Raw genomic sequence first — 72,089 nt, 5'->3', positions numbered from 1 at the left:
AGTCAGGCCAATCACATCGTGTATGGAGTCAGTGGGCGGGCTTAAGATAATGACGGCAGTTGTGGTAGTTTGGCGTGAATTCCCTGCTACTTGGAAACAAAGAAGATGGCTGCTGCTGCTGGTGAACACTGGTCTGTCCAATAGGCTTTGGCCGCGACTCTGGAAGACTTGGAGTTACACTTTTCTTTGAGAAAAAAACAAAGAACGGCACCAAAGTTTTTCTTAAAAAAGGAAGATGTGTTCAGAGTTAAGCAAACCAAAAATTTAATCTATCAACAAGCGTTGCTCTGTTTGGTTGAAGCGCTATCCTATTGTGTGCAGAGGGAATTTGAAAGACAACCGTTTATCCCGCCCCTTGGATTGAGCCCTGCCAATGGGGAGTTCCCAGACCCAACATCTTTATTTTTCAGCAGGATTACAGAAAAAATAACGGACTCGATTTCCATGAAACTTGGTGGAAGGGTGTATCATCCCAACCGGTCGTCAGACACCGCCTACCAAGAGCCTGGGTCTGACCGAGGTTTCTGCCTAAAAGGGAGTTTTTCCTCTCCACTGACACACTGTTGCTTGCTCTGTAGGAAACTACTAGAACTGTTGGGTCCTTGTAAATTCTGGAGTGTGGTCTATCTGTAAAGTGTCTTGAGATAACGCTTTTTATGAATTGATACTATAAATAAAATTGAATTGAATTGAATTGAATCATGGGCCAAGGAAATACCCATACCATTTTGGAGCGGATCCAAATCACGAGGCAGGCACACTAACTATTTTTGTAAATTTTAAGTTACATTACGAGATATGGCATTGACTTGGCGGAATATCACACTTTGAAAAGCCCTGTTCTAAAACAAGCTTCATACATGTTAATGTTACTCTACTCTAAGAAGTGTTGGATTGAAAACCCTTCAAACAGCCCAGGTGGCTTCTTTCACAACTGCACTCATGCAAAACAGACAGATCTGGCATTGGTATAAAGTATACCACTTTGAGCTGGCAGTACACAGTATGTGTGATTTTGTTACACATAGACTTACAAAGTCACTATTTTCCTTTTTTTTTTTACTGGCTGAAATTTAAAGAAATCGTTGAAAAAAATAAGTAAAGGAAATAAATAAAGAAAGTCTTTGTTTGGATATGTGATAGCTACTGTACTGTATGCAGTGATGGAGCATATATTTAGATCCTTCACTTAAAGGGCTAATATTATGCTAATTTTCAGGTTCATAATTGTATTTAGAGGCTATATTAGAATAGGTTTACATGGTTTCATTTTCAAAGATCACCATATTTTATTTTTACTGCACATTGCCGCAGCTGCTCTTTTCACCCTGTGTGTTGAGCTCTCTCTTTTCGCTCCAGGGTGAGAATTCTCACTCCTGTTTCATCTTTGTTGGAAGTCGCACATGCTCAGTACCTAGGTAAGGACCACTAGCCAGTCAGAAGCAGAGTATGAGGGCGTGTCCTGACAGTACCTAGGTAAGGACTACTAGTCAGTCAGAAGCAGAGTATGAGGGCGTGTCCTGACAGTACCTAGGTAAGTACTACTAGCCAGTCAGAAGCAGAGTATGAGGGCGTGTCCTGACAGTACCTAGGTAAGGACTACTAGCCAGTCAGAAGCAGAGTATGAGGGCGTGTCCTGACAGTACCTAGGTAAGGACTACTAGCCAGTCAGAAGCAGAGTATGAGGGCGTACCCTGACAGTACCTAGGTAAGGACTACTAGCCAGTCAGAAGCAGAGTATGAGGGCCCTGACAGTACCTAGGTAAGGACTACTAGCCAGTCAGAAGCAGAGTATGAGGCCCTGACGGTACCTAGGTAAGGATTACTAGCCAGTCAGAAGCAGAGTATGAGGGGGTGCCCTGACAGTACCTAGGTACGGACTACTAGCCAGTCAGAAGCAGAGTATGAGGGCGTGCCCTGACAGTACCTAGGTAAGGACTACTAGCCAGTCAGAAGCAGAGTATGAGGGCGTGCCCTGACAGTACCTAGGTAAGGACTACTAGCCAGTCAGCAGCACAGTATGAGGGCCCTGACAGTACCTAGGTAAGGACTACTAGCCAGTCAGAAGCAGAGTATGAGGGCCCTGACAGTACCTAGGTAAGGACTACTAGCCAGTCAGAAGCAGAGTGTGAGGGCGTTCCCTGACAGTACCTAGGTAAGGACTACTAGCCAGTCAGAAGCAGAGTATGAGGGAGTGCCACGCTAGCAGCTAGGTGAGCATTATAACGTGGGTTATTAAGTGACATCACATTTTTCTCTAAAGTAAAGGCTGGACTTCAATCGTGCTGTTTGGAGCAGTTGGTGAAAAGTGTTTTCTGTTGGACATGGAAGGGGGGGGGGGGGCTTTGGGTTTTTTTCACTTTGTAAACCTATAACATCCACAAAAAGATATAACACAATAATGGAAAGGGATGAAGCCAAAAAAGCATTACATGAACACAGTAAAAGTACTAATACCACACTGTAAGAAGTAAAGGTCCTGCATTGAAAAACATAGTATGTAAGTATCATCAGAAAAATATACTATAAGTAGTGAATATAAGTACTGCAGAAAAATCCTCCCATTTAAGAAACTGGAAAATATCAAACCCTTAGTACCTTTTTTTTTTAAACACAAAGAATGAAGATGTAGGTGTGTGTGCGTGTATGTATATATATAATTAAATTAATTAGACTACAATACAGACTGACAAATGGTGTCAGTATGTGCTGTGGCTAATTAACTTTAACTTATTGTGCAAGTGGAGATTAAGTTACACAATACCCCTCAGAAGTAAGTGCTCATGAAGTAGACTTTACAACCAGAAGGTAGCTATCCCATTACAGGCCAGCACCACATACAGCGGGACGACATTTACTGTCTCTGTCTGTCGGTCGGAGCATTATCCAATCAGACAGTGACATATGGTGAGAAATAAGGCCTTTGTCTTGAGAGATCTAAAGATAAGAATCGTATTTCCATTAAATCAATGAGCTGGGCGCTTTACCGTGATGAATAATGCATCGCCCCTTCAAACCTGCTTCTCTCCCTCCCAATTCTTGTCGCTCTCCACCCTCACTCGGTCCTGGCGATGCTCGCTGTCGTACAGTGCCTCGAGTGTTTTCACACCTTTGCACTTCATAATAAAGTGAAGGTCTTAATCCCTCTTTGGCGTGCTTCGTTTTCGCTTAACGATCCGCCCGGGTTGACTGATGAGGGAAGTGTCGGCCAGACCTTTTGCCGAGCAGTGTTGGGAATGACACACAGCCTGGGAACCAATGCTAAAGAGCAGGGTGTGACGAGACGAGACACCAGAACAAGACAAGACGAAAGTTTAACGCTATTTTTAAGAAAACTATAATTAAAAAAATATGACTGGAAAAATAGTCTTTACTCAGAGATCCAAGGTTACAGCGTAACCAAGCGTGTCATCGCAGCAGTAAACAAGGAAGGAGGCTGCTTTTGCATTGATTTATGACCATTGGAAGACGAGGGGGGAACATTTCTCTTTGTTTAATATCATTAAAAGTAAAGTTAGGTTTGGCTTTCTGCTTCCAACTCGTTTAAAAAGAAAGACCGAAGAAGAGCGATCTGCGTGAGTCAGCGGCACACTGAACTGCACACTCCAGTCCCTGTGTGTGTGTGTGTGTGTGTGTGTGTGGGAGAGCGGGAGAGAGAGAGAGGCTGTACCCTCTAACGTTCTAACACTGGGTTTTACCCAGTATGCAAAAGGGAACTTAGAGTCAACGGGCAGGGGATCTTCTACGCCGATGTAGTCCAGCCCAGACTCATCTTCAGAGCCAGATGTGTTATAACAAACCAGGATAGACTGACCGATATTGCGAGACAATTTTGACGGGACGAGATCTTGTCACACCTCTAAACAACAATAAATATATATATCTATGTACAATGGAAACTGATCTTAATTTTAAAAAATTAGGAAAATCCAACCTTTTAAGGACACCAATTTTCCTTGTGAAAGAATAATGTCTTCCTTAAAATACATGGGGCATAAGTATACACACTGCTGGGTTAAATTCCCATAGAGGCAAAGACCAGTTATTTCATGGATCCAGGATACCACGCATCCTGATAAAGTTCCCTTGGCCTTTGGAATTAAACTACCCCCCCATCATGACATACCCTTCACCATACGTAGAGACTGGCATTGGTTTTATTTCAGTTTCCTTCAGGTTTCATTTGCATTGAGAGATGATCTCATGGAAAGTTGTTGTGTAGGATAAAAAAAGAAAAAGAAAAGAAAATGCAAGCATATACTGTATGTTGGCAATGAAGTGAAATCCTTGCAACTTGCCCCAAAAACAAACTGCCTGACTGCGTGTGCCACACTACATTAGCTAACCTCTTGTACCACTCTCCTTCTCTTGTCTGTTTCCTCTTCAACACTCCCACCTTCCCAGAGCCATTAGCACTATTAAGTCCCATTCACTATCTCCCCTACTGTGAACTTAAACCACGCCGACATCCTTTACGCCCGTTCACTCTGACAAGGCTGCTGGAGACACAATAGGCCTGGTCCCACTTCCTTAATAACTCTCTGTATAGGAGTGTGCAGGCGCGTGTAAAGCCCTATTGATCCCCTGTTGAGAGGAAAGGCTAGAAGTCCACTGTGGTGTGCAGCGTTGACCTTGTCTCCCTCCATGTAATTAATTAAAACTTCACAGCAGGACTGACAGCTGATGGATCGCCCTCTTGTTGATTGTTACTGTTGTTGTGATCACACGCTCACGCACACGCTCAGGCATGCAGAGGTGTGTCCACTCACACCGTGTTGAGAAGAAGCAGGGAGCACTGAATGGGAAAAAAAAAAAGTGATTACTGTGGTCTGTTAGTGGCCACCCTAGCGGTGCAGAAACGTGTCTGCGTGGTGGGATAATTGAGTTTTTAATTGGAAATGATGCCTACTTGCGTCCTCGATACCATCCCTACCTCGGAGTTGTTATTACAGTCGCCGAGTGTGTGCGCTTTTGTGTTTACTTCCCTGTTCTTCCCACACATAATAGCGCTCTGGCTACCTATGTTTTTGTACTCTATCCCTTGCCCTGCCTTCATCCCACTCAGCCAACCAAAACTACAGTGTGTCAGCCCCGTTTCATCATTTTCTGCTCATCCTTTCAAAGTGAGATCCTTTATTTTTATTTTTTTTCCACATCCATCTCTCGCTCCCCTCTCTAAGCCCCACTGAGGCCATTTGCACGAGCACTGGTCTGATATCAGCCCGTACAGAAAATGTGGAGCCTTTGGGTTAATATTGCAGATGACACATTTGGCATTTAGTCTCCAGAAATCCTGTGCGACTGTAGCTATACTGTGAGAATAATGATTTGCAATATCAATTCGCGAATCCCTCGGGTTTCTTTTCTTTTCTCTCTGGCTCTCTTTATCAGATGCACAAAGAGAGAAGACCGGAGCATCCTTCGATCATACTTTCTCCTGCAGTGTTGTTTTGATAAAGAGACAGCGTATCGAGATCCAAAAGGAAAGTGGCTGGCAGTAAACAGAGCGAGTTTGGATTTAAAAGCTGGCTGCCTCTAATATTGACGTGAACGGAGAGATTATGAGAAAAGACTGTTGTCAGTCTTCGCAAATGTATTAACTCTGAAATTCATCACATGTGAAGACTATTGTTATAAGCCATCTTTGATTGTCTCGTACCAGAAATCTGGAGACGATATATTTAGATCTAATCGGACTATCCCTTGAGATATTTAAATAGAATTAGTAACTGTTTTACAAGCTGTAAAAGAAGTAGAAGTATAAAGAAGTAGGGCAGATTTGATTGGATTAGATTTAAAGCTGATTTTGAAAAACTCCACATCATGTTAAAATACATTTTTCCTAGCCATGCCAGTGGTGTGGCTGTATGGATGGTGATGCTATCTGTCTTTCTATTGGTTGGTCGGTCATTCCACCACTTTAGTCCAGACCCAAATATCTAAACAACCATTGGATGGATTGTCAAGCAATTTGGTACAGACATTCCTGGTTCCTGGACAAAGAATCCATTTGAATTGGGTGATCCCTGGATGTTTATCTCTAGTACCAACACCAGGTTGACATTTGTGGATTTGAGTGAAATGTCTCTCAAACTATTGGATAGACCCCCTCATGTTGAATTGTAATAACCTTAGTGATCCCGTGACATTAAATCTAGCTACAGGTGAAAGTTTTAATTGGTGCAACACAAGACCTGCTAAAGTCTTGTTGAATGGTCTCTGCCAATGTTTTCCAATCGACAACCTCTGCAGTATTAGCATGGCAACTAAAGTGTGCTAAAGGTAAAGTCAAATCCAAATCAAAGCAACTAGAATTGCTTGCTTAAGATTACGACAAGATTGCTTTCATGGTTAAATATACTGAAAGTTGAATTGACCGCACTAAGGCAAGGAAAACGTTGACCTCTGGCACCAATGGTGCCCACGCACAACCCCTATTCCAACTCACTTTCTTGATCCTGTGCAATAAACATCACACTGCTTTCGGCAGTGGCACTGAATGTTGGCATAGGACATGAATCAATAATTGTCCAATATGAATGTAATTCAGATGGGGACTGAAGAAAAAAAACACGGGAGAAATCAGGTTAAGGCAGGGAATCGAATAACCTGTTTACATTTAATGCAATAACCCCATTACTGTAAAACCCATGTTCACTTCCTGTTGGTGGATTATCACATTTCTTCACAACTACATTTTTGAAACCAAGATAAGGGACATTTGAGATACATTACAAATTCAACTAAAATAACAAAGCCATTTAGAGATATATGACACTGCAGCTTGAAGACATTCTTGTCGGGGAGAGCGTTCGGGCTGACAGGCTTGGTCATTCGAGAGCACAGAATTTCTCCTCACTGTGATCTGTTGTAGACAACTGGGGGAACATATCAACACATTTAGTAGGGGTGTAAAGATTTGGTTTTTATTATCACAGTTACGATCGATACTCGGACCCCTGCGTCAGTCTACATGGACCGAGATTCGTCCACTGGCCCGTTTCAAACGTTACAAGTCGGTTGACTGAAGCTTTGCTCTCAATCCAACGAAGGGGAATGAGACGTGGGGGGGGTGGGGTGGTGGTACCACAGTCTGTGGGGAGTTGGATTGGAAACTGGAGGGTCGCTGGTTCAAGTCCCAGTACGGAGTACTGAGTGTGGACTGGTAGCTTGAAAAGTGCCAGTTCACCTCCAGGGCACTGCCAAGGTGCTCTTGAGCAAAGCACCGAACCCCCCTCTCCCCCTTCAACCGCACTGGCAGCCCCCCCCCCCCCCCCACACACACACAACACACACACACACTCTGATATCTCTCCATTTGTCCATGTATAGGACCTGAGCATGTGTTTGTATTCCAGCCCTGTGTGTAGTGTGTTATAACAACAGTGTAAATTGCAATGTCCCCATAGGGGATCAATTAAGAGTATAAATTAAATCAAATAAATTAAAATGTTGAGGCAGAGCAGCCGAAGGACATCAAAGGGAAAACCAAAAAACATTCTCCATGAAATATGATCCAGTTTCACCACAATCAGTGGTAGTGGGAATGATAGAGGCACCCTTAAATAAATCATGTTTTCCTAACATGAAAGGAATGCTGCTGTGTTAGAGTCTTTAAAGCAAACAAGGTTCATTGACATAATGTCTAAGAAACCACTTCCTGTGTAGATATCCGACAATAGTTAGGATACTTAAATGCACTGGCTGGGTTTATGAAGCCGGCACGGCAACTGACAGACCTTTCAATAAACCCATGACAGCTCCAGGAAATTCAAAGCTATATTCTGGTCTTCTGTATTTACTGCTACTTATAAATCCTGCAACAAATAAAGTGTGCCAGGAAACTATTGAATTTAAATCATCTCGAGCTTTCCTCTGTCTCCAGAACAGACATCCAAAATTTCAACAGAACAAACGATCTCCACTTTTTCAGTTGAAGAAACGTTGAGGAGGGGATTATGCATTGAGGACTTAAGAGATTCCGCCTGGAAAGCCAGTGAAACTACAACAATACTCGGGTGTCTCCCTCTCCGTCTTGGGGGAGCGGAGTTGAGCTAATTAGCCATAATATCAGCAAGCAAACTCTCCTCGCTTGGTTGACACACACAACGGCCCCCTAATTGACTGCCAGGAGTTTTGAGGCTTTAATACAGCAAAGAAGCAAGCTGTACCTTGGTGATTATGAGGTTTGGGGATATACAGCATTACATATTGAACATTCTTGCAGAACCAATCCAATGTCACGAACTTCGAAATGCAACACTGCATGAATAAACAAAGATGTGCTCAAACATTCAAAAAAGCCCAAAGGTAAGTGAAAACACTCAGCACAGCGGTTCGAAACTGAAGGCATTTGTACTTTAGCGGATGCTCGGAATACTGAAAACCCACACAACCAAACCTGCTGCTAGCTTAAATGCCCTATCACTGCTTTAGTTTGCACATCCATTAGACCATGAATCCGTCATCAATTATCACAGCAGGAAGAGTATAAGGTTATAGTTATTGTTCTAGCTTCTTGTCTTCCAGCTAAGATGGAGTGCAGATATTATATAGAAAGCCTTGAGACATAGGCCTCATAGCCACACACGCAAACACACACAAATTCACACACACACACACACACACACACACACACACGCGCTCACAAGAGATCGATCATATGTTATTATGCCAACCACATAACAAAACAATTTCAGAATTGAATGAGGCTGCGGTGGGGGATGAGTGGGGTTTGGAGAGCAGGAGAAAAAGGCAAGGATATTGAAGATAAACATCTATTTTCTGATGGGGGGGTTTGGGATGGGGCAGATCGCCTCTTGAGTCATTTAGACGAATCATCCATTTTTTAAAGGGATTTGATAGAGACCAATCCCCCCCTCTGAATCTTTCAAGCATTTCCCCTGACTCTGACAATGAGGGGGACCTTCCTGTCTCACTGTCAATCAATCCCAAGCAGCAGGCACGAGTCCCTTTAAAGGCCGCATGTACAGTATACCTAGACGAATATCGACCAATATATTTGTATTTGCAGAGAGAGAAAGAGAGACAGAGAGAGAGAGAGAGAGAGTGGGAGGAATATGATGATGGGGGCCTCACCTAACCTCCGGGGAAAGGCCAGTGCATTAAACAGATCAGCTCCAGCTAAGATGAATATGAGCACATAGATTGGTCTACTGTCTGGGGAGACTCGGAGATGCAGTTTTGTGTACGCCAAAGCTGCGAGGCTCGGAGGCAGCGAGTGAGGAGGGCAGGGAAGGAGGCAATCACTGCATAACCAAACAGACCCCGAGCGGAGCACATCAGAGCCAAGGGCCAAGCTGAGACAGATACAGATTGCTTATTGAGCTGTTTTTAGAGTGACGGTATTAAACGCATATGGCCGGAAAAAAAAGTGTTTTTTCTCAGGATGTCTCATGCACTGTGGCTTCAACAGTCTATGGGATGTGTGTAGGGTATGCCATAGGGGGATTGTGTTGGTATACTAATTCGCACGGAGTTATATAATATTAAGGATAACGGAATTGCATATTTCTTGTTGAATGCATTACTTTCCTCCTATGTCTTTTTTGTAGTCATCATCAGTTTTAGGATGTGGCATGTGAGGTGTTATGTCCGTTTATTTATGTTGTCAGATGCTAATTAATTGCTGTTGTTGTCATCATCATCATCAATATAACTATCACCTATGTTTGGTGCTTTATTCCTTCTTTTTTAGACATCAGCTGCTCTGTTCTTATGTAAAATGAAGCATTTAAATCCCTCTATCCCGGAGCACATTTAAAGCGGAACTTATCAATACTTCTAAATTAACAATGGATTAAATAAATGTCTTTAATGGGAATGAAATTGCTTGTAGTGATGAACTCGCAGATAAACTATTACCCAACTCTATGGTTCTCCTCAGCTCTAGAGAGCACTTTTAGCATCTCACAGCTCATTTGGTTTTTAGTTTAGGTTATATGTCATTGTGGAGTTTAAAGCTTATTCTACTGTCCCCAAGTGGCAGCAATAAATCATTGCTGCATTACGACTTCCACCATAAAAGGACAGGAATAAGCTCAGCTAGTTTGAATATTTCGTGAAGATGCTAGCCTCGGATTTGAGTCATTGTGATATTGCTAGCTCAGTCTCAAGTTCCATTATCTGAGTAGGGTTTGTATGGGCTTTACCAAAGAGAAATTAAATTTTGTTGAAATCCAGAAAAAAGTAAGGGGAAAAAATTGAAAAATTGGTACTGTTGTGTTTATTTATTGCCTCAGAGACATTGGTGCCTATTGTAATGAGTACACTTGGGGCAAACTACTTCCTGCGGTTTCCTCATAAAAATTTTAATCACCACTGATGCACTAAATATGGCCACTGATTTGAACTTTCATTTTTTAAATTAGCTGTCAATGGGTTTTAGTTCCCAGCTTATGTTATGCATTCTATATACTCTATTGTCATCCTAATTAATTATGGCATTCTATCCCTGTGTTCATGGTCATTCTAGGTAATGCCATTGCCTTATTGTTATTTGCTTTCTGGTGCATTTCCTGTAAGAAAGGTGCCACACAACTACTATTTTATTTCATTTTGTGACGGAATTGCTCTAAAAAAATCATAACTCACTGCTAGCTCTTGTTTTATTGTGCAGGCTATCTGTATTTGCTTGCTTATATATTATAGGTTTTGAGTTCTTCATTGCTTTTTAATGAAATCAAATTAAGTATAGTTATATATGGTAAAACAATAGCTTTAAATGACACCAGCTATGATACTGCACTGTTTCTTTGAGTGTTTTTTGCATTATGCCAAGATAGAAGAGTGGAAAATGATTTCACTGACAGTTACTGATGTATTTACAGAAATAGGGATGGATTCTCTCTGTGATAATAAACCAATTACCTAAAGTAGCATCAGCTTCATCTTCTTCTCTACCCCCCCTTCTTCATCTTCCATTCCTTATCAGGGCCATTCACAACTGTCAAGCCCAGATCCCAGATCGCCATCTCTCCACACTTCTTCTTCACCACCTCCCCTCATCTCACTTTAACACCTCAACCTCCCGAGGCCCCTGCTCCTCCATCCATGCTGGCGATTCCTCACGCTCTCTCGCTCCTCCTGCCATAATCTACTGGCCACTGCCTCCTTTGATCCCAATCTCTCCCTCCTTTCTTCCTACCACCCCTTGCTGTTTCTCCCCACCACTCCCTCCACTATCCCTCCATCCATCAGACTGAGTAATGGCCATCAGGGCAGGGAGTCACCCTTCAGCTGTCTGGGACAGACACTGATCACATACACAGTCACTTTGGGCTGAGGGCACAGCCATCCATTTTGTACATGGTCTCTCGACCGCCTCACATCCCATTGTACTTGCGAAGCTAAAGCAATAACAGTACCACTCATTTGGGGTTAATGGGTGAATACATTGTGCTTTTATTGCACAACTGCATCCCCACTGTTTGCACATTTGTCTTTACAGCCCGCTGAGATGGCTGAATCAAGCAGGAATGGGACAGATATTAAGTTGCATTTGCTGTGTATTGATCTGTTTTCTTCTCAACTTTGATTATTGCCACAATAAGAGGGACCGACTATGGTGTCCACATTTACATTGTTTGCTTATTGACCAATTTTGTGCCCAGCATTTACGACCCTGGGGCTTCCGTGAGCCAATGAGCTAACATCACAGAAATTAACAAGGTTGTTTTCTTTCTGTACTGATCACCAAGAGTATATTTAAACCAGGCTTGGACTAATTTTCCTGAGCAGTGGTTGTGTGCTTTAATTCAAACACCAAAGGATACTTGTTAACATATTGAGAGGGTCTATACCTCCTATTTACTAGTTTGTTGTTGGGCCACAACTCAGTTCTATTGCGGTCTCCAAAGTGCAGTTTGTAAGTAGCAGCAAGGTGCAGGCCTAGTAGAAGGGCACAGTAATTGGCTTGAGGTATATCCTTTGGGTGCTAACCCTCTTAATGATATCTTAATTGCCTTTTTGTTCATATTATAAAATTTTAATGGCCTTCTGAGCTTTTACCTACAGACCAGCCTTAGTCTGTTAGCCCCTCACATCAAGGGTTATGACATCATTTGTCAAAAATGATGTCCCATTTGTCATTTGGGAGCTACTAAATTATAAATGCAGCAACAGTTAAAGGAGAATGACCACTGATGTTGCTCTTGCTCATAAGAACAGAACCAGGAAAGAAGTGGAGCCAAATGCAGCTGACCAAACTCTTTGTGGGAAATATACATGTCTCATGCTAACATCCATTTTGTACAACATGGGACGTTGTAAGGTCTTTTAAAAGCCCCAAACTATGCTCATTTTCAGGTTCATACTTGTATTTTGAACTTCTAGTAGAACATGTTTACATGCTTTAATGTTCCAAAAACACATTCTTTTTCTCATACGGTCTGTCTGAATATTGCTGTATTCACCCCTGTCTGAAAAAGCCGAGTCTGCTCTGATTGGTCATTGTTTCCGAGTCCTCCGCAACTGCGTTCTTGGAGACTCTGCACTGTCATTGCAGCCGGGGATTGACTGTACGGCACTGTCGCTGCACTTTCCGCCTATTGAGACATCACTACGGTACAGAAGTACTGACGGCTCGTTTAAAGACACTGTTTCTGAATACGGACTGCGTACATTTCTCTGTAGATCAAGCCTTTCGATACTTTTACAGTTTAAATATAGCACCTCGACCTGCTTTACAAACAAAAAAAATACATGAACAGTTGAAACATTTTTTGGGGGAAATACCCTTAACTGCTATCTCTGTCTGTCTGTTAAATATGAAGCTACATGCAGCAGCCAGTTAGCGTAGCTTAGCATAAAGAGTAAAAACAGGGGGACACAGTTTGGCACCTATAAACCTCACTAATGAACCTTTTTCACAGCAGCCATTTTCTGTCATAGGAATAAAAGCAGAGATGTACTTGATGGATTTAAAAGATGGCTGCATTGCATTTAGGTAAACTACTTCCAGGGTCACTACCAAGGTTTCCTGGGAAAAGTCAAAATTTCTGCTGTAAAAAGAGGTCTGATATGTGCTGATAGGCAGATTGTTTCCTCCCAATTCCTTAATGCTAACTAAGCTAAGCTAACTAGCTTCTGGCTGTAGCTTCATTTTTATTGAGGACCTAACTCTCAGCAAGTAAGCGAATATGTATAATTTTGTAAGATTTTAGAGGATTTCTTTAAGTGTGTTTCAGGTATAAATGATGGTGGTCATTTGCACATATAAGTGTATGTTTCAGTGATGATCTGTTAACCCTTGTGTTGTCCTCCCGGGTCAGACATTTTTGTCCCTTTTTCAGACTTTTTTTTTATTTTCACTAACACCACCTTACTAGTTTAACTCTACTTTTTGGAATTCATGGTCAATAACCCTCATTTATACATAATTATACTTAATATTTGCTGTGAAAAAAACAGAAATAATGAATTGTTTTGACTCATAGTTAAGATCAGAGGAATGTAAGTGATTAAATTTATTTGCAAAGAACATTTTATGGAATCCAATCCCTTTTTTGTGGTAATTAAGTTAAAAAGAAACCCATATTTCAAATATAGAAACTTTTTAAAGGGGTCAAATTTGACCCGGGGATAAAGGAGGGTTAACAAATCTTTTAGTTTTATCTTTTTATTTTTACATACTTTAAATGAGAAAATGTGGAATTCTTAAAACGCTCTGCACATCCATGGTACACCCACAGATGTTGCCACATATTTCTGTTGATTAGATGTCCTCTCAGGACTGACTGCTGTTGATTGACATGTCCTTCACTGCCTGGGAAATATGACACCTTTATTATTATTATAGGCCTTTTTTCTTTCAAAAGAAGCCATTTTGACATGTCACAGTAGGAAAAGCACAGGTGTAGGTAATAGAATTAACAATTTATTCCCTTTACCTGTTTCATATTTCACAGCGCGGGATCCCTGTCACACTGCCACCGAGACATTGTTAATGTTATTAGCAACACTGGTGCTTCTGCTATTACTACTCAACATGTCTGCTGGGGGGGAAAAAAGGGTGTTTGCACAAAGAGCTTGGTGACATAATTCCCAGCACAGCTCCACCCAAGATCAAGCTGGGCATGCCGCCGATTTAGAACAGCGCAGGGCCTTTTCAACAATACATGGACACAGCGCAAAAAAATGGATTTCCCCAAAAACAAGTACAACTACAGTTTAGGAGTAGCAAGCACAAATGCTTTGGCTAATACCTTTCACAGTGTGGAGGCTTAATTGTTTGCCACAGTCCAACCACTGACACTAATTAGCATGCGATTAGTGTCAGAGGTTGTGCACACAGACCAAAGTTAAACAGCTTCTATCGCAAACACCAACGCCATATCACCTGTGTTTCATCTAATAATTTGGGAATTGTACCAAACTGAGGGGGGGGGGGGGGGGGGGTTACACTCTACAGGGACAGACAATTTAACTCAACCTAAGATTTTGGGCTTTTAAAGCTATAGTGCAGGGATCGTCAACAGGGGGTCCAGAACCTTTAAGGGGTCCTCTGAGTCAATGCAGGGATGGGGGCCCTCCAAATTATTGTAAAGTTGTAATTTTGTTTTCAAAAATGAAAATGGCTTAACATGGATCTAACATATTAAAAGCAAAAGTAAATCCCCACTGGGGACAGGACTACAGGCCTATGGGTAAAGTAGTCACTAAGATCCATCTACAGATCCATATCAGACTCACTGTGCCACAGGTAGGTTTTAACGTTAAAATATGATTTATGAAATCATGCCAGTATTTATTAGGCCATTTTAATAGCTTTGTATTCCATGCACAAAAAAAAGTATGAATAGTTTTTAGGCCGCCCTACACGTTATTGTAGCTCCACTTCAATGTGCAACTTCATTTCATACAGTATCTGTAGTAGGGGGTCCCTGCTCAGCCTCTCTTTTACTTTAGGGGTCCTTGGCCTATAAAACATTGAAGACCTCTGCTTTAGTGAGTAACTTTTTGATATTAATGAACGTCTGTTACGTTCAAGCCATTGCCAAATTGAGTTGATAGAAAGTTAATTAAGACTCTGAGCTCCACACAACTCTCTCTGTATTTCTCAGTGTGACTATGTTCAGAAGATTGTGGAGTCCTGTGAATTTGCCGCGCAGAAGTTTGGTTGAAGATAATGACCACTTCTGAAGAGTCCATCATGTTTTTTTAAACTTACACGTCCTCTTTGCATAGTGCAACTGTGTGGAGGAAGGGTGGGGACGGGTGCATGATCACAGAAGGCTTGTATCATGTGGATACCAACGGTGTTGTTAATACTTTAGAGAAACCTGTAGGGGGGGCCCTATAGAGAAACCTGTAGGGGGAGCTCTTTAGATAAGCCTGTAGGGGGAGCTCTTTAGAGAAACCTGTAGGGGGAGCTCTATAGAGAAACCTGTAGGGGGAGCTCTTTAGATAAGCCTGTAGGGGGAGCTCTTTAGAGAAACCTGTAGGGGGAGCTCTATAGAGAAACCTGTAGGGGGGGCCCTATAGAGAAACCTGTAGGGGGAGCTCTTTAGAGAAACTTTTAGGGGGAGCTCTTTAGAGAAACTTTTAGGGGGAGCTCTTTAGAGGAGCTTGTAAGGGAGCTCTACAGAGAAACCTGTAGGGGGGCCCTATAGAGAAGCCTGTAGTGGGGGCCCTTTAGAGAAACCTGTAGGGGGAGTTCTATAGAGAAACCTGTAGTGGGGGCCCTTTAGAGAAACCTGTAAGGGGAGCTCCAGAGAGAAACCTGCAGTCGGGGCCTTTAGAGAAACCTGTAGGGGGAGCTCTATAGATAAATCTGTAGTGGGGGCCCTATAGAGAAACCTGTATGGGAAGCTCTATAGAGAAACCTGCAGTTGGGGCCTTTAGAGAAACCTGTAGGGGGAGGTCTATAGATAAATCTGTAGTGGGGGCCCTATAGAGAAACCTGTAGGGGAGATCTATAGAGAAACCTGTAGGGGGAGCTCTATAGAGAAACCTGCCAGCAAAAAGAGAAAACAGCAAGTGAGATAGAGAGAGAGAGAGAGAGGGGATGGCCATGGCACGGTGGGGCTATTGCGTCACTAGCTATCTGTACTTGCGCAGGCTCTTTGCACGGGGGTCTTTGGCTGTGGGCATCCTTGCAACATTCTGACTCATGCTTTGATATCAGAGTGGAGATTTAATACCAAACTGTTAAAATGAGTGTGTCAAGGGCAACCTTATAAAGGGTTGTGGTTCTTTATCTAGCTATGTGAGAGCCATTTCTCACAACATTGGGGGAACTAAACGTTAAAAAAAAAGATATGATTACGTGATGATTACATGAAGTCTTTCCCAATTACAACACGTCAAACAGGCTTACAAGATACCATTATTTATAACGAGGGAACAGACAAATTAGACTTAGATCTTGTTGTTTTTCACGTGCTTTAGAGACAAAGGTTGCCAACTTATTCACATTAAATCTAAACAACCACTTACTTTTGTTGTCATCAGCAACACAACTTTAAAACTCTACCCTACTGTATTAATATATTGCACTTTACACTATAGGATATTACATTTTCTGAAAGATAAAGAGAGTCCAATTGCACATGTTCTATACAAAAGACATGACCAGCACCTTGTTAAACTATATATATATATATATATATTATATATAAAGAAGTTACAGTTAGCTCGATCTCAACCAACTACAACAGGAAAATAGAAATTGCACATTAATTTGCCAGTATAATACCGTGATATTAATATGACACATACGAGGGCCATTTTTCTATACTTTAACTTCCCATACTTTAAGAACATTTATCTTTTAGGACTTGTAGTTTTAGTGAAATATTTTTGCATCGTGGTATTGTTATTTTTACAGGATCCAAACAATCTTAATATTTCTCCCATTATTGTAGAAAAACACTGTCATCACAGAAATAAAACAATAAATATATATAAAATAAAAAGTATGAACAGAATATATGAACACATATCTAAAACAAGAAACATATGGACCTACAACTTACGTAACCTTACTAAAAGCGATATTTTAACAATTATGAAAATCCTATAAATGCATTTTAGTTCTGCTGTTAAAATAGGATTGTTTCACTTTGAACAAGTCATGCTTGTCTTAGGACAGTGGTGGAAGATGTATTCAGAAGCTACTTAGTGCATAGATGGACAAAAAGTAGCAAATCAAATACCAAAATATAGTTCATCTATTACATATGTTTTGTTTTTAAGTTATTTCTACCTAGGGAATAAGCTCGTGCCCTGGTGAGTGGCAGCCAGTCTGAGTACCAGTATAACCAGTGGTCCCTCTAGTTCTCATAAGAGGGGGGGAAAAATGAGAAAGCGGGCTGACGCGAGGGGGCGACGTTGGTCTCTGTAACACCCTGACAGGAAGAAAGAGAGAGAGGGAGAGAGAAAGGGGGGGGGGGGTGCTGTGCGCTCTGCTCTGAGATCCGACTTCAGTGTCAGCTCGATTCAGTCACACAGCTCCGGCTCAGACATGGCTGCAAATGCAACTAACGTCTCCTCTTTTGTTTCTCCTGACTTGTGTGACGAGACGCAGAATCGCGAGCAGCTCGCCGTTTAATCCACTGCACAATGGCCACGTCGCTTTGCATTACGGCCGCACACTGTTGCGCTCAGTCTATTACATCTGGAATTAGATGCACGTGCTAATTAGCTCCAATTACACTCTTTTTCATCTTTTTGTCGTCATCCTCCCAAATGGAAGTGCGAGGAGTTGGACCCCCAACTATCTGTGTCTCCCCTTACAACTAGGTCCATTTGCATATTTAATTTATGCTTTATGAATTAAATTAGCGCATGATGCAACTGCACTACAGTTAAGGCCAGCATGCGAGGGGGGTTAATGATGAGAATGGGAAGATAGGGGAACTAATAGACTCCAGGCTATTAGCAACACGGTAGGACTGGAAGGAGGACGCCTCAGTACCCCGAATTAAAGTAAGTCATGTGTGATCCTGCTCTGATGGAAGCTTGGATCATACTGATGCTCACTCCCAAACAAACACGGGAGATATTACTTGATTTTAAATGCTTTCCCCTATTGTGCCTATGTGTCCAGAGAGAGAGAGAGAGAGAGAGAGAGAGAGAGAGAGAGAGAGAAAGAGAGGGGATGGCCATGGCACGGTGGGGCTATTGCGTCACTAGCTATCTGTACTTGCGCAGGCTCTTTGCACGGGGGTCTTTGGCTGTGGGCATCCTTGCAACATTCTGACTCATGCTTTGATATCAGAGTGGAGATTTAATACCAAACTGTTAAAATGGCAACCTTATGAAGGGCCAAGATTCTTTATTTAGCTGAGTGAGAGCCATTTGTCACACAATTTTGGGGAAAGAAAAGTCCAAAAAATAATAATTATATGATTATATGATGATTACATGATTATAATGAATAAAAGGCAGTTTTTTTCACAATTAAAACTTGTCAAAATAGCCAGCACTCCCGTGGCAGCTGCAATCTTATCTGCACAGAGCCCAGCCGATGCCAACTGTCATCCACTATTATTCGACTTTCTTAATTCACTGGATGTGTAAAACGTTCAATTTCCCTGCTACAAGTGAGGCTGGGCCTGGAGGAGAGAGGGGAGAAGAGGAGAAGAGAAGAGAGAGCATCGCAGCGGCACTTAGCTGGTTTTGATATGAGGGCCCGATGTGCGCTCTGGCTGGCGTCGCGGAGCCCCAATCAGGTGCCATTTCACCCGCTGTTTGAGAATATCATTGGCTGGTGGGAAAGGAGCTGTGCGCAAAAACCAACCCCGCCGCTCTCACTCGCCTAACAGAAGCCGAGCTGAGAGCATCATCCGCTTTGAGCGCTTAGGCGCAGTGATTACATCCTCTCACAGAGGGAGAAAGTCCTGCTATTCGCCAGTCCTGCTTTTATGATTTTGTAGAAGTTGCATTTGTTGTAGATTCCGCCCGTGCGTAAAAAGGGACTTTTTTTGTTTTCTTATTTTTGTTCCTACTCGTGTGGAATTCCCTGGTGTTTTGTGACTTTGTGTGAAGAAAGGGACTGTCTGTTCTGTGCACAGGGAGTGTTGGCTATGCGTCCTGGCTCCAGCCTGCAATGTTTTGCGCCGACGCCAAAACTGACAGACCGGTGCAGAATTGATTAAAAAACAGAGAAGCTCGGATCAAATGGCTGTGCTTCTCACAGCTGAAACGACACAATGTTCCACTGACCCGAGGCAGAGGAGAGGAATTTCACAATCGGGCAGCCTTGTTGCTGTTTATTTCACTGCCTTTTTACGGACAGAGGAAATGGGAAATGCTCATTTCTTGTAAGGAAAGGGAATAATACTTATTTTTTTCTTCCCCTCCCCTCCGCAGCCCCCGTCTTGAAGTGCACTTTTTGTGAGAGGGAGAGGAGATGATTTGGTTAATTTTCCTGTTCTCCATCCTGGATGGAGCTGTCTCTCAGCTCCACTACTCCGTGCCAGAGGAGCAGGAACCTGGCTCCGTGGTTGGGAATATCGCAGAGGATTTGGGGCTGGACATTACGAAACTTTCCGCTCGCCGCTTCCAGACGGTGCCGAGTTCACGGACACCGTATCTGGAGGTGAACTTAGAGAACGGCGCGCTCGTGGTGAAGGAGAAAATCGACCGGGAAGAAATATGCAAGCAGAGCACCCCGTGCCTACTGCACCTGGAGGTGTTTTTGGAGAACCCGCTGGAGCTCTTTCGCGTGGAAATAGAAGTGATGGATATCAACGACAATCCTCCCAGCTTTCCCGAGACCGACATTTCCGTGGAGATATCGGAGAGCGCCATTCCCGGGACCCGTTTCCCGGTGGAGAACGCCTTCGACCCGGACGTGGGCACAAACGCGCTCAGCACATACGCCATAACGAACAATAACTACTTCTACCTTGACGTGCAGACGCAGAGCGACGGGAACAAGTTCGCGGAGCTGGTGCTGGAGAAGCCGCTGGACAGGGAGCAGCAGGCGGTGCACCGCTACGTGTTGACGGCTGTGGACGGGGGCATCCCGCAGCGCACCGGGACGGCTCTCCTGGTCGTTAAAGTCCTGGACTCGAACGACAACGCGCCCACCTTTGACCAGTCCGTGTACTCTGTCAACCTGCGGGAAAACTCTCCCGTGGGCACTCTGGTAATTCAGCTCAACGCCACGGATGTTGACGAGGGACAAAACGGGGAAATAGTTTATTCGTTCAGCAGTCACAACGCCCCACGGATAAAGGACTTATTCAACATCGATGCCCGGACAGGTAGGATAGAGGTGGCGGGGGAGGTGGACTATGAGGAGAGCAACACGCATCAGATTTACGTCCAGGCTAAAGATCTGGGGGCTAACGCGGTTCCCGCGCACTGCAAAGTGCTGGTCAAACTCACAGACGTGAACGACAACACGCCGGAGATCGGTTTCAGCACTGTGACCGAATCCGTGAGCGAGCAGGACGCCCCGGGCACCGTGATCGCACTTTTCAGCGTCTCGGACAGGGACGCTGGCGATAATGGACACATGAGCTGCGAGATATTAGGAGACGTTCCATTCAAGCTGAAGTCCTCGTTTAAAAACTACTACACCATCGTGACTGACGGTCCGCTGGACAGAGAGAGCACGGACTCCTACACCGTCACCGTGGTGGCCAAAGACAAGGGCCAGCCGTCGCTGGCCACCAGCAAGTCCATCAAAGTGCACGTGTCCGACGAGAACGACAACGCTCCGCGCTTTACGCAGGCTGTTTATGATGTGTATGTGACTGAGAATAACGTGCCCGGTGCGTTCATTCACGCTGTAAGCGCTCTGGACCCTGACATGGGACACAACGCTCTTATTACCTACTCCATATTGGAGTGCGACATACAGGGCATGTCTGTGGACACCTATGTGTCCATAAACCAGGACACAGGTTACCTTTACGCGCTGCGCTCTTTTGATTACGAGCAGCTGAAGGAGTTCAGCTTCATGGTCCAGGCTAAAGACTCTGGCGCCGCCGAGCTCTTCTCCAACGCCACCGTGAATGTCATCATAGTGGACCAAAACGACAACGCCCCCGCTGTGATAGCCCCAATCGGTAAAAACGGCACAGCCAAAGAGCACCTGCCGCGCTCTGCAGAGCCCGGGTACCTGGTGACGCGCATTGTAGCCATGGATGCGGACGACGGCGAGAACGCACGGCTGTCGTACAGCATCCTGCGGGGGAACGAGATGGGGATGTTCCGCATGGATTGGCGCACGGGGGAGCTGAGGACATCCCGCAGGATCTCTCCTAAGCGGGACCCACAGGGGTACTACGACCTGCTGATCGAGGTGAGGGACCACGGGCAGCCCCCACTCTCCTCCTCCGCAAGCGTGAGCGTGGTGTTGGTTGACAGCGTAGTGGAAGGCCGCAGCGGGGACCGGGGCTCGGCCTCCAAGGCCAAGGAGACCTCCCTGGACCTGACTCTGATCCTCATCATCGCTCTGGGCTCCGTGTCCTTCGTCTTCCTGCTGGCTATGATCGTGCTGGCCGTGCGCTGCCAGAAGGACAAGAAGCTCAACCTGTACACGTGCCTCATGGCCGGTAACTGCTGCCTGTGTTGTAGCGCGTGCTGCAGCCGGCAGGCCCGCGGGCGCAAGCAGAAGAAGCTGAGCAAGTCCGACATCATGTTGGTCCAGAGCACCAACGTGACGTCAGGGGTCGGGGCCGTGGGCCAGGTGCCCGTGGAGGAGTCCGGGGTGGGCGGCGTGGGAGGGGGCTTCGGCTCCCACCACCACCAGAACCAGAACTCCTACTGCTACCAGGTGTGTCTGACGCCGGAGTCCGCCAAGACGGATCTGATGTTCCTGAAGCCGTGCAGCCCCTCCCGGAGCACGGACACGGATCACGCCAACCCCTGCGGCGCCATAGTCACGGGTTACAGTGACCAACAGCCGGACATCATATCCAACGGCAGTATCCTTTCTAACGAGGTAAGAGAAGCCTGGGTGAGCTGTTGTCGCCCTGGGGCTCAACTTCAGTTGTGTCACCAAGTCCACAAAAGCGTGATTTAAAACAAAAACTAAGTTTCGCCTCATTTTGAAAAGATCCCCCAGACATCAACAGCTGTGTCTGCCTCATGTCAAAACATGTCATGCGCTCAGATGGAAGCGGTAGCTGCTTTATTGGCTTGGCTGGTTCTGCTCAGTGGCCTTTATTCATTGTCAGGCGCGCATGGCGATTGGACATGTCAACTGGTGAATCTCATGTGGCCTTTTAGTTTTTTCTTCGCAGTGGATTGCTATCAGATCACAGGCTGCTGATCAACCTTTAGATTGCGCGCAACAGACAGAGTGTGACAGCGATTTAGACTTTGGGCATAACTGCTGATCATTTGTTCAGTCATACCACACATTTGAAAGAGTTTATTTTTTAAATGTTTGGTGCTATCACACATTCACCAAGCAGGTTTGCTTGACCCATATATTAAGATATTCACGTGCATATATGGATGTGCAATTTTTTGTTAAGCTAAATCAGACTGGTTAAGTTTGGGTTACCTGCATAGTATCAAATCATTTTCTTTTATAATTGCAGTGAGGGGGAAACATAAGAAATCCACAATTATATCAGACATTTTGAAGAAAAATCCCACTAAGAGAGCATCTCTGTTTTGAAGAAGATAGTTTGGTCACATGCAACTTTCACTAACTGACCCTCCTTGGGCACATGTCTTTTTTAGAGTTGATTTATATATCCTTATTGGGTTAGAAAGTTTGGGTAGCAAATATGACGAGTGGCTCCACGGCCCTGTTTTGGGTTCAGCCTGTGCATTCTGCGTTTGGGGCTTTTTGTGGATTGCGGTGTGGCTGGAGTGGAGCCAGACAGCTAGTCACAGCCTTGCCTTTGCTGTGCGTTAAGTATTCCGCGCACGGCCCGGCACGGCAGCACCGTGAACAAAGGTGGTTCAGTTTCAGCATCGGGCGGCTCAATCATTTACGCATTCAATCGCCTCCCAAACCCACTCTCCCCTGCTCCTGTCTCTCCTCTCCCACTCACTCACTCACTCGCTCCCTCACTCACTCACTCGTTCACTCACTCACTCGCCCACCAAGTGGATGCGCGCACTGTCGGTTACCCCACCTTCCACTGCCCTTAGCTTCTTCTATCACATTTCCATGTCAACAAACCAATGTATGAATAGGTGTTCACTTCTAATGTCCAGTATTGCTCCTTGTGGTATTTTGAATGTGTCTAATACATGTGTTTCTCTGTGGGCTTTTCTAGACAAAACACCAACGAGCAGAACTCAGCTATCTGGTGGACAGACCCAGACGTGTCAACAGGTAGTCAAAAAAGCACACACACACTCACTCACACACACACACACACACACGAGTGTAGCAAGATCGGACCAGTTTTTTGAAGGTCTCGGTCTTGTCTCTGAATCGACCGCATTTTAACTCGGTCTCATCTCGGTCTGGGATGAAGAGGACTCTGGATTTTAGATCAAGAACGGTCAATACCACAACTGCAGGGTTTTTGCTAAATTGCCTGTGCACTGTCTCATGTATGCCTATGTGTTCAATCTTGCAATAACTTGACTTATATCTAATTTAAAATGCTCTGGCTGTCTAACAAAAATCTGGTCTTGGTCTTGATTTAGTCTCAAACCCTCAAAGTCTTGGTCTTGTCTTGGTGAGGACTTGGTCTCGGTTTAGGTGGTCTTGACTAAACACACACACACACACACACACACACACACACACACACACACACCACATTATTACCAGTGTGCAAAACCCAGTGACATACCATTCACCGAGGCAATTGACACATCTATAAAATTGAAGATTAAATCCATCAGTGTGAGTCTCCGACATTCCGCAACGTTAATTGTGGCTTTGAGAGGCTACACGGTTTCCCAATGTATCCATAACGTTCATCTTCAATTTGGCGCCCGTCCCATAACTGACAGAGCAGCACCCATTACAGCTCTAATGCGGGATTTCATTACATGCCATGTGTAACATCCAATTTAGCCTCCTGACGGCCACCGTCACTGTATTAATGCGGGGTTGATTTCTGATTCTCCCTCTCTTTCTTTCTGTCTCCCCCCTCATTTAATCCTCTTCCTCTCCTCTTCATCTTCTTTCTTAACGTTGTCCCTCCTTTCTCCCTCTCTCCGACCCCTCCCTTATATTTTTTTCCTCTACTTCTTTTTCTCTTTTCTCTGACACGGCTGTCTGCAATCTCCCTCTCACCTCCTCCTCCTCCTCCTTTTTTTTTTTACAGTTCGGCTTTCCAAGAGGCCGACATCGTCAGCTCCAAAGACAGTGGTCATGGCGACAGCGAACAGGGCGACAGTGACCATGACGCCACTAACCGGGGTCATTCAGCCGGTGAGTCCCCCCCCACCCCCACCTCCCAACATCACATCACATCACATAATTACACTGTAATTGCAGTGCTCCCACACACACAACACACACACACACACACACACACACACACACACACATGCCTTAAACCTCTGTTTCCATATTGTGTGTTTGCAATAGTGAATGGGATAATGCTGAATCGTTGGTGCGGACCAGTGACTTTTAATTTCCTTAATTTGAGAGAGTGTGCGAAGGCCCGGGCGCTGTTGTTGCTGGCTGGCTGGCTGGCTGGCATGAGCCGGCCCCCAGAGGTGCTGATTGTATTTCACACCCGGGTGAAAGGGAGGAATATTTGGGTAATTCTCTTTTCTTTCTCTGCCTCTCGCTGCTCTCCTTCTCTCTTTTCCAACGCTGAGCGGTGCTGAAAGGACTGCGACTCGCGGCGAGGCAGTTCGAGGCCTTCAGTGGCACAAATCAATAGGTTCACTCAAGTGAAAGGATAAGGCATGGGGGCTAAATTAATATAATGAGATGCATTTCAATCAGCCTCGCAGTCGGAGTATTGCACTGCCTTTGTTGGATGTAGATTCAGCTGATCGGGGGCAGTAGCAGCTTTTGCATTCTTTGTTTTTTTTGCTGGCCAAATATTTGTAGCTTTGGCATAAGTCAAGGCAAACAACATGTTGGACTTGGGGAACATTTCCCGTCTCTCTCTCTCTCTCTCTCCTACATTCTCCAGTGCAGTAGCGTTTTAAGACAAGGCTTTAGGTCTTATCATGAGCCTCGCCTTGTTCTCTCTAAAGTTCTATTAGATAAGTACCTGTTTATTGATCAAAGTGGAGTCAGGTAAAATGTGGAGCAATACAAAATCTCATTTCATATTGAATTGCCCTTTTCTTCTGAGGGATTGTTCCACGCGGCTTGTGTAAGACCCCTGTCTAGACCGGAGCCGGCCAAATATCACACCAGTGCTGGGAATACAAATAGAGCAGATGAGATAGGTGTTGTAGGATAGCCAACCGTCCTCATCATGCGCCACAGTCGTTGACATTATTAATGAACTGAGCCCAAATAGACAGCCAATATGCAGCAGTGGCAGGGCCACCACCTGGCCCTCGCTGGTCGGGGGGGGGGGGGGGGGGGGGAGTCAGTCTGGACTGGGAACTGGGAAACATCCTCAGGCTCACTTGTTCATTTTTAATCAGGACTAACAATGATAATTACTGTTCATTAGGGCTGTCAATCTATTCAAGCATTTAATCACGATTAATCACATGATTGGCCATAGTTAACTCGCGATCTCTAATTTCGGATCTTTTCTAAACGCACTTTAAAAGGGTTTTTTCTGGAAGTTTTTATTGCCCATATGCTATTTGAGACTGGACGTACTCCAGTGGTAACTCAACAATTCACATGGACAGTATATGCAAAGAACTTAAGTCTTGTGGAAAGCGCCATCTGGAAAGGCTTTGAGACTTGCCATTCAAACGTTCCTTTTTCTTTATCCATTTCTGCTCAAGGAGCTCTGTTTCTTGATTTTTTTTTTTGGGGGGGGGGTGGTCTTGAGCTGCTTTGTAATGATCATTGAGTTACAAGCCTCTCTTTAGTTTAACCAACCTGTGGCCCTTTGCTGCATGTCATTGCAAAAAACTATCATCTTAAAAAGGTTGTATAAATGAATATGATTGAAGGAATTTGCGTCAACTCTGTATTATTACGTTCATTTTGACTGCTTTAATAATCAATAACACAACATATACTGTACTCAAAAGACCAGAGATAGAAACACAGAAGAAGATAGCAAGAAACATATGTTGTATACATATGCAAAATGCATCTTAACCTACAGTACCCATATGCAGCATGGTAATCAGCCCTGACATGACTGTACTCCAAAACACATTCCTCTGCTGAGTACTGCCTTGAAATTCCTTCTTGCAGCTTTGCCAGGGTCCCATTTACAGTTTAGACCAATAGCACGTTTCCTCGGTTTAATTTGGCTCCGAGACTGCTCACTTGGCACCGGCCTGGGAGTGTACCCAGTTGGTTCCGTCCTCCGTACTCTCTACGAGGAAACCAACATTTGTTCCTCATGTTGGATTTAGAAGAGAACAGCTTACCACTCCATGGGAGGTTATATCACACGGTATTTGGAAAGAGGGACACTTGAGTGTCCCTTCACAGACTTCTGTAAACAACAAAACCAGATGGACTGGGCTTGTGTGTGTGTGTGTGTGTAGAGGTATACCATTGTCTGATTTAATATGTAGGTGGATGCACGATACCTGTGCGTAATCTGCTTTTGTGTGCTTTGTGTAGGAGAAAACAAGGCTAGGTGATGAAGTCTGAATTGAAAAGGAGTTTTCCTTTCGAGGCGGCGCCCTGGAAAGCTTAAATAAGATTCCATTTTAAATGAAGAGAGAGTGGTAGGTAGTGCTTGGCACTCTGCCAGGTGGATGTTGCCTCTATATAGACATACCTGTTGCTCATTTCTCTCTATGTATTGCATACATGGGACTTCTTTTGTAATATGATGTGAATATTATTGACCATCTCACATAGGTCGCATGCTGTTATTGTGTGCCTATATGAGTTTTATCCTTATATTTAAATTTATTCATTATATATACTAAACCATGCACAGCCCATGTGTTTGTTATGCATTTCTGCAGCGTTTGTGTGCATAAGCAAATCCGTTTGTATGCGCGCGCACACACGCACACACACACACACACACGTTCTCTTCCAGTCTCATCCCTCATTCTGTCTCCCCCACACCTTGGCTCTCCGCAACACTCGGCTGATCAGTAATTCATTTCCAGAACCTTTGCATAGCAATTATCAAAGGAGGGTCAAAGGCAAGGTTTCCTCACGGGACCGCGCGGCACGCACTCTCCCTTTTGGTGCGCCGGGAATACTTCAAAATCAAGGGGAAACCATTTCCACTTGGCATATCATCCACTACTCCCGCCCTAGCTTTCCGCTCGGCCGCTCGGCCGACACTTTAGAAAATAAGTCTCCTGACGGGGTTTTAAATCAAAGAGACACGACCTGAGAGCCCGGGGCACCACCCGGATACCTTTAAAAAAGTGACAGATGTTTTTTTGTTTTTTTTCTGAGAGCAGCGTGTCTGGAGTGAGGTACCACCGTGTCCGAAGCCAAAACACTATTGATTAACCACCACAACTCCTCACACACCTTTTTTTTTAGTTTTTCTTCTTTTTTTTAGGTTCTTTGATCCAAATAAGACACTGTTCTCTTCATTATTTCTTTCATTATCCTAATAGGAGATGGCGGCAAGAGTGAGCAAGCGGGGGGGAAAAAAAGAAAAAAAGGTGACACATTAAAAGAGGATTAAATATTCATCAGTGAAAAAATTTGGCTTCTCAGAAACGTTCGATCAGCTGTGGAAGGCGGCGTGACGGGCGGGAGACTGGAAATGATCGTTATCGTGACGTTTGTTTTGGTGAGAACAACAGCCGTGACAAATGGGACAATTAAATCACTGTGGCAACGGTGTATTAGATGGCTGATTATGAATTAGTGGCGGCACCTTGTTGCAATTGTTTCCCATGTCACTGAGCTGTCAGAGGAATTTAGCACACAGGGTTTTGAAAACACCCTCCTCTCAGGCTGGAGATACTGAAAAACCAGAGGCTGTGATCCCCGTTGGGTGTGATCCATGAGACCCACCGGTCATGTCTAAGGTCTATTTCAAAAGCTCACATAATGGAAAAAAAATACAGAGACCTTGCTCATGTAGAAGAAGAAGTAGCTGAAAAAGGGCTGAAGGCATACATAGTGATACAGAGGTCAGTTATTAGACCTCACCTTTCAGTCAAGAAAAGATCTTCAGTTCTGTTGTGAAAAGAGTTTTGTCAGACTCAGGCTGCACCTTAGCGCTTGTTTTATCATGTACTCGTCTGCAGAATATTTTCTCCACCGATCGTTCCCGCGTGTTGTATCCGAAAATAGTTCCTAGAAATGAAATGCTTCCCAGAGTTGAAAGTAATGTGTCAAAATTGCTTGTGTTGTCCCACCAACGGTGCCAAACCAAATATATCCAGTTCGCTACAGCATATAAGAGACAGAAGAGCCGCGAATCCTTGCATTTGAGTGGCTGGAAGCAGCAAATGTTCAGGAATGAACTCAAAGAATGACGCCATATTTCATTAACCCTTGTGTTGTCCTCGGGTCAAACTGACCCGTTTCAAAGTGTTTCATATCGGAAATTTGGATTTCTTTCAACCAAATTGTCAAAAAATAACATGGATGACTCCATATGTTCTTCAGGTGACATTAATGATTACCTTCATGGAATGTTTTGAGTGTTTCATTTAATCTTATAGCATTTGAATAATAATTTGAATGGTTTCAAAACAGTATCCGGACTAAACTTTGACATCTACCCATCTGTGATCCACTCAACATCCTCTGATCTTAACTAGTAGTCAAAATAATTCATAATTTCTGCCTTTTTAACAAAAAATGTATGTAAAATTTGATATAAATGAGGTTTGTTGACCATGAATTACAAGAATAAGTGTGAAATCTATCATTAAACCAGCTCAGGTTTTAAAAAAAAGCACCAAAAGCTGGAAAAAGTGACAAATAAATCAGAAAAAGCAAAACAAACACTGGAAAAGCACAAAAGAATATTCATTTTCAGTTTTGACCTTGAAGGACAAGTTCATGGTCAACGGGAAGACAACACGAGGGTTAAGGAGCAATGAAACCCGAACACGTGCAATGTACAACCTCTAAAGGGGGTGAGATGGTTAAAAAGCAGAGGAAAGTCCATTGACCCTCCAAAAGCCCACCATCAGAGAGTAACACAGAGAAGAGGGAAGCCTTTCAATGTGACACCAAAAAGTCTATTACAGCAAACAGGAAGAAAACATTGCCTCGTTGAAACTGTATCTGAGTCTGTATCTGGTGATGTCACCACTGCTTCAACAGCTGACTGAATATCAATACAAGCCATAGCAGAGAAAGGAAGAGACCAATCGAGTTGATTAACCAATTGACCAGCCTGACAAATTCTCATCTCAAACTAAGCATGTAAAAAAAAAAAAAAAATCTCCCTTGACCTTTTTTTCCACAATTAAGGTTGACGGAGGAGTGGATTCGCTTTGACTTACTGAGTTCTGTGTGCAAACCAATCAAAACCAAAAGAAGAACTCGGAATGCAACGATTACCAATATAGTGAAACATCATGTCCAGTGGCCTGATGAATGTGTTCTCGGTGTGAATAGGCTGTGCTCTCTGAGGGAAGTCAATGGCAAATTGAGTGTTCCCAACCCTGAAATGAATATTAAAAGAAATAATAAAAAAAACAAGGACTCAAGCCTTCTTGGCTACAAGTCAAATCTGCTGAAAACATAACATCAAAAAGGGAAGAAGACGTATTGTCATCGTGTCAAACGGGCCTTGGATATTCAGTGAGCATGAGGCAGTAAGCCTCACGTTCAACTGTAAGTAACTTGGCCATGAGTAATACACATATCATCCTTTCTGCCCAGAACAAACATCTGTGAACATCTGCTCCAACAAGGCTGCGATGCTAAACGTCCTACAGGCCAAGATATAATGTACTTGTCTCATTGTCCCTTTTGTTGCCTCGTCTCACATAGTACTGTAGTAATGTCACTCTGTTCAAATTAAAGCTTTTAGTTAACGATTAATTCACACATCAATAATAATAATGTATTCTTTATTAATCCCACAATGAGAAATTACAATTTACACTGTTGTTATTACACACATGCTTGAATGCTCAGTACCTATACATGTACTGCATGGAGGTATCTGACTGGCCCCTCTCCAGCTACAAGTCCACCACCATACTTTTGATCCGTATGTGGACTTGAACCAGCAACCCTCCATTTCTCAACCCCACTCCCTACGGACTGAGCTACTGCTACCCCCATTCCCTTTTCAATATTGTTTTTTGTCATTTTTACTGCCACAGAGGAAGCAAATATTACACTGCTAAAAGAGGCCAAACTATTTTCAAAAGAAGGTTCAATTTGCTGAGCTTTAGCACCGCCAATCACGTCGCACCTGTACTTTTTAAACAACCCGGAGGCTCCTTAGTCAGGACCAAGACGGCAATCATTCAACTTTCACAATTCAACACATACCCACATAGCCACTCCTTCTGTTGCAACCTTTCACAATAAAAGTCTAAGACATGTACACTGCGTGACCATTTACCAGAATGATTAGTTTTTTAAGAGATGTTCTGATACCAATCCAGTATTGGAAAAGCATCTGATACGCCTTTAAATGCTGTAATCAGCATTGGAAAGTACGGGAGTTTATGCACCGATCTGATACAAAATGGTAGCCGCCTATCAGAGACTGTCAATATTTCATATGGTGGGAGCCCTCTCGCTCTGTTCTGGCCCAGGGAAGTCTCTGGTTTACTCATCACATCCTCACTGGCCCACCTGTGTGAGGAAGCACTGCTACTCCCCCGCCGTCCTGAACTGCTGTCCAAATGTTGACATGTTGTGTCTGTATTCTCTCCGGAACAATGGAGGACAAGATGAAAAACAGAGGTATAGATAGAAGACACCCTCCACCTGGGGGGATGAGGAGTGTTTGAAGAAGAAACGGGCAGAGAGGATTAAATAACAAGACACAGAGACACAGCGAGAAGGAAAAAGACAGAGAGTGTCAGACAGACCTGCATGCAGCAGATATATACCCACTGAGTGAAATCAGACATGGGGCTGGTGTTTCCCCAGGATTTGTTTTCCTTCATTTCCCCACTCCCTGTTGCTGGATGTATGTCAGGCAACGCAATTAGTCAAATCATGGCGTGGGATTTCGGAAACACTCGGAGAAAAAAAGGTGCTGATTGCTTATTAGCAACTGGATTTTGTTTGCATTGCGGAGCGTTGTATACATCCCCCTGTGTGCGCGTGCGTGTGTACGTCCATGCGTGTGTGTATGTGCGTGTGGCTGTGTATGCGTATGTGTGTGTGAGTGTGTGTGTGTGTGTGTTTGTGTGCGTGCGTTGGTGTGCGTGTGTGTGTGTGTGTTTGTGTTTATGCATGCGTGTGTCTGTGTGTGTGCGTGTGTGTGTGTTTGTGTATGTATGTGTATGTGTGGTTGCATGCGTGGGTGTGTGTGTGTGTGTGTGTGTGTGTGGGTGGGTGTATGTGTATGTGCGTGTGTGCATGCGTGGGTGTGTGTTTGTGTGTGGGTGTATGTGTATGTGTGTGTGCATGCGTGTGTATGTGTGTGTGTGGGTGTATGTGCGAGTGTGTGTGTGGAAATGTGTGTGTGTGTTTATATGTGTGTGTGTGTGCGTGTGTGTGTGTGGGTGTATGTGTATGTGCTTGTGTGCATGCGTGGGTGTGTGTGGCATGTGTGCATGTATGGTGTGTGTGTGTGTGTGTGTGTGTATATATATATATATTATATATGTGTGTGTGTGTGTGTGTGTGTGTGTGTGTGTCTATGCGTATGTATGTGCATGTGTGCGTGTATGTGTGTGTGTGTGTGTGTGTGTGTGTGTATATATATTATATATATATATATATATATATATATATATATATATATAATATATATATATATGTGTGTGTGTGTGTGTGTGTGTCTGTGCTTCCTGCCTGATGAGGTCATGATGAGAGATAGGACTGCTGGCAGGGCCTGTCATTGCCAGTCACTGTTTTGGTTGTTGTTTTGCTTTCTGCCCGAGGAAGAAAAGGTGCTTCACGGGAATCAACAGCCACTGGGTGTCATATGTGCGCGGCCTGTCTGTCTGTTTACTTGTACATTTACATATCTCCGCGTTAAGAAGAGTATTTTTAAGCGCGTGTGTTTGCAAACATACGTGTTGATGTCGCGTTTCTCTCGCGGTTCTCAGTCAGCCGGCAGGCAGAAAAACACACCGAGTAGTTTGGAAGCTAGTGACAAGAGTTTCTCCGAGCCTGGCACACAGTTAACAGTGACTGCTGCCGACTATATTTATACATTATCTCCAGAGAACAACACGCCCTTGTGACTGCTTCATAATACAATGAGATATGAGAAACGTGGAACAAACTGAGCTTTCTCCTAATCCTTCATCCTTAACTCTCTTCATCAGTATGTGCTTCAGTCTCTCAGCTGGATTGTTTGTGCATGTAGAAGTGGATGCATTGTGGCAACCAAGCTCAGAGCACAGCGAAGATTGGAGGGCCCGAGGTCAACATCCTCTTGTGTCTGAGGAGGAAATTAATTTGCCAGAAGTCCATTAAAAGGCTAAAGATTAGAAGCTAACTGTAAGGTGGGCATTAAGAGAAACACTGTGATTTGTATGCCCCCAACCTTTAGACTTAGACTTAGACTCCTTTTTATTGATCCTTTTGGGATGACTCCGGCAAGGCAATTGAAAGACAGACATAAATATACATTAGTTTCCAGGGGTCAATCCGGGGGTATATGCAAGTTAACACCACTCAAAATCGGAAGTTGTAGTTGAATCGAATCTAGAAACTGTTTTCAACATGGTCATAGTCCGAGTACAGAGCTAGGGCTGAGCAATGAATCCAAAATTAAATCGTGTGAGTCTTATTGTGTCTCGTGTTCTGAATAAACTGGCGGACGTACGGAGTTCAAGGTGTTTTCACTGTTGCTTTTTTCTGAAGTTCAATGATTGTCTTTCAAAAAGACGACGAGTGATCATGTTGGATAATCGGGATTTCAAATATTGACCAAAATAACCGATTACGTTTTATTTGTTCATAATCGAGAAGCCCTATACACAGCTACTGGGTGATTCTCTGAATTGGGTTTCCTTCAAGTCCCCCAAACTTGCTTCCCACCTTTTCAATTAAAGGAAATCACAGAATGCATTGTAATGCTGTCAATTAATAGAACCAGGTGTCTTTGCATTATAATGCAACACAATTGCTTTTAAATAATTTTTTATTTAAATATAATGGGTTGCCTAAGTAGTAAACAACAAGCATGTTTGCATGTCCTCACTAACCATCACTACATTTTCATGCAATTAATACCAAAATGTTGATGCTAATATAATCATATGTTTCTCTACTTTAACTAAAATACTGTATACATATATATATATAAAAAATAATTAATTATATATGAAATTGCAATATTTATACACGTCCTCCAGTTTGTTTTCAACCCCGTCACGCCATTGACAGTGCTAGGTGGTGATAAAAACAACCAAGCAAACAGACATGATGAAAACTTGCTGAATCAAACACAATTATGGGATATAAAATAAGAAGAAAGTCATTGTCAGCCCTTATATCCAGCTGTTTTCCCTTAAATAACCCAGAACCGTTTAAAAGCAGGTTTTACAGGCTCTATTGATCCCACAGGGAAATCAGATGGGCCGATAATCCTCGGCTGATTTATTTAACTCTATCAAAGTTTAAGCATAGTATTACATTTTTCTCATATTCTTATTCATCATTGAACCAGGATAGCCTCAATCCCCAAATGGCCCTAAATAGTTACATGATGTAACTATTATTAGGGCTGTCAAGTGATTAAAACATGTAATCACAACTAATCACATGATTGTCCATAGTTGACATGTGATCATTTGCAAACTAATCACACATTTTTTCATATGTTCTAAATGTACTTTGAAAGAAATATTGTTGAAGTTGTAAATTAGACTGAATTCACATGGATTTAACTTGCTATTCAAAAGACCTTTTCCTTTATACATTTCTGATCCATTTCTTTATCCACCCTATGAACCCTAACACTGAGACCCAAATCAAAGAACACGTGTGCGAAGGGCTAGGCCATATGGAGAAAATCAAATGTCCTAATATTCATGACCAAATACCTCCATATCGATACCGCAATAACATTATTGTACTGTTGACTATCGGTGCTTTAACAAACTATTTACACATTACGATTTTTGATAAATAATCATCAGTAATGTGGATATAATGACTAAGTGGGTAAAGGCAAATAACAGAACTGTTACAACAGTCTGATAAGTTCAGAAAATGTCTTCACTTTACTATAATTCAACCTTAAAAACCAGTGTAAGACACCACTTATGCCATAAATATCCAAAATCTAAGACAATATCTAGTTTCATATCACAATAGCCATACAATATCAATATAATGCCCAGCTCTACGAGTGCATTAATCACGTTTATTAGTGATGGTGAATTAAATTTTAGTCATTTCTGGGATTGTTCAAGTGCAGACAGAAATTCCGCCGAATGTCCCTTATATTTGGCCAGATGTCCGTCCCCTTCCTCTGTCTTTGTGTTGGCGTTCTAACCTCCGGTGGATTTCTGAGGACTATGGTTACCTGGTCCTCAGATCTCTGCAGGGTAAATCCAGACAGCTAGCTAGACTATCTGTCCAATCTGAGGACTATGGTTACCTGGTCCTCAGATCTCTGCAGGGTAAATCCAGACAGCTAGCTAGACTATCTGTCCAATCTGAGGACTATGGTTACCTGGTGCTCAGGTCTCTGCAGGGTAAATCCAGACAGCTAGCTAGACTATCTGTCCAATCGTGAGGACTATGGTTACCTGGTCCTCAGATCTCTGCAGGGTAAATCCAGACAGCTAGCTAGACTATCTGTCCAATCTGAGGACTATATTATACTTATACTACTTTTGAACGTAAACATGTTCCACCAAAACAAGTTCCTTCCTGAGACTATTTTGCAACGGAACCGTTGCTCCGTCTGGCGCCAAAGACAATTTTGATTGCTGTAATGAAATGCCAATAAACCAGAGCACGTTTTTCTCCCATCCCAGAATGCTGCTGTGAGGACTAGTCAGACTTTTATCTGCCTTCATTTCATTTTGACAGCCCTAGCTATTATATTTCCATGTGATGGGGTTAAAGTACATGACTGCGAATCTTGTGGAGATTTCTTCATTTTCCGTATTTGAAGTCCTCTCCCTCTCTGCCCACCTCTATCTAACCCCTCGCCTGTCCCCATCTGCAATTCCCGGGTCTCACCCTGTCTTTTCTGGCCATTGCTCATCCCATCTGCTATCGCCCGGGTCTCCCCTCTGCTTCCTTATGGTTCCTGCGGTCTTGCTGCCTATCCTGCCTGCTGTCTATGTCTGTCTGTGAAATCTGCGACTCCCCCGTCTGTTTGGCCCTGGCTGTCCCTGGTCTGTGAGCGTAGTGTCCCCGCTGGCTCTCTGGCCACAGTCTATGTTGCCTGTCTCGCTTCCTGTGAGGCCTGCATTCGCAACCCTGTTAGATCCACACAATGCACACAAAGCCAAAACAGTTGACTCAGCCACAGACCATGTGTCGACAGTGGTGCCGTTATTAGCGGATGGTAGTTACATGTGCACTGGATGACATTAGCCGGTAGAACTTTATAACATCATTTTATATTTAATTTAGTCAAAGCTATGGATGGTGGTTGGACTATATTTAGAAGGTCTTTCCAGATTTTCTTTTGTTTTAGACAAACACTCTCACCTTGCCATTGTTTTCCCTATTTCCTTTGCTTCCAGTCCAAAGCCTAGTTCCAAGGGTGCATCTTTGGTTTCAGAATTTAGCGGGACGACAAGTAAAAAACACCAGAAAAGCCCAAGACAAAATATGTACACACTTCCTACTTCTTCTGATGTTTTGCAGGCCCAAAATAATCATATTTGAATACATATCTTAATGTTACAGTGACAACGCTGTTCTCCAGGTACAGAATGACATATTAAATGATGATACAGTTGTTTATTGCACTTTCCATAATAGTTAACCCTTGTGTTGTCTTCCCATCAAAATTGAAAAATCGACACTTTTGTTGAAAAGTTTTGTTGGTTTTTGTTTGTTTTCAACACTATTAACTTCAGTTTTACAGTTATTTTTGGAATTTATGGTCAATAAAAAAAATGATACCTAATGTTTGAGTTAAAAAAGCCGAAAGTAGGACTTATTTAGACTAAAAGGAATGTATATTGATGGATAATCACAGACTGAAATATGTCGACTTTTAATCAATACCATTTCAAAATCACTTCAATTTTTTTTTTTTTAATGCTTTAAAATTGAATAAGACGCCCCAAAATTAATGAAAGTAGAGATTTGTACCTGCAAAAGACTGTTGTGTGGAATCAATCATGTTATTTTGGGGAATTAGAATAATAGTAGTGGTAGTTAAAAAGAAAAAAAGAACATTGATATAGGAAAACGGGTCAATTTGACCCGAGGACAACATGAGGGTTAAAGGAAACTAGAAAAAAACAACTTTTATTTTGAAATTGCATTGCTGTAATTTAAATGTTAATACACTAATCCTACTCAAACCGTTTAGTTTCCTTGATTGAGACGGTAGATAGCTGTGTTTGCACCTGAACTACAAGGAGCTCTGTGTATTACTGTCTCATTTTTGACTGACGTTCTACTCCATGATAAGGAGAATATTAACTGGGACTAAAAATAAACACACCATTTCATATTTTTTGTATTCAAAAACATGCGGAGCAGGTTAAGTGTAGGGCTGGTAAAGCTTAAGTGCACTGTTAGACATGATTGCAGCTCATACTGAATGAGCATATCATGCACTCTACATGTATACTGTATATTGCCTTGTCCAGTTCTCCTAAGAAGACCAGTTGACATGATCTTACCTCGATGGTAGCGTTTCCAATATAACAATTTTTTTTTTGGCGTCATATTCCAGGAGCGGGTCTGAAATGCACAGACCTGTAGCGCAGGAGCATCCAATCTGACAGAACAAACACAACCAAAGTGAGAAGTCTGACTACGTGCACCAATGTTTTTATGACTTTTCTATGTACTCGCCTCTTTCTCTCTTCATGTAAAAAAGAATCCATAATGCAGGCTGACATTTGGAGATGGGGTCTTAATATGCAGGGGGGGGACGTGGACCGAACATGGAAATGTTTTTTTTTAATGTTGTTCAATATTCCTTCAGACATGGTACATACTATTAAGTAAACATATTACTTCATTGGGGTTGTTGTTTTGTATTTATGGTCTCTGTATATATATAAATATAGATATTTCTCTGTGGCCTAATATCTGGTGATATGTATATGCTTGGGTCACATTAGTTGGGAGCACGCCTGCTTTTAGTAACAGACGAACGGTGGCACTATCAGGGGAGAGGATCGGTAGGATAGATTTGTGTAAGTGGAGCCTTTGATCCGAAGCCCTTCTCCGCCATCAGGGAATTACAGATTGTCTGCTCTCTGTGTTTGGGCCTCTCTTTGCTGATGTATCACATTCCTAAACTGCCCGTCCCCTGCTTTGATCCCACCATTCCAACGCTATCCCACATGGCTTCCCTGGAAAACTGGGAGAAAAAAAACCAACAACTACAAATCCAATCTGCACGCGCACGCCTAGACTGGCTGCAGAGTCTCATTACAGAGATGACTCTGTTCATGTCTCTTGTTCCTTACTCTTCTCTTTTATAATCTCTATCATACACCCCCCCACACACACACACACGTCCTCCTCTCTTTATTCTCTCTAAAGAGGGAAAGTAATTAACATAACTGGTACCTCTTTCATGCTGTGTGTTTGCGTGACTGTGTGTGTTATTCTATTATATCATTTCAGATGTTAATTTAATCTTTTTTCGTGTCGTTGATGGCTGTAGCTCTGTGTCAGTAACACACTGTGTCAGTCTGTATAGGGATGATATTGACATTAGTGTGATAAAGCAGCCAGTGATTGTTTTGTTGGGTGTTTTTGTGTGGACCATTTCTAAAGATAATTTCTTCTGTGTGTGTGTGTGGTGTGTGTGTGTGTGTGTGTGTGTGTGTGTGTGAGGACGATGGGATATGGATTCACATTTTGTCTCTTGGGGGCCCCTTCTTGCACCATGCGTTGTGCGGCGCAAAGCCCGTAGCAAGTGTGTTTGCTATTTTAAGACAGTCCCGCGCCCACGTGCTGGTCTTGCAGGGAGGTGTGTTCAGGTGCATTCTGGGCGTATTGCTATCTTGAGGCAGCGGAAAGTGATTGACCAACACAAACCTGGTCTAAAGTCAATAGCGCAGCATTTTGTTGTTATTTTAACAGCGCATTAGTGAAATGCGCCTAGGCTTATGCACAGCGCACACACATTATGCTTATTACACACACACACACAAACAGGGACGGGCAGCAGCACATACAGGTGCAAAAGATTACAAATAAAAACATGATGGTGCAAATCCGCCATCTTAATGACAATGCACCTGGCTTTTAAAGGAAATAGGAGACACTCTGATTGGTTTAATTCAATTACATTACATTATTTATAGTTTCAATTCATAACAAGAGTTATCTTGAGGCACTTTACAGATAGAGTAGGTCTAGACTGCATTCTATAAATTACAAGGACTCAACAGTTCTAGTAGTTCCCTCCACAGCAAGCAACAGTGCGACAATGGTGTGCATGTTACGCCCAAAACACACCCAGGAATTAATGAAGACGCTAAATACAACCCTTTAGAACCGAGCGCCCGGCGCACGGATCCTTTTTTACGCCGTCGAACTAGGAAAAGTGGATTTGGACACGCCCTGAACGCACCAGGCGCTTCACAACGTACGCTTAGATCGTGATATAGTGCTCATGGTGTTTGGGAAGGAATTGGGAGTCTGAGGATGTTGGGGAGGAGGGAGAGGGGGGGGGATGTTTTCCCACCACCCACATCACTGTGTTTGCACTTTTCTTTCGAAATGAATGAGGTGAAGAGGAAAACAAACAATCCGCTTCATCAATGTTGGCCTCGTCTCTGTGATGAATAGCTTTCCTTGCACTTTTTCTGCCCGCGACATGCGGCCAACCATCGCTAACTTCTCTCATCTCCTCCTCCATCTTGTCTTTCCACTCCAAATATCCGCACCACTGCCCCTTCTTCTCTTTTTTTTTATCCCCTCTTGCTTATCATCCCTCACATCTCTGTGATCTTCCATTCACATTTCCATCTCTCCATACGTCATCCTGCTTTCTTCCATCCCCCCCAATCTCTTTTATCTCTTTGATGCTGCCCTTCTTAAAATTAGTGTTACTGCACTGGAACTTTTATTCTTGTATTTTATCCCCGTCTTATTCTATTTTAGCTTGTACTTCCAACTGTTTTTTCAGTGCTAGGGACTGCACGATGTGAGGAAAATACGTGATTACGTTGTTGAATACACACAATATGAATGAGCAGACATATTAAAGTGTACTAAAGTTCTGCCGCTATCGTTGTTCTGCTAAAACACGACAAATTGCTTGTTGACTTAAAAACAAAAGAAAGGAAATCCTTTCCAACATCCTGTTATTGAACAAATTGAACATTGAATGGAATACAATAGGCAGCACTAAAAAAAGAGAGAACATTAAATTTTTATTGTGCAGTTTTCTGTTGATATTTTCATTCAACTTAAAAAAATATATATTGTGCAGCCGTAGTGCTCATTAATGTTTAATGCCAGAGATCTTCAACAGGGGGTCTGGGACCCCTAGTGGGTCCTCAGAGTTGCTGTGGGGGGGCAATTATCTTACATGTTATTAGTAAAGATAAAACAGTTTTCTTTAATGTACTTCAATGAACCCAACATTGCTAATAGGCTTACTGGCCTATAGGTAAGGTAGCCAGCCACAGATACCTTTAAGCTTAATGATTCACTGTGCCACATTTTAGCATTAAAATATGATGGAAAACTATATGAATATGCCAACATTTTTTGGTTTAAGAGCTTTGGATTGTATGCACCATAAAAAAGCTTTCAACTTTGTTGTAGGCCAAGCTTAATGTGCAACTACATGTTACACAATATATAGTATGGTGTCCTTGCTCCATTTATTTTTAGCTAAGGGGTCCTTGGCCTTAAAAGACGTTGAAGGCTTCTGTTTTCTGTAAAGTCTTTGGACTCTGCCTTGCCTAATGTGTATCCTCTCCGCAGGCACCGACCTGTTCTCTAACTGCACGGAGGAGTGCAAAGCCCTGGGCCACTCGGACCGCTGCTGGATGCCGTCCTTTGTGCCGTCCGACGGGCGCCAGGGGCCGGACTACCGCAGCAACCTGCACGTGCCCGGGATGGACGCCACACTGCCCGACACTGAGGTACCCGCCTCTGTCAACCTGTCCGACCAACTCACCGTGACCGCGTCCACCGCCTCGGCCAGCGATAGGTCATTCTCCACCTTTGGCAAGGAGGGTCAAAGGTCACAGTCACACCACAGCCTTCACCATCACCTCCATCAGCAACAGCAGCAGTACAGCTCCAGCACGCTAGAGAGGAAAGAGTATGATAGGGGGACCCTACCGTACAAAGCCACCTTTCTCTGTGAGTATCAGTATGAAAGTTCCCTGGGACCCTACGACTTCGGTCTGGTCCAGTACAGATACTAGAGATGGGGAGGATGAATCTGATCCGGACTTTTTTTATGTTGTTCATCTACTTTTTCTTCTTCTATTTTTAGTTTTTTTTAAAACGGCTTTATGTTTTGTTTTGTTTTAAATTATGATTTATTTTGTGGAATGTAAAATGTACGCTATTATTGCTAACTCCCCCTTTTTCCAAACCCACTTTGAAAAAATTCTATCTAACCCCATCCTAACCCTCACTACTGTCTGTAATGATGTGACTTATTATAAAATAAACACAATTTAAATTGGACCCATGTTAATCCGCTGTGGCCCTTTTTTTTTTACTTTTTAATTACCTTTCTCTAAATTTCCCCCTCAAAATCCTCTCCAATCAGCTTTTTTATCTGATGCTCATATAAGTAAAGGTCACCGACACAAGCACACGTCACATTTCCATTCCAAAACCTGAATCCAGTATATAGAGAGGAAATGAAAGCTAGATCATCTCATGCTGCGAAGGACATCTTTTTCTTTCTCCATTTGCTCAACAACAGAGTTTAGCTCGAGCGTGATGGCTTCCCTACTGAATAGCTCCAAAGGTGAAACGCACAACCCACGCTTAGTCTCTTTCATGAGGATTGAAGTCCGTTTTGTGCTAAAAAGGAAGTGTCGAGTATCTATACTCGCCTGCTTGTGGATCAATACCTGACATAAAGAAGGGCGGGGTGGGTGAGGTGGGCTGTCAAGCCTCGGGTCAAGATTCTTCAGCTGGAGGAGACACGACACACAGGTTACTATATGAGGGCGCTATCATTTAGCAAATGAAATATATTCATATCCATTGGAATAAAATGGAGTTTCCCTGCTTGCGTTTTCTAAAGGAGCATGGTGTGGACATGATGGCTGGACACTTCTTGCACATGTCAATTGCTTTCCCAGCTCCCACATTACATGAATATTCTATTAGCTCTAAGAGTAGCGAATGGATTCGATGTACACATTCAGTAGAGAAGTCATTTCCAGTCAAGTCACCGCCATGCTAACCACCATCCTCCATGATACTGCATGCAGACCGTGGGATGTCCCTCAGGTAAACCATCAACACTATAACCTGTTCTTTTTTTTTTTTTTCATTCCTTGTCTGCGACTTAAACAGAGCCGAGCAATCTTCCTCTTGTGCATCAGGTCCGTGTGAGAGATGATTTGTGTTTAGCCCGCAGGTGCTAGCGCCTTCTTCGCTCCAAATATAGCTGCCCGCGCGTCTGCTCATCCCGTCTGCCTCGCAGGGTTGGAATAAATGCACTCCATACTCGCTCGGACCACAACATTGATATATTCCGTTTGACTTTCTTTCATTTGCCACCTGTTTTTTTTCCTGCTCTTTTAAAAAATAAATTGACGCCAGGTCGCCACGGCAAAAAAACTTCTGCTGCTCATCAGTCGGTAAAGAAGACGAGAATAGTCCCAGAGGACGAGGCTCTATTAACCAATTGGCATCGTGTTCTACTTTTAGAAACAGCACCGTATGCTAATACCGGCTATGGCTATGCTCTGATCACCATGGGTTGCCTTGATAAAGCGTTTATGAATGTTTAATGATCCATTTATAGATAATTAATGAAGCAATTAGTGCTCTGTGTATTTGCTGTGAATGCATTATGTAGCCACCACATTTCGAACATTTATCTTCACTGATGGACATGTTTTTACCCAATTCCCAAATTAGTTTTACCATTATACTGCGAGAAGGACCGGCTTTTAGGATGTATTAATAACTTCACAGAGAGTCCTTTGTGGCATGCATCCTTCAAGAGATGGCGTTTCGAGCCGATCGTGTCCCTGAAGGGATCCCAAGGGATGGGGTGCCGTTCGTCTTAACGAGTGTGTTTCTCTGTCTTTTCAGCCCGCAAAAGGATTTGCTAGCTCGTTCCACGTGGACCTGTCGGAGACAGCGTGAGTTTCTGTGCTAGACCACCAACACTGATGCTGGAGACAGCAACGTTAAAACTACACAAACAGCAACCCCGGACAACAGCAACCTTGGTCAAGCTTCATTATCTCGTGTGGCGAACTGTAACAAAGCCCTGGCAGTGGTCGCCGAGGGGGGAGAGGAGAACTAAATACTGAGTAGCTGTAAACCACTAGATAACTGAGGAGCGATCCAAGGCCTTATTCCTCTCAGCAGGACTGAGACCGGGGCCCCAAAAAGCACTTGACATGTGAACATTATAAATTCATCAGCAGACGGATGAGAGGAAGTTAAAGGAACAGAGGAGTGCAAAACAAGAAGAGGGAGCGATTAACTCACAGAGGTGGGTTGTGTCTTGTTTTTTCTGGACTGAGGAGTTAGCCTCTAGAGATCTGTGTGTGCCTGTTTACATGAAGAAGAAAAAAAAACCTAACGTTTCTGTACAAACCAATGTCACACGGAACCCTTTAGCTATTTCTATGGTCACCACTTAGCCAACTGTACAGAGACTGTGTGTGTTAGGGGGTGAGGGGGGGGGGGGGGGGGGGTGGAGACTGACAGCGGAGACACTGGGCGAGAGACAGACTACTAGACAGAGAGAGGGAGCGGGTGTTGTACAGGTGTAAAATCACGCAACAAAAAGGAAAAGGGGGACGAGCAGAGATAATGTGCAGTACTATAAAATTCTGTATCTCCGTTTTTTTGACTTGACTGTCTTTATATAACTTCTCTTTTGTTTTGTTTTTCGGTTTCTGATGTTCTATCTGTGTGGTTAAAGTGTGCAGACTCTAAATTATTCCAAGTGACCGAACACGGAGCCCGTGTGTTCTCTTTCAAGTTTAGCCACTTCAGGAAGGAGATTTTAGTGGTACACTGTGTAAGAAAAAAGGAGAGAAAACACTATTAATAACATATTACAAATGAATGTGCTCATTTCTGAACTAGTGTGACACCTCTAAAGGTCCTTCCTGAGCTGACTGCAGATAAAGTGAAATGACCCTTTACCAGGATATGGTTCCCTTGACACGATTGGCCTATACATAAACAATCAGACACAGTCAGTGGTTTTTATCATGTGTGCAAAGTGTTTACCGTGCTATTTTAAAACGCTTATAAATGAATATAAATCTATATATAACAATATATATATATATATAAATATACAATATACTTTTTTCTGAAAACTGTGTAACCATTGGTTAGTTTCTACACCTCATAATGTCATTCAATCTAATAATACCAAGTGCTACAAAATCAAGACTTGTATGAATTAAAAGGAGGAGGAATGCTTCAGCCGACAAAGCAAACCTCTTTCAAACCAACCGAGGATTAAGTTGATGTTCTTATTTGATTGTTACTTTTCACCGTTAACAGATGCTGGGCCTTGTTGTGTGTAGCGAAGACACCAGTTGAGTTGTCTTGGCCTGTTGTGTATTTTTACTAGCAGAATATGTGTTCATGTACAGGAAGGGGGACTATCACAATTGCGTTAGATATCAACGGTTTTACAATCATGCACAGACAAATATGGACATAAACACACACTACATTGTGAGGCGCGAAGTTTGGCGCACTCACTCACGCACACACACACACACACACACAAGTGCGCACACAAACAGGTCAAGTGGTGATGAATAAACAGTGTCATTGAAGTTCTATAATGTGTGTTTTGTCGCGTTCACTTAAATTAATAGTGTGTAACTGATCAGTAAACAAGACTAAGTCTACAGCCAAGCTAGCAGGGCTGTGAGGTTGTGTGAGCCAATGCTAATGTTAGCCGGCTAACAAGCTGACAAGGACAATGCTAACATGGTATTACTAAGCAGTTTACCAGTTGGTCTTAGTCCAGCACGTTAGCACGTAACATTGGCGAGTTAGCACTGAACACAAAGTACAGCTGAGACTGATGGGTGACGAGGTATTGGCTAGATCAAACATTTGAACTGATGGTGGCGCTAGATGGAAAGATCACCCTAAAGCTGGATATTATTGTACAAAATGCCATGGCTATCAGAAAATGTGAACCTCATGGTGGTGCCAGATGAAAAGTCAGAGGACCACCAAAGTCTTGGAATTCTTCGTCTGGGAGCCATGAATGTCTGTACAAATGTATTGTGCCAATTCATCAAGTAGTTGTTGAGATATTCCACAGGATGAGTAAAAGCTTTGACCTGCTGGTGCAAGATAAAAAGGCAGGGATCACCAAACGTACGAGGATTCAACCCCTGTGGACCAATAATGTATTCACCAAAATTCATGGCAATCCATTTAATAGTTGTTGAGACATTTTAATTAAAGCCAAAAAATGTCAACCTGTTGGTGGAACTAGAGAAAAAAGGGAATCACCAAAGTCAGTAGGACCATGAAAGTTTAAAAATAGTATACACTTTTATGGTAGTCCATCTTATAGATAAAAAAATTGCATTTTTGCCCAAATTATGACCAACTAATTTACTGATAAACCAGCATTGCGCATCCATAGAGCTGTGCTTTTAGCATGGGTAAAAATATTTATGTAAATCTTGAATAAAATGGCTTCTTTGTTACAGTCAGAGAGACATGCTGAACCAGTTGTCCTCATGGAGCATGGCCACTGATTTCACTGGGGTTTTTATCACATGAATCTTCGTGAAAAGACATTCAGCTATCCCACAAGAATCCCATGGACTTTCAAGATGTAATCACCATGCTGTTGCTCTACTTTCCTCATTCCCTGACCTCAATAGCTCACCAAAAAAAACTTTTCTGAAGCCTGTCACTCTAGCTTTCAGTCCATTTCCTTTAGAAAAAAGAAAATCACTGATCACCATCCCCCAACATTCCAATCCCTGCCCTTCATTCCAGTGTGAGCTACACATGGCCTGGCACAAGTTCATAGACGCAAGAAAGAAGAAGAAGAACGCTGGAGTCTGGATCTAATGCAGCAAAAGTCCAGGGTCAAAGGGCAGAGACAGCATTCCCCCATCACTTGACAACCTAGAAACAGAGACGATCTGTTTGTGTCTATCACAAGATTGCCTTCGGACACACATCACCAGCACATGTGACGGATCTGGTGGTTAGCATCGTGACTGAATGGCCCTTCTGGGTTCCGATTAAAATATCACCCAGAAACAATCCAGTGTATGTTTAAATGGAAAATGGGGGGGGGGGGGGGGGGGGTAAAAACAGACAGAAAAAGAATGAGGTCACAGCTTGATCAACTGAAGTTGAATAAGTAGTCATATCTTGGTAACACCAGGGTGATAGTGTGGTATTCCTCGACTAGCCCTTTTTTTCATGGAAATACAGCCTTGTGTCAATAGTGTCAAAAGTATTACTATAATACGGTATTATCAGCTCTTTTTTATGGACACGATTAAGCTGATATAACGTGAATATTGTAAGCAGGTAATCTGATTGTTACCATGCTATTCTTATGTCCAGTGGTCAGTGTGATCTTCGGCTCCATGGTTACCTTTCCCCCCAAAAAGGGGCATGATGCAATAATTGTTCAAATGGGGACAATTGGGGTATTTTCAGAACACATTTATAGTGTTGCACTCATGTGGCCACTTGCTGTGTGACGTGGGCATGCATGATGGATCATTGGTTTTGGAAAGTAAAAAAAGACAGGACAGCTTAAAGTCTACACATCTGCCGCCACAAGACAAAAATCATGAAAAAATAAATTGAACTTACTTGTTACACTTAAATGTGTCACTTTGTAGTTTGGCTAATTTGAAACTAATGTACTTCAATGTGATTATTTCTGTTCCGAGTTTGTACCTTCATGGTTGAATGCACTTATTGGAAGTCGCTTCGGATAAAAGTGTCTGCTTAATGAAATTTAATGTAATATAATGTATAATTAACATAGTATTACCCTGGTAATACCCTATTGTAACGAGACGTAACGCCCTGATTACCTTGCTACCATACAAGCTGTGATGTAAGGGCTGTCATTGCATGGTTGGTTGGGGTGGTGATGGAGCAGTGGGTAAGACACATGCCTTTGGTGTGAGAGACCTGGGTTCGATTCCCACTGCGATAGATCAACCCTCAGCAAGATGCTTAAACCCTAGTTCTTCCAGAGGATATATTTAGCAATTGTAAGTCGCTTTGGATAAAAGCGTCAGCTAAAAGACATGAAATGTAATGTAATGATTTTACAATTTGAATACGGATGCCAGTAAAATATCTAAGCTTCTGCGCCAACAATTCTGATATTTTAGGAAAGGAATACAGAATAAACCCATTTTTTTTTACCAACTTCACAATACATCTCTGATAAAGTACTTTGTTGACTGATTATCTACTACTTGGCAAAAAGAAAATACAGTTTGAAATTCAAACTGTTTCCCGATTTAGCTGAGGAAATATCGGCTCAAATAACGAGCGAACAAGTCAAAGAATCTGCCCAATCATCACGATGCATTTCTGTCAATACTGGGAAATCTGCGATGATGAAATATTCTAAACTAAAGGTTCACTTACCAGCTTTTGTTTGGAGTGAGATGCGTTTATGGACCATGGGATATGGGTGGACAATCAAGAACGAATCTCCATACATGAAATATAAGAGATTTTGAGGTGCTGGCATTGCTACTAAGAAAGAGAGAAAGTATAGGCAAACAGGTTGACTGTGCAAGGCAAGCCAGACAACCCACAGGTGGAGACATTCTCTCCATGGCTCTGGGGTTACCTGATCTGTTTGTCCATCAAGGCGCCTGCATGGCAGACAGAGCGAATACGAGTCATTACAACCGAATCATCTTGTCCATCTCTCCTCTTCCCTCCATACAAGGTTGAGTGAGGTGACCGGGCTGTCTGTCTGAACCTCCGAGCCTGTCCCTCATATTCTTCCCCTGGCAGACGCACTTCATTACTCTGGCTAAATAGACTTTCAAGAGACCCCATCAGCCATCATTTACACAGGCCGGCCCCATCACCTTTCACCACAGCCACCTCATCAGACTACATGGTACACCCATGCAGACACACAAACTGGATGCACATGCAGCTCTCCTTCTTCCTTGGCCTTCTTATCCCTGGCCAGCCTATCAGTCAAGGCCTGTGCACGCACGTGTGCACAGACACACACACACACACACACACACACACAGACACACAGGCATCCTTGGGCTCTATTCCCCAGCTACCTCATCAGGCCAGAGCAGACAGCTATTACAGTCTGCGCTCAGATGCCCATTTCTCCTCCCATCTCTTTCCTTATCTGCTGGCCGGCTAGGTCTGGAACAACCTATTGACCCGAGACCTCGCTGCCCCGTTGACCTGGACGTACTCTGTGCATTTAACAGAAAGCCTGTTATCTTCCCACCCGCAAAACTTCATCCAACATCTGTTCATTTCATTCATTTCACAGAAGCCAAGGCAGGATTTGACATTGTGCTTGCCAGCTGGGCCAAATGGTTCTCTGTATGATGTCAAGAAAACTATAAGCAACGATGAGAGAGCATGAATCAGGCTGACTGAAATCATCTTCTGCCAAACAGCAATGAAAGCATAAAATCACACCTTCCAACTTACAACCAAAATAAGTACTGGTTGCCAAACAGCAATTTGAATGCATGAAGTGGCATCATAGGGCCAACGGTTATTTTTGAATTGCACCATTTCCTGAAATGACTCCTCTATATGTGAATGTTTTCAAAGTCATAATAAAACATGTGTAATTATGTGTTAGATGAAACCCAACATGGTTAATTAACTTGTGCTTTGACACAAAAGAAAGTGAAGATTGTCAGAGACGGACAATGCACTTTCATTCATGTTGTCCACAGTTTTTCGCAGGTCTTATTGAAGATGCTGTCGACAGCATCTTTTAGTCTGATAACTCCACAACAGCGTGGACAGACTGTACCAGAAAGCCATCCAAGCCAAAATTACCCTCATCTGCGCTTTTCTTATCTGTTCCGAGGCATGAATAGGAGGCAGGTACTTTTTTTTCAGTTTCCTAAGATGACCTTCTCCAAACTACTTGGGCCACTGCTACATCTGTCTTAATATATTTGTTCCAAAGCTGTCTGGTACTAAGCCCAAGGTTTTTCTGCCAGTGTATTGCAACGCCGGGCCTTTGCATCAGGAAATTGTTGTTCGTATTGTTTTTAAATGTATCTTAATAGATGTTTTCAAACAGAAATGGGTTACATAATTAGAAAACGTCTTCAAGGAATAACTGCGCGTGAGAGAAAGAGACAGAGTGACTATGATTATGACGTTAGCAGTAACAACATAGCTCAATGTAGCAGTAGAGCTGGGCAATGCATCGATATTATATCGATATTGAGATATGAGACTATATATCATCTTAGATTTTGGATATCGAAATATGGCATAACTGTTGTCTTTTTCCTGGTTTTAAAGGTTGCATTACAGTAAAGTCAGGTCATATTCTGAATTTGCCAGACTGTTGTAACTGTTCAGTTATTTGCCTTTACCCACTTAATCATTATATCCACATTACTGATGCTTTTTATCAAAAATCTCATTGTGTAAATAGTTTGTGAAAGCACCGATAGTCAACACTGCAATATTGTTGTGGAATCGAGGTATTTGGTCAAAAATATTGTGATATTAGATTATCTCCATATCTCCCAGCCATACATAGCAGTGCAGTTATGTCCAGTTTGTCTGTCGGTGAATAAATGCTGAAACTCCTTGAGACCCAAGCCAAGTCCCTGTGTCTCGCTGGCCAACTCCCGATGAAAGTGAAGGGGGTTAGTCACAACAGCAACAAGAACTTTGGCCCGGGCTCACTTAAGGCGGTCTGACCTTTAAGGTTGACTAGCTGTTGTCAATTTAGATTTAAATGTCAATTTATTGTATTAATCCAGCGGTTTACTTAACGCCTACTCAAAGGGCTTAACACAGGCACCATTCACGTAACAATGGCGCTGCATATAGAGCAATTTGGGGTTCAGTGTCTTGCCCAAGGACACTTCAACATGGGACTGCAGGACCAGGGATCAACCCACTAACCATACGATAGACGACCGCTCAACCACCTGAGCCACAGCCGCCGGAAGCATGCATTTGGTCGTGTGTGTGTGTGTGTGTGTGTGTGTGTGTGTGTGTGTGTGTGTGTGTGTGTGTGTGTGTGCACATATCTGTCTGTCTGTCCGCAGCGAATGTTGCATAGCTAATTTTGCAGCGTGTCTACTGGTTGTGTAAAGTGTGAAAATGAAAGCGTTTGCTAACATAACTCAGTATCCAACATGTCCACAAATATAAAATATATCTAACTTAAGACATATTCCTGATTTATAGATATCTCAGGCCAATTTTTTTCATTGTAACTGAAGCTAATATGCTGCCACAATGAAAAATGTATTTTGTTTTGATTTGAGGACAAATGCTAGTGGCCAGTATGATCGCATACTGTATGTAAAATGACAATTCTGAGAAGACCGGATATGTCACTCCTCTGGGCTCTGTCAAACTGGGACAAAAAAAACAAACAATTTTCAGGCTAGATCACAATTACTATGCTTATTTAATAATACTCACACACACACACACAAAGGGCCTAAAGTGTCTTGCCCTCAGCCACCATCCACTCTCATTCCATATTCTGGACAGGAAGTAGTGAGTTGGTAACCTGGGGTGATGGAATCAGGCCTCTGACTCACGCCCTGACCTCAAGGGGGGGGAAGAACCCAGTGGAGGACAGACCTCAGCCTCCAGCGGTAGGTTAACGCAACATGGCTGACAGAGACAAACAAGCCAACTGCAGAGCCAGGATGACTACTACAAAAGAACAAACATCACTGAGAGCAATAGCTGCCTGCACTCAGAAAAAAAAGAGAAAAAAAGGGCTGGGTTAGTGCTGGAACGCTAGTGGAACAAGAACATAGCCTTTATGGATGCAGGGGAAAACAAATTCAATTACAAACTTTAGTAAAAAAGTGAATTCAAAAGCAACATGAAACCAGGGGGGGGGGGGGGGGTGGTTTGCGACTTGACTGCCAAACACAACGCTTCTTAATAAGACAAAACCAACAGAAAGTGTGCAAGCGCAAGTTAATACAGGCCCCAAAAAACAACAGAGAATGTCCGTCTCGTTCCCAGCTGTCACGAAAACAACGAAAAACAGTTGCAGAAAACACCTGACCAGCTAGGGGGAAAAAAAGAGAAATAGTTTAGTCTGAGGAAAGCGAAACGCTTGAGTTGCTGACTCAAAGCCTGGCATTCATTTTCAAGGAGATGTGTCAGGGGGAGGGAGAGGGTGTGGGTGGGGGCATGGAGGTCTGCTGTAGGGTGGTGTAACAACAAAGCTAGTAGCCTCTAGAGACCAACCTTATCTGATGCCTTGTCTCTGACCCCCCCTCACCTCCCGGCCCTGCAGATGCAGGTGCACAGATGCCAAGTAAGACATGAGGCTTTTTTTTTTTTTCTCTTTTCAGTCAGAAGGAGAACACCTGGTCCCCAAAGAGGGGAAGATGTAGTGATAGCCACTCCCTCTGTACGTCTACCTCTTTGCCCTCTCTCTCTCTCTTTTCACCCTCCTCTCAAATTCATGCCCTGCCTCTCCATTTTTCCTTCCACCCTGTCCTCACACTCCCTCCTTTCCTCTTCCGTTCCGCTGTCTAGCTCTCAGCTGTCAGACTGAGAAATAGCAGGCGAGACAGGGGTCTTCTGCCTGGGGAGATGGGCAAGAGAGGACAGAGGCCTCCAGACACACACACACACACACACACACACACACACATAGATGTGTGCACCAGTTCGCACCTGCCAACCTTTGCACATGTTGTTGTGTAACACCTCCATGTTTTGACATTACACACGGTGGCATGAGTTTTCACTTTATAGGCTGACACCACATGGAACTGTCTTGGTTACCGCCCATGCAAATCCAAATGACTTAAAAAAAATATGAAGTTAAAAGTATTCATATTGTCAAGTGGGAAACATCTATCATAATGGACTACTGATTTATAAATGTAATTAAAAGTAAACCAGCTAATTGTGTCAGGTAGGAAATATCTATCAATGTAGTTAAAAGTAGGGTATTAGAATTGAACTACTTCCTATATTCATGTTATTAAAGTAGGCTAGCTCCTTTTGTCAAGTAGGAAACATCTATCAGAATCGGACTACTACAATGTAAAGCATTATTCATTAGACAAAAGAAAGAGCAAAGGGAGCTTGTGGAAAGTAACAAACTTGCTCGGCCTACACAGGGAATGAAGAAAACGGGTGCTATATGCGCTTGAAAGTTAGTAGTAACTTTGTTTTCATAAAGTAGGAGAGGGGTTATGTTAAGATACACTCCAGCGCTTCATTGAACCGTAATTTCAGTTTTACAGATAAACCCTGACCCTAACCCTAAGTTCAACAAGTATTTTCTAATGCGTTTAAAAAGAAATCACTGATTTGGCTTTACCCAGACATTAAATTAAGCTGAGCTTTGTAGCTGAGCTGAGTTACACTGTGAATTTCACAGCAAATCTGCACTCATGGTGTTGGTGCATGCCTGCTCTAAAAGTGTCCCCACATTTACATTTAGACACATTTACATATATATGAAGACATTGGTAAAAACGAACTTCCTACAGAGTTGTTATGTTGATTGCAATCAAAACTAGATGATGAGGTGGAAACATTAGTGGAAAGTTTGCAACCCAAGGTTTTTAAATTAAGCTGCATGACAAGCTCCTTCTTACTATGGCAAACTAGAAAAAAAACTTAAAAAATCACGTCATATCAGTTAAAAATATGCAGTTGAAAGGTTATGTTAGTTAACATACATGGAAATGCATCTTTAGATGTATTTTCATTGTTCAATGTATAAAGGAATCTGCTTATTTCATTCATGGTGACAGGTACAGTAGATTAGAAGATTTGTATCTCTAAAGCCCGACCGATATATCGACATTATGCATTTCCCGATATATTGGTAAAGGTATTTATAATGGTCAGTTTTTACATTCATTCATCAGAATCATTTATAATGACAAATCAATGATTCTGATAAATGAGTATTTAAAAACCCAGGAGACCGGGGTTTGGTGTTCTGTTCTTGTCCGCTATCACTGAAACGTACATTTTGTAACCCCAGCCACGATCTTTTTCTAAACCTATCTGCCCCGTTCTGGTGCCGTATCTCAGTTACACCAAGGGGATAAGCGAGCATCTGGAAAGCGTACCTCCTATGGGGAGATTCTGAGCATAACAAGCCAACGCCTTCCATTAGCATCCCATTGACTCCCATTCATTTTGGCGCCACGTTGACAGTGAATAACTTTACTCCTGAAGCGTTTAAAGACTCTATTTGTCCATTCTTTATTTCTAAAGAAACACGACAATGTATATAAGCCTCTATTACCTTGTATCTCACGTTTTGGCCCCGTAGCAGGTGTTTTTGTAAAAATAGGTTAACATTTGTGTCATAACCAAGCAACTTACTGTCACTCAATAGAGAAATTACTATAGTTAGAGAAGCTTGAAGGCAATTGGGGGGACTTGGAGGCATACATTTAAGGGAGAAGCCCATAGAGAGACCATTAAAGCAAATGTTTGATGGATTGGTAATACTTTGGTATGCGGCAAGTGAATCCTTATGAAGACATATTTATCCACGAATAGATTTCTCTATGCACATTTAGCAGAAGACGTACAACTTTCAGACAGGTTGCTCACATCGCATCTACGTCTTCAAGCTCAGTTGGAGGCTGTGCAGTAACGCTCAGCACTCACTGGAAAAGTGCTTCTAAAAGACTTCACTGGTCTCCGTCGAAGTCTATGGCATCGCTGTGTCCATTTCTTTCACTGTCTATGAGTTTAACGTGCGTCCTGATTATGAGTGTCAGAGTGCAAGTGCATCTAAAAATGATGCTAAAGGGCTAGACGCGAGTCCTGAGAGCGTCAAATAGGGATGCAAACGAACTTGACCCAGAGCGTCAAAGTTATGCCAAGAGTAAATATGATGCTAAAGGAGACTTTTTGCATCAATAACAAACGCCAAAGGCACCTGACCAAGCATCCCTTTGTGACGCAATAGTAGTGACAGACACAAGGGTGGTATATATATTGTCATCTAACTCTAGGAAAGAAAGTGTGTCTCCCACAATGTCGAACTACTCCTCCAATTATCTACAAAAAATACACATTAATGCAATGGTACCATAAATAAACTGACACTGACACTACTGTTTTTCCTTTAATTGATGGGACTCATCAGATCAAATGGGAATATCTAACCCGAGGGCACGCAGCCCTTCATTATCAGCGTGATGTGCTTGCAAGATCAAAGAAAACGCACGCACTGAAGTTTGAACTTTGTTCTGAAACTTTTTTCGTAGTCAGTGTGGAAAGTTCAGTCAGTGTGCATTAGCCAGACTACTTATTAGTTACTCCCTCATCAAAAACAGACCTGTGCTGTTAAAAATATGGCCCTGTCAAATCTGATGTAACCCCAAAACCAAAATATAACGCCTCACAGCTGATCAAAGTCTTTATACGAACAGCTAAAACAATCTACTGTATTACATTGCATAACAATAAAACTGTAAGGTTTAGTTAGTTTATGCTCAGTTTTACTGGCTGGTAATTGGACTGCCATGTCCTTTCACTATTTACAAATCATGTAAATATTTTCGGCATGGTCACATGGGGCTGGGTACCAAATTCAATACTTTGTAGGCACTGATGGAACTACCTCTAAAGTATTGAGCATCAAAAAATGTCTCGTCATTAAATACCCAACTTCAATAATAAGGAGTAAATCTCATCAGCTTCAGTAAGCCAATGAGAATGCTTCTACTAAGATCTAATAAAGTCTGTGATTGGCTGTCTAACGTTACACATCGTTGAGGCTTTCTGGAAAAACTCAGAAATGGGAGCTCATGTAGTAGGAACAAAAAAAAATAGATAAAGGATTTATTTTTCTTTCATGAAATTGGCATTGAGGAAATTATTATTTAGGAACTGGTAGTAAAGTTACTGAATTAGTATTGACATTTTAAGAACAATACCCAGCTCTATGCATGGTCCAATGAGGCCACTCCTATGACGAAGACTTTTAAAATGTTGCTTATTGAGGCCTATTGGAAACCTTTTTTCCATTATTTTTCAGACTTGTGTGTTGAAAGTTCAGAGTCATGATGAACTAAACAACCTACTTGTTGTCAAATTGGATCAGGAGATCAGCACCACTGTCATGACCAACCTGATCTCACAGAAAAACGTGATGACCATGACCTCTCAACACCACATCATGTGGCAGTGGCACGTTAACTGTTCAAATGATGTGCCAACAATTTAGATTTAGGAAATGAAGCTACTTGGTTCGGTTTAGGAAAAGACCATGGTTTGGTTTCACACAGTTTCCTTAGTGAACGTTTGGAGTTTGTTTGACCCATCCATCCACTCCTAAACTCCTCTCTATGTGGACATTGAGACACAGTAGCGTTAAACCAGGGCATACACGTGTCCAAGCAACAAATGACCCTAATTGAATTTCAAGGAGAGACATGTTTGCAGATATGCAAATAAGATTTAATATACAGCTCAAATAAAATGTACAAAGTCTTTGGCAATTAGACTTTTTTGAATATCTGTATATAGTTGTAGAAAACCATCAGACCCCCCAATTGAATCTAGACACCGGTGGTGGCGACAAAAGAGCCTGAAGACCAGACCGAAGGAGGCTCCGGACCGGTCAGCTGGAGTAGAGGACTGGAGGTGGAACGGGGGGTGGGGGGTTGCACTCTTTGCCTGCAATGACAGCTGAATAGCACAGAAAGAAACAGATTATTTAATAATGAATGGCAAAGGGAGAAACAGATTTGAAGCAGGGTTGTGACTCTGTGATTGGCCCTTGCCATTTGTGTAATGATTCTGATTGGTTTAGCAGGAAGGTGAACAACAGCTGATTGGAGTTAGGTAGAGCATTGATTAAGAGTGAGGACTTCCTGAAAGGATTTACACTGAGATACATTTCAATCACAGACTAGTTGCAGAGATGCAACAGTTACACACGCATGATAAAATATACATTTGTTAGAATAACAGCTGAATTGATGTAGGAGTGCATCGATTAATAGTTAGTCTTCCCGGAAGAATACACGCTGAGCTACATTTCCATTGGCATTGTTTCCATTGTCCCAGCACTTCATTTCAATGCATAAGGTTCCAGCTCCACGTAATGAGGTGTTAAGAGGTCGTGGTCATTTCACAAAGCAGACGAGAAATACATGGTAAATCCGTGGTTTTGGGAGCCATACCTCTGAATGTTGGACAGAGACAGGCTAGCTGTAAACAGGAGTGTATATACGTTCCCCTGGGATGTCATTCCAGCTTAATAGTCTCTCTAATATGACACATTAAGGATAATTTTTGAAGGGTTTTATGTTTTCAGCAATGTTTTTGCCCTTGGTTGAATGTTTAATGTATTTTTCCCTGGTTCAATATATGCTGAAATCACTAACCTACAGCTTATAGCCTACTGGTTTTATACTAACCTATTCCCTCCAATTTCCAGGCCAGACATTAAACATTGATATCTTCACAGTGGTTGGATTTTGACCATCCATTTCATTTCCAACTTCATTTCTTTCAATCAGAACTATCCAAAGGTAGCCCTTACCAATCTCTTTCAAAGCGCAACACAAGGCTAGACCAGCCCCTTGGGAGTCTAGGACCCGGGGAACGGTTTACAGTATTTTTGCTAAGCTAAGCTAATCGCCTCCTGGCTCCAGCTCCATACCTCAAACACAGACATGAGAGGGGTATCAATCAGTCTCATCTAACTCGAGGCAAGAAAGCAAATAAGCGTATTTCCCAAAATGTCAAACTGTTCCATTAGCCTCACCTCTGTGCTCTCCAGAAGCTCAGTGTGGCAATTCCGTAAATACTGTTACAATTCAATCTTTTCCACAAGCCGGAAATCCTTTTTGTGTAATGTCTTTTGATTCTTTGCAATTATTTCAGCAAAATGTTACGCACACATCTCATATAATTGCATATTGTTTCTTTCTTATGTCGCAGTCATTCACTGTTGAGGATAGCATACCATGATATGTTAAATCCAAAGACAGGGCTGTGCAACAGTGTTGTGCAATTCCTCATGGACTCCTAGGCTTTTGGCTCAGGGCTATTTCTTTCCTTCCCGAGGTGTCGTCAGCGGGCCTTTGATGGGAAAGCGCTTGCAGAGTGGTAATAGAGAGGAAGAAAACAAGCATGCATTTGATTTATTTCCGATGAGCATTGTAATATTCACAAATGCCAATGTGAGATTCGTTCAGGTCTTCTTTACTTAGTGATTATGTTTAGAAAGGGGAAATACATTTGTCTTTGACACCTGACTCTGAAAGAAGAATGGGATATTTGTATACAGATGCAATGCACATGTACGGGAAACGTTCGCATGAAAGAAGCGTGAGACATACCAGTGGAGGGAGAAATTGAAATCTAACACTGTCAGTAACAATGGGAAACCCCTTGTGTGACAGCAGGGTGACACCTTCATCTAACATTGCTTGTGGAGGCAAGTGGAAACAAGCCGTATCTGCCCTCAAACAGAGAAGGCAGGTCTGGTCCTCAGTTGGCATGTGATGCTGCACATATGACACAGGAAACAACACACAAAAGCACTTAGGAAACATGCTTGTGGACAGAAAAGAGTGCGCACAGCAATCTGTTGCAAAGTATTTCATCATTGTCTTTAATCTGTGATGGATTTTCAAAAAAAAAAAAGAAGAACTGGAAGATTGCTGCAGCTGGGCGTTGTGATTGGCAGGTTTGGGCATATGAAGAGGTTAAAATACTCATTCTAACCCATCCACACACAAATCCTCTTTTACTAATGGGGTAGTCTGCCATTGCAGACATATATTTACACTGTGGAGCCGTACATGTACACAGGCTACAATACATTTCCTTAAACCAATCACAGTCATCTTCAACATTTACACCCTGCAAAAGAAAACGCTGCAAACAATGTTAACTGAAGTACACGTGTACTGATTAGGGCTGGGCACCGAATTCAATACTTTTTCAGGCACCGACCAAATTGCCTATAGATAAAGTATTGAGTATTTAAAATTGCCTTGTCAGTCAATATCCAATTTCAATACCCGAGGAGTAAATCTCATCAGAGTCAGTGCATGGGTTTTCAGTATGCTTCTACCCAGATGTAATAATGTGATTGGCTGTCTAATGAACACATCATAGAGACACGTGAGGATAACTCTGAGATGGGGCTCACGTAGTAGAGAATAAAGTCGTAGATGGAAAATAAAGTCCCGGACATCTCAGTTAGATAGCGAATGCCGTAAACATATTCTTTGTAAGTCTTCACAGTCATTCCCAAAAGAATGAGTCAGGCAGGCCTGACTCATTGCCCGATCTACCTTTTCCTTCAAAAGTCGCCATGTTCCGCGCGTAGCTTTCATAGCTCAAAGTTTGTTGTCGCTTCACAAAGCGAAGGGAGTTTGAAAACGGCAACACACAGAGAGCAGGAGGTGAGGGACACCCTTTTCATCATTCATCATTTTCAGACTTTTAATGGGGTGACATCCACCATGACCTGCATGAGAGAAATTAAAAAAAAAAGAATAAAAGAAAACATATGCTGCTTTTCTATTTACACACGCAAGCACAGAGGCTAGTAACCTACGAGAGTACAAGCACTATGAATAAATCACATCTCTAAGGTCGCATCGTGTAAGAGGTCTGAAATGGAGTGTTTATTCAGTATGAGACGCTGTGTGCATAAGTGTGTGGAGGCATACTCAGGTCCTTGGTTTACTTCAGAGAGTGCATTGTGCAGTATTTCATCCAGAGGACAGAGCTAGTAACTTCATACTGAAGGCTATGGCAATCTACTGCTATATTATATTTCCTACACCCTTTGGTACGCTCTCTCTCACACACACACACACACACACACACACACACACACACACACACACACACACACACACACACACAGTGCCTTTGTTTCATATTCACAGCCATTCAGTGGGACTTGCGGTAACAGTAAACGCTGTGAAAAATGATACGACTTTCTCCTACTTATTAACACTGACTAGCATCATAGGTGATGGAGTGAGTGGAAGCGGCTCGACATTCAAGGTAATGCTTTCCAAAAGGGCTCCCCAGACCCCAGTCGACCCGAGTCATTACATCAAAAGACTCCCCATTGCAGTATCCATACATCTTCCACCCTGTCTTCTCCCTGCAATGCCACTGGGCTCTAGGTGTCTTTGTCTATGTGTGTTTTTTCTTTCAGAGCACAGAATCTGTTTTTTTTTGCTGCAAAGAAACGGACCTTCCTCTCCGTATTTAATGCTACTCCACTTTGGGGTCCCGATGAGTGAATAAGGGGGACAGAGAATAAAACAACAAGATGCGTCATGTGGTGTGTGTCCTCACCTGGGTGGCAGAATTGGAACTGCACGATTCAGCCTTTTCAAGATAATCAAGCTTTCTAAATTTTATCGAAAAAACATGAGAGCATAAACAACATGCACCCCCACAGGCGCAGCGAGAGAAAAAATGTGTCAGCCTGCCAGAGGCGGGTCTCCAAGGTTACGTGTGGTACTTAATCCCCTAAACCCCCACCCCCTCCCGGCCTAATGATGGAAGAATTCTGTTGATGTCTTAGGTTGTCTGCATGCTGTGTTTGTCTGTGTGTGTGTGTGTGTGCGTGCGTGTGTGCCAGCGCGTGCGTGTGTGTGTGTGTTTGCGTGCATGTGTGTGTGTGTGTGTGTGTGTGTGTGTGTGTGCATCTTCCTCCCCTTAGACACAGTTAAACCTCAGTGACATCAGCAGCCATGTCTTATTTCCCTATTACAAAGGTCCCACTGTAACATAGTGTGTCAGACCAGGGAATAGTGTCTCTCTCACACACACACACACACACACACACACACACACACACACACACACACACACACACACACACAAACACACCAGAGGGAGCGAGCAAGAGAGCAGAAAAAAGGCACAAAAACAAATTAAACCAAGTGCAAGATAGGCCTTCATTATAATTACCATATTCAATAAAACACAGATTAGATAAAGGAAGAGAAGCTCTGGGAAAGAGGAAAGAGCTGTGTGTGTGTGTGTGTGTGTGTGTGTGTGTGTGTGTGTGTGTGTGTGTGTGTGTGTGGTGTGTGTGTCTGTGTCTGTGTGTGTGTATTTGAGCACATTTATCCATGAACTTGAAAGATGAGTAGAGGATTGTGCATAATTTACACTGTAGTTTTCAAAGAGGCCGCTACTCCGCAGATGGTACAAATTATGGTCGCTCCTCCACTCAGTTTTTCTGAAGCATCTAAAGTCTCTCTAACGTACTGAACCTGAAGTAATTATAACATCCAATCAATTTTAAACTAATTTTAGGTTTTGGCAGTTAGCTGCCTGTCTCATGTCGTTGCATTATTTGTGAGTTAGTTAATGTTGCAAGCCAGTCTAGTTATTTACACCCATGCGGAGGCAGACAGTGTTGATTTTTACAGCTGAATGTTGCACTTTTTCTAGCATATTCAAAGCGTTGGAATATGATTAAACACTGCATTTTATCGCCATGTACTGTGTCTCTCTAATGACAAACACCGTCATTTGCAATTCGTCAAAATAGCTTATTTTTTTGTAATTACATTTGAGGATCATACACTTAAAAAGTTATTCAGTTCATGAAGAAGTTAGCTGGGCTGCACCACAGTAGCTGTGTTTCTATTCACATATTTACGTGGGCATTTTGAAGATTTGACAACGCTTTTTTACACTCGTATGTTATTATTGCTATTATTATTATGCTTTTTGTCCTTTATTGTGTTACATATGTATCAATCTTGTACAGGTTTACTGACTGGCTAGTAGTCCTTACCTAGGTACTGTCAGGGCCCTCATACTCTGCTTCTGACTGGCTAGTAGTCCTTACCTAGGTACTGTCAGGGCCCTCATACTCTGCTCCTGACTGGCTAGTAGTCCTTACCTAGGTACTGTCAGGGCCCTCATACTCTGCTTCTGACTGGCTAGTAGTCCTTACCTAGGTGCTGTCAGGGCACGCCCTCATTTTCTGCTTCTGACTGGCTAGTAGTCCTTACCTAGGTACTGTCAGGACACGCCCTCATACTCTGATTCTGACTGGCTAGTAGTCCTTACCTAGGTACTGTCAGGACCCTCATACTCTGCTTCTGACTGGCTAGTAGTCCTTACCTAGGTACTGTCAGGGCCCTCATACTCTGCTCCTGACTGGCTAGTAGTCCTTACCTAGGTACTGTCAGGGCCCTCATACTCTGCTTCTGACTGGCTAGTAGTCCTTACCTAGGTGCTGTCAGGGCACGCCCTCATTTTCTGCTTCTGACTGGCTAGTAGTCCTTACCTAGGTACTGTCAGGACACGCCCTCATACTCTGCTTCTGACTGGCTAGTAGTCCTTACCTAGGTACTGTCAGGGCACACCCTCATACTCTGCTTCTGACTGGCTAGTAGTCCTTACCTAGGTACTGTCAGGACACGTCCTCATACTCTGCTTCTGACTGGCTAGTAGTCCTTACCTAGGTGCTGTCAGGGCACGCCCTCATTTTCTGCTTCTGACTGGCTAGTAGTCCTTACCTAGGTACTGTCAGGACACGCCCTCATACTCTGCTTCTGACTGGCTAGTAGTCCTTACCTAGGTACTGTCAGGACACGTCCTCATACTCTGCTTCTGACTGGCTAGTAGTCCTTACCTAGGTACTGTCGGGGCCCTCATACTCTGCTTCTGACTGGCTAGTAGTCCTTACCTAGGTACTGTCAGGGCACGCCCTCATACTCTGCTTCTGACTGGCTAGTAGTCCTTACCTATGTATTGAGTGCCGTGGTTTTGTCAAGTTTCTGTTGGTAGTTGGTTTCATGTTTTCTGTTTGTGTTCATGGACTTCCTGTTTTATTTTAAAATCCACTTTTGTCTTCATTCATTTCCGTTGTCTTCCTGTCTATGTTTGGTTCCCTTGCCTTTTCTGATTGTGATGCCCCGCCCTGATGTGTTCCACCTGTGTCACCTGTCCCCCGTCAGTCCTCGTTACCCGGTGTGTTTAGTCTCTGTCACGTCTCTGTCTCTTGTTGGATTTTCACATTCTGTTGTTGTTTGTGTTTCTTGCCGTAGTGTGTCAGCGCGTTGTCTTTTTCCATGCTGTCTTCTCGTCCGTGCTATTTGTCTCTTGTTCCTGTTACTTGGATTACTTTTGTAAGTGAGTTTTTTTTTTGTTCCTGCTGGATTCAGACCTCCTTTTGTTTAGTCTTAACTGTGTTTTTTTATTACTTAATAGATTATCGTCGAGCTGGAACTTTTACCTGCCTGCTGTCTGTATTTGGGTCCTCAAATTTCCTCAGTCATGACACTGAGCATGTGCGACTCCAAACAGAGATGGAGCAGAAGTGAGATGTCTCACTCTGTAACTAAAACGGAGAGCTGTTTTTCATTTAATCCACACACTCTGTATATCTTTATCTGAATTTATATTCCATTACAAGTACTTCCTTTTTCAATATTATATATGGTCACAGGTGAATATAACTTATATTATGGTTACCTGCTTTTGCATTATCACTTTAATTACATATTCAATTTAATTTTAACGTCACTTACTACACTGCAATGTTGTTTTCTTGTACTATGGCAACTGCACTTTACTTTATTTTACAATAACTTTATTTGACGCCACTTTACTTCAGTCTACCTTCTGCACATTGTCTATTGTCTGCCTGTGTTTCTTGTGTGTTAACTTGTTTGTTTTGCTTTCATGGTAGAGAATGCTGCTGTGACAAGGGAATTTCCCCACTGTGGGATGAATAAAGTATCATCTAATCTAATCTAATCTAATCAACGCACAGGGTGAAGCTTCAGCAGTGTACAGTTCAACAAAAAGATGGTGTTTTATGAAAGTTAAATAATGTAAACCTATTCTGATATAACCTCCAAGCACAATTATGAACCTGCAAATGAGCACTTCAACTCCTACGCCTAATCTGCTCAGGTATTACAACAATTTGTCCTTTTCTCCAGACAGCGTGATTCATGAACACTAGCTGACATGAAAGAACAATTAGAAGTTGCCCAATTGAACCGTATTCCTCAAGATCTCCATTTTTCTTTTGTAGATGGGTTATATGGCTAAGGCGACTTTCTGGTTAGCAACATCTATTTCTGCTGTTTACTGGCAGATTACAGCTATGGGTAGCCTGGAGTGCAAACTTTAGTTAATATTTTGCTGTTGCATAGTTCATTTACTCCGACCCAGTTGATGGAAATGCGACTAATTCACATTTCTTTTCTTGCAAACTTTTCAATTGAATGGAAACTAGTTACAGCAATGTCAACTTACAATTGCTTATACATTTGATTTTTTGGGTGTAGAAATGTCTACCTTTTATCATGCTTGAATGGATAAGAACATAGTATGCTGTCTTGTGCTTTATGAAATTACTGTTTAGTAATCAGCAGACTTCTTACTTGATTAACAATGTCTCCTCTTGGCTACCGACAGCTGATGAAAGTAAACAAAAGTGTGCATTACAACTGATTACTTTCATCACTAGTTATCCTGTCTAGATTTCGTTTGACCAATCATTAGTCTATGAAATGACCTGGACAGGGCGTGGCAGTAGCTCAGGCCGTAGGGGGTTGGGTTGGGAACCAGAGGGTTGCTGGTAGGGATGAGCGAGTACAGCATTATCTGTATCTGTATCTGTTTACCACATGAATTATCCGGATCCGGATCCGTACTCGGACTGGGCGGGGCCTAAACCGGAAGTGGTCATATTTAACCCGGAAGTGTGTCGGGTTCTCTTGAAATGTGCGGGGCTTTAACCGGTATGTTATTTAAGCATGCAATTGATATGAGTTGATCAAAAATTGTTATATTTATTGCTGATTTGAAAACTATTTACATGACAGCATCAAGCTTCAGATCAATGGTGTTGTCATGGTAACAAACAAACTATGTACAGAACGTTTTGCAACAACGAATACAACACATGCGGTTGCAATTATGAAGTAAAATGTGATGAACAAGAGTTTTCATACTCATTATAACTTTCTTTTTTAAAGTTTTTATTTTTTTATGATCAGTGTGATTTTTTTTTTTTTGGGGTTCTTTTTTTTTTTATTTCCACACCAGGTGTGTGTGTGTGTGTGTGTGTTGTGTCTGTGTGTGTGTGTGAGTAAGAGAGAGACACGAGAGAGGGGGCGGGGGCAGCTGACAGTAAAAAAAAAAAAATCTCCGATGGCAGAGACGCAACGGGAGTCACATTTAAACCAAGCAGCATGTCTGAAACCCCACGAGCCCAGAAATCTACTGGTTACTAAGTCTGTAAGTACTATAAAACTAAGTTAAAAACAAACCTGAAGAAACCCTAAACGTTACGGAACGACCGAACCGATGATCCGCTACGGAGCGGGAGCCGCGCGCGAGAGAGAGAGAGAGTGAGAGAGAGTGAGAGAGGAGGAGAGAGAGGAGAGAGAGAAGCGGCGAGGAGCGCATTTCTCCTTGTCTGTGTGTGTGTGTGTGTGTGTGATTGATCCGAGCGGGTTTGTAGGGGGGGGGGCGCTGTGACTATCACAGAACGCTGCGCGGCCAGTTGAGGAGTTGTATTCAATCCGAGCACGGATATTGACTCATATTACTCGGATAATACTTGTACTCGGCAAAAGTGCTTTATCCGTACCGGATACTCGTTTCAGCCGGGTACTCGGATCACCCCTAGTTGCTGGTTCAAGTCCCTGTACGGAGTGTGGACTGCTAGCTCGAAAGATGCCCCCCCACACACTTTGACATCTCTCCATTAGTGCATGTAAAGGACCTGAGCATGTGTGTGTAATGACAGAGTTTAACTTCAATAAAGAGAATGAAATTATGAATAAAGGATAAAACACAAGGCAACGTCTTTGAATATCTTGTTTTGTTCAACCAGAAGTCTGAAACCAAAAAAAGAATAGCGACTGTTGGATATGTTTGCTTGATAAATGATTTAACAATTAATCCATCATCGAAACTGTTGTTGGCTAATGTTCAGTTAATTGACTAATCAATCAATCTGTAATGTGTCTATTAGTAATGTATTAGTCAGTGTCTGACAATTTCCAAAAGCTCACTTTGAATAAAATATATTATCATATTAATTGTTTCAACACTTAAGTCACAGATACAGTAGAAGTTCACAATTTTGATTGTTGGAATTGGCACAGGTTTTCCAAAGTTGCACTTTTTTTTATAGCCTGCGCAAAAATATTGCACATTAGTTCATGGTGTGAACATTAAAGTGTTGCTTTGAGGTTGTAAGTTGTATATAGAGTACTTTATCGTTGTCCTGGGAAAACCACGTATCTCCACCAAAGCCACTGGTGAATTGAGTGAGGTTAAAAAAAAAATACAAAAAACGCAGCAAGTGTGCCGTCTAAATTGACATTATGGTAGATATGCAATAAAGTCCCCTAAAAGATGCCCCTATGGAAGATAAAACACGACAAAGCGCCCTCTAGGGTGCCCCTAAAGATACAACTATACAGTTTATACACCTACAGTCTATGCTAGCCACCCGCGACGGCCCCCACCTGTCACTGAAAGCAGCCATGCCCTTAATTATGCAGAACCTTAAGCCTCAATATAATTTAAATGGGTGAGTTATAAAACACTTCCCCAAGACACATTCTCATGAAGTTACTGTTGTTTAAGAACTACAATATATTTTATATAACCCATATAAAACAAATTAAAGGATGAGCCCTCCTGTTGTCCTTGAGTCAAATTTGACACATTTTCAAAACGCTTCTATATCAGAAATTAGGGGTTTTCTTTCAACCAAATTGTCAAAAAATGATAACAGATAGTTCCCTACAACACTCTTCACAAGTAAAATAAATAATTTCACTACTTTCATTACATTTTTATATTTTATAGCATTTGAAAAAAAAATGTCAAAAAGCGCACATTTGTTTTTTTATATTGACAACACTTTTTGAAAAAAGTGACAAAAACGTTGAAAAAAGGGACAAAAACATAGAGAACAGTGACAATAACATCAGGAATAACCACTTAAGTGTCTAAAAAGACGACCAAAACCCAGAAAAAAAAGTTTCCTGGTCGACGGGAGGACAACACATGGGCTAGGATGTGTGGGTGTCAGTATAGTCAGTGGTGTTAGGGAGCATGAGTGATAGGTCTGTGTGTGCGTGTGTGTGTATGTGTGTAAGTGTGTGTTGGAAGGTGCATACAAAGCATCAAGATAAATGCTTAAGCCAAATAACCCACCCAGGGGTGCAGCAGTGTTCTTGTGTGCAGAAATGACTAAATGTTAGCAGTTTGATCATCGCTTCATTTCCGTTGTCACAGTATTCCTGCAACAAAATCGCAAACTAAAATCGCAGCCACACTGAGCTAGTGAAGTCTAACGTAGGTGGAATCTGTGCAGCTAAAAACATTTTAATAAGTTATGACCCTTTTCTACCATGCTATTACTATGCTTTTAAACGTCACTTGTCTTCATGATGTATCAACGTTCTGCACACATATATATTAGTATTATTCCTCAAAGAAAAAACAAATCCATCTGTTTGAGAAACTGTGTGTTGATGTCAAGGTTACATTAAAATGATGTGAGAGTGGAAAACAAGTATTAGATGTATGTGTAAGGTAAAAAGACCCTGACAGAGAAGTAAAGCTGGGACCACATGGGTTCTTTCTTACTGCGGTGAAAAAAGCAACAACATAATTGTAATATAATTGTGGTGCCATACAAATTGTATCCTACAGACTATAGAAAAAAACGGAACTTTCAATGAAAATGAGAATAATGATACAAAAATGATCATCCCCTCCAACATCGGGAATCATATTGCAATATCAGTCAAAATAATCGCGAGTTGATAATTTCCTCATATCGTGCAGCCCTAGTGCTGCTGTAAGGAGAAGTGAGAGGGGAAAAGAGATAGCAAAGACAATGAAAGCGAGTTAAAAGTTGTGAGTTAAAAGTGAAGAACAAAACAAGAAGACACGGCATCTTCATCTTTTGATAATACTGCCGGTAAAGTGAAGCGTGTTACCCATGAAAAAGCATTCGCTCAATGGGGCGAGGAACTGTATTTGGTAACTTCATCGAACATTTCCGCTATCGTCCTTGTGCATTTCCCTCGGGTCATATAAAACACGTTGATTTCTACCAGCCAATCAGCAAAGACCGAGTTACTTCAAAGCTATTCACCCCATGACATCTGACCAATCAGAGTCAGAGTTGCCCGGCGCCTTTCAAACTTCAGTGGCGTTCATGATGTTTGAATCACGCCCACTTCCACAATCGCAACTTTGAAACTAACCATGATAAGTTGATGATTGAAAAAATGTTGGAACCATATTTCACATATTCATCATATCCTGTATGACTAAAACTACCACAAGCGACAGTACGTCTATACGCCCGATATGCAGAGTAAGCCTACTTATGTTATTTAGTTATTTTACATATAATGCATTATACCTTAGGATAATAGTGATTTATAGTGCAGTGGATGTTGCCAAAGGTTTGTGTGACATTTTTTAGTTATCCAGTGGGAAACTTTACCCATTCAAGCCATATTTAGCAAAATATGTGATTCTGGTGGGATTTATGACCATTTATCAGTATGTATTGTACTTAAATGGCATATATTGACGTTTATTTTTTACTGTGAGCCTTATAACTGCTAAAATACGTGGTTGCACATGTATTCATAACACTATTATCAAATTTATAGTATGAAAAAACTCCATTTCCAAAACTCCAAAAGTCCATGTAAAAAGGGTCTACAATTACCAATAATTGTCAATAAAGTAAATAATTAAAATAAATAAGCTTTACTGAGGGCTGGTCTATATCCACGACGTTCCACATCAGGGATTGTTCAGGTGCCGCCATAAATTCCCCCGGGTGTCCCTACTTTCAGGCAGATGTCCGTCACCTTCCGGCCAATGTAGAGCGACTAGGGTTACCTGGTCCTCAGGTCTCTGCAGGGTAAATCCAGACAGCTAGCTAGACTATCTGTCCAATCTGAGGACTATGGTTACCTGGTCCTCAGATCTCTGCAGGGTAAATCCAGACAGCTAGCTAGACTATCTGTCCAATCTGAGGACTATGGTTACCTGGTCCTCAGATCTCTGCAGGGTAAATCCAGACAGCTAGCTAGACTATCTGTCCAATCTGAGGACTATGGTTACCTGGTCCTCAGATCTCTGCAGGGTAAATCCAGACAGCTAGCTAGACTATCCGTCCAACAAATAAAACAAGCTTCCCGAGGTTTTGCAGCGTCACCTCTGCTCCGTCACGATTGTAATTGGTTTACAGAAATGTCAATAAACATGAGCATGTATTTCTCCCATCCCGTAAAGCTGTGTGGACTAGCCGGACTCTCCTCCACAGCGTTGTGGAGGAAGGTCTCACTATACAAGACCAGCCATGGGAAGACGCACAGCAGCACAGCGGTCTACCCGCTGAGCAGAAACAAAAAGTTCTCGGCAGTCCGCTAGCTTGATTTATTTGACATATCAAGTCAAGTTTACTCCTCATGATGGTATTCACCCTGTAAAAAGCTCCTGGGTCTGTTAGTGAATAACAGACAGGATATCTCACACTGCTTTAACCATACTTTTTTAAAACCTGTTCCTCCACTTTCATGGAAGTGCAATACTGAAAGGTTTAGCTGAGAGATTCCAACCCCTGAAATTTGATGTGACACGACTGGATGATCTTTTTAATTGAAACAACTCACGACTCTGTCGCTCCTGTTGAGCTGCAAGAACACGGTCTGTGACTGGTGTCTGTTTCTCCTCAAGTTCCTTATGAAATTAACATTAATTAGCAACTGCCACAACAGTTAGAAACAAAAAGTCTTTGTTATTTATGGATCTTGCTAATACATGCAGAGGATACAGATACAGATAAATCCCTTGTATGTGTAAATGTACCTTGCCAAAAACAGATGATATATTATAATTTATTTTATTATAAGTATATTGAAAAAGAAAGAGGACATATGCCAGCTTTGTTAACCAGAGATGTTATCAACCTGGCTGTTTAAAACTAAACCTAGACACAGCTCTGCAATTTGTATTTACTTATGCGTGTGTGTGTGTGTGTGTGTGTGCACGCTTATGCATTACTCCCCTGCTGTGATGCAATCGGATTTATTTATTTGCTCCTTAATTTGTCAAACAAGGTCATACTCCCTGGTGACATTTTATCAAGACCAGCCAGACAGATTTTTTTCACATGGCCTTTTACCACCCAAACATTTACAAAGCTGCCGGTGCCCCCCCCCGCCGGACAAAACCCAGCATGCCCTCCTTATAAAGTCAATAAATTTCATGCAACAGCCGCTGCGACATCTGACTATCAGGTAGAAAGGCTGTACAGTCCTATACTAATAAACCTTAATCATCTCCCTGAAAAAAACATTCACAGCAAGGCACTCCAATCCACACGTAGGTACACCAAAACATTTCCACATATCCATTCCAGAAACACTAACATCCCAACTGAGCCCACATCTCAACCGCCTCCCAATAACACACCTGCGCGGACCCACACAGAGACGACATTGTAAAAGCTAACACGCGTGCGGTTAAGATTCACACATGAACGCACATATTCCTCGCCTAACGCACAAAAACTTTGTTAAGGGGTAAACACCGTTGATTGCTGGCTCTCTCCTGGGCGTCTCAGTGCAGCTAAGTCTCTTCCTCGGTGGGGTCTCAAACTGTCACTGAGGCAGAACTAATGCAGTTAGCCATGGAAGTCTGGCAGACACAACCATGAACGCCATGCGGTTCCGTGCGGTTCCTGTGTGTGTGTGTCTACCCCCCACCCTCCTCTGTGTGTCTCCCACCAATTTCCCTGGCTCTGATGCCTAAGTATGTCTGAAAACAGGACACTGCATTGAAAAGAACATGATTAGAGATTTGTCCTGAGATATGTGTGTGTGGTGAATTTCAGTTTAGTCACGTCTGCAAGTATTCAGCAGGGATGATTTTTCAAACTTATATGGGAATGCATGAATACAGGCCATATAGTGTGTAGTGCGCACACACTCTCTGAGGGGCCAAACATAACAAAGGGCACCTCTTATCTGTGCGGGATTAGGGGAAGGGTTATTTTTTTATGCCCTAAGGCCGCACAAGAACAGCGCTTGAACTAAAAAGAGGAGCACTTGTGCCAATGAAAAGAGCACTTTGGGGGTACTTAGCCCGACCAAGCCAGGTGCTCCTCTGCCACCTCTCAGCAACCTGGTGTGAAGGCAAAGCATGACAGTGTCACATAAGGGTACACACGTCATGACTAATAAATGAAGGTTTTAAAACAGGCACTTTGTGCAAAAAGGGTGGCAATCCTCCATCCCCTGGGCCCTGCTGGTCAACACAATCATGATGAAAGCAATTAGAAGGGCTCCATTAAAAGAGTACTCCAGTGCTGCAGTTTTTCTAAAGTTTGAAGGACTCAAAGTAAACACAGTCCCATGGCATACAAATTTGACTTTTTGAGGTTTTGTAACATTAATAAGAGTTCCCCCAGCCTGCCTGTGGTCCCCCAGTTGCTAGAAATGGAGATGGGTGTAGGCCAATCCTGCTCTACTTGAGAGAATGAAAAGTCAGAAGGGCCGAGCTGGAATATTGCCCCCTATGACGTCATAAGGGGCGCGGTCACCTCCCCTTTTCTCGGCTTTGGCCCACCCATGAGAGAGAGACATCGTGGCTTTCAAGTGAGCAAAGCTCTCACTCTCAAACACCATTAACAGGAATTTGTGTTTACAGTCTGGCAATCTGTTTTGCTTGAGACATAAGTATTTATCCCTGGTGCACTTCCGTAGAGCATGCATACAAATCGCTTTGGAAGTTTAATTAATGACTTGTACTACGTGAGGCAAAATGAGTGTTTCCACACTCTATTAGCATGTATGATAAATACGTCTTGTCGGAGTACTGCTGAAGACAGCTCACATTGAATATCATCTAATGGGGCCACTGTGGTAGACGACGTGCATCCATAGTGGGAGAATACGTAATGTTACAGCAAACAAAATACTGCATGCTAGGAAAATAAAATAAGCAAGACAAAAAGAAAGCAAGAAAAAAGAAAGAAAGAAAGAAAGAAAGAAAGAAGTTTTATTGTTGCACTTGGTACTTCATTCAATGTCAAGCAGCACAAAAGCAAGCAAACAAGCTGGCAGAATAACTATGTATTTTCTGGGCTGGGAGTTTCAAAGATGCAATCAATACATGAATTCAAAATGCACTCTATGTAAGAGTGTGCCAATAACAATATCTGTCCTCTGTTATCTGCATTCACATGTCTCTTCAAACTAAGAAAGCATTGGGCCAAATGCAGAGAACAAAGACACAAATTATAGTACATCAATGGGCTGCCTAGAGCGGTCTATTACAGAAGAGCAATAAGGAGAAACCCAATAGCCTGATTTTGAAAAGGCAGAACGCGTCTATCCAGGTAGTCGACAGTGCTAATAATCTAAGAAAAGAGCATTGAGTGAAGTGTCTATCATTGCGTTGGCACACAGAAGAAGGGCCTTGCTCGGCTATCCTCACTGGCACCGGCCATTAAAGCCATTATCATGATGGATCACTGTCGTTGTCGTTTATTGGACAGGTGACCCATGTAACGTGTTTACATATGTGTGTGCGTGTGTGTGTTTTCGGCGCGGTCCCAAACCGTGTTGAAACTCACGAAGGCTCATTGCGGTTCCCGTGATTAGCAGAAGTTTCACGGCGATTCACGGAGCTCCATATAACACAAGCATTCTCTCTCTCTCAAATTAATTAGCTTAAATTAGATGTCAAAATGGTTAATTATTATGATGAATGTTTTATTGCAATAATAGTGAGAGGAATTAGAACAATGTTAAATCGGGGCGCGCACACTCAATGCAGAGATGTCAGAGAGAGTAATGGGTATAATTCATTTAATGGGAACAGAAATACCCACAGATTTTAATAGCAAGGACAGGGAGTGTGTGTGTGTGAGAGAGAGAGAAAGAAAGAGAGATGAGGAATAATGAATGCATCCAAAAATGCAACTCATCTCCCTTTGTCGTATGGAGCTAAATGAGGAGAGGCTGGTAGAGAGTCTCTCAGCTCGCCAGTATTTGCCTTGCTGAACACAGGAGCCCACTTTGAATAGAAATGAAGACAAAAGCTATGAATCCCTAATAATTTACATGAATGCTTTGACAAAAGACATAATAGTAAGAGGTAGTAGTGACTGAGCCGTTTCCAAGTCTCACATGTTTCCACATGTAAGCTAAGGGCCTCTTGAAACAACTTTATTCTAATGGAAATATCTAATCAGGCTAAGTAAGAGAACCCGCTGTTGGACATAATACACCTGAACATTTTGGCTGCCAACCCCATCACTCAAAGATTTGGCCGGGATTTTTTAAAGGGTCATAAAAGAGAGTTGGCATGTTTCAGTGTCTCTATTATTAATCATACACTTTGTTGCGGAGCATTTTCAAATACATGTTGAACCCGTCTCAGATTTTTT

General features: G+C 42.6%; 1 protein-coding gene and 1 long non-coding RNA gene across 8 annotated transcripts; one reads left to right on the top strand and one right to left on the bottom strand.

Moving 5' to 3' along the window:
- Positions 1 to 15,010: 15,010 nt before the first annotated feature.
- Positions 15,011 to 30,071, bottom strand: LOC116703319 (uncharacterized). Its single transcript, XR_004335395.1, has 3 exons — positions 30,060 to 30,071; positions 22,185 to 22,192; positions 15,011 to 15,112 (listed from the first exon to the last, which is right to left on the bottom strand). It is a non-coding gene; the product is annotated as an uncharacterized LOC116703319 (long non-coding RNA).
- Positions 18,760 to 58,018, top strand: pcdh10a (protocadherin 10a). Of its 7 annotated transcripts, none has more exons than XR_004335390.1 (5): positions 18,760 to 21,922; positions 23,217 to 23,275; positions 24,225 to 24,334; positions 40,199 to 40,714; positions 58,007 to 58,018. XR_004335390.1 is itself a non-coding variant. In XM_032537977.1 (5 exons), the coding sequence occupies exons 1-5, from the start codon at positions 19,376 to 19,378 to the stop codon at positions 42,557 to 42,559; spliced, it is 2,928 nt and encodes a 975-aa protein (XP_032393868.1). In that variant the 5' UTR covers positions 18,760 to 19,375; the 3' UTR covers positions 42,560 to 43,451. The 7 variants fall into 7 exon arrangements, 4 of the variants coding, with proteins under 4 accessions (XP_032393868.1, XP_032393852.1, XP_032393860.1 ...); XR_004335391.1 differs by lacking the exon at positions 58,007 to 58,018 and adding an exon at positions 42,506 to 43,219 and having other exon boundaries at positions 24,225 to 24,331; positions 40,196 to 41,692; XR_004335387.1 differs by lacking the exon at positions 58,007 to 58,018 and adding an exon at positions 42,506 to 43,219 and having other exon boundaries at positions 40,199 to 41,692.
- The last annotated feature ends 14,071 nt before the right edge of the window (positions 58,019 to 72,089 follow it).

This window comes from Etheostoma spectabile, chromosome 2 (assembly GCF_008692095.1).
Source record: "Etheostoma spectabile isolate EspeVRDwgs_2016 chromosome 2, UIUC_Espe_1.0, whole genome shotgun sequence".
Lineage (NCBI taxonomy): Eukaryota > Metazoa > Chordata > Actinopteri > Perciformes > Percidae > Etheostoma > Etheostoma spectabile.
The sequence above is the reverse complement of the archived record's forward strand: the minus strand, read 5'-3'. Positions and strand labels throughout refer to the sequence as shown.

Excerpts from the sequence above, each read along its gene's own strand:
- pcdh10a (XM_032537961.1), top strand. The coding sequence starts at position 19,376 with ATGATTTGGTTAATTTTCCTGTTCTCCATCCTGGATGGAGCTGTCTCT. Across the intron at positions 23,276-24,224 it reads AGACCCAGACGTGTCAACAG|TTCGGCTTTCCAAGAGGCCG; the intron begins GTAGTCAAAAAA and ends TTTTTTTTACAG. Across the intron at positions 24,332-40,195 it reads TAACCGGGGTCATTCAGCCG|GCACCGACCTGTTCTCTAAC; the intron begins GTGAGTCCCCCC and ends TCCTCTCCGCAG.